The 66,317-nt window shown below is 60.4% G+C and overlaps 5 protein-coding genes across 14 annotated transcripts in view; 4 read left to right on the top strand and 1 right to left on the bottom strand.

The window, feature by feature from the left end:
* Positions 1–2,363, top strand: part of TRIM47 (tripartite motif containing 47) — a 4,270-nt gene extending 1,907 nt beyond the window's left edge. The window contains exons 3-6 of the mRNA XM_036412523.2: positions 236–466; positions 622–820; positions 1,215–1,289; positions 1,506–2,363. Of these exons, the coding sequence (XP_036268416.1) occupies positions 236–466; positions 622–820; positions 1,215–1,289; positions 1,506–2,134 (1,134 nt within the window). The 3' untranslated portion in view covers positions 2,135–2,363. The remainder of the gene's footprint in view (positions 1–235; positions 467–621; positions 821–1,214; positions 1,290–1,505) is intronic.
* Positions 2,364–11,255: 8,892 nt separating this feature from the next.
* Positions 11,256–17,894, top strand: WBP2 (WW domain binding protein 2). Of its 2 annotated transcripts, XM_036412535.2 has the most exons (8): positions 11,256–11,479; positions 13,883–13,991; positions 14,832–14,967; positions 15,526–15,618; positions 16,318–16,452; positions 16,554–16,676; positions 17,074–17,150; positions 17,428–17,890. In XM_036412535.2, the coding sequence occupies exons 1-8, from the start codon at positions 11,421–11,423 to the stop codon at positions 17,479–17,481; spliced, it is 786 nt and encodes a 261-aa protein (XP_036268428.1). In that variant the 5' UTR covers positions 11,256–11,420; the 3' UTR covers positions 17,482–17,890. The 2 variants fall into 2 exon arrangements, with proteins under 2 accessions (XP_036268428.1, XP_036268429.1); XM_036412536.2 differs by lacking the exon at positions 16,318–16,452 and having other exon boundaries at positions 11,324–11,479; positions 17,428–17,894.
* A 1,723-nt stretch (positions 17,895–19,617) lies between these two features.
* Positions 19,618–33,133, top strand: UNC13D (unc-13 homolog D). Its single transcript, XM_036412493.2, is given in 33 exon segments — positions 19,618–19,809; positions 20,288–20,323; positions 20,484–20,513; positions 20,515–20,592; positions 21,196–21,255; positions 21,337–21,403; positions 21,583–21,766; positions 23,130–23,174; positions 23,277–23,345; positions 23,426–23,495; positions 23,626–23,730; positions 23,827–23,919; positions 23,994–24,097; positions 25,263–25,380; positions 25,500–25,624; positions 25,720–25,810; positions 25,889–25,945; positions 26,016–26,113; positions 26,203–26,254; positions 26,332–26,465; positions 26,581–26,701; positions 27,299–27,442; positions 27,601–27,699; positions 27,778–27,984; positions 28,119–28,187; positions 28,377–28,456; positions 29,761–29,866; positions 29,940–30,011; positions 30,600–30,683; positions 30,773–30,893; positions 31,103–31,226; positions 31,777–31,973; positions 32,421–33,133. Coding segments are annotated over 33 exon segments (3,276 nt in total). The 5' UTR covers positions 19,618–19,695; the 3' UTR covers positions 32,543–33,133.
* Positions 33,134–34,015: 882 nt separating this feature from the next.
* Positions 34,016–58,856, bottom strand: UNK (unk zinc finger). 8 transcript variants are annotated; one of them, XM_045572334.1, is made up of 17 exons: positions 57,978–58,316; positions 54,557–54,808; positions 45,920–46,129; positions 45,471–45,647; positions 45,216–45,346; positions 44,638–44,773; positions 44,170–44,287; positions 43,291–43,375; positions 42,693–42,835; positions 41,955–42,155; positions 41,539–41,604; positions 40,972–41,146; positions 40,201–40,302; positions 39,921–40,109; positions 36,645–36,826; positions 36,002–36,259; positions 34,016–35,411 (listed from the first exon to the last, which is right to left on the bottom strand). In XM_045572334.1, exons 2-17 carry the CDS (start codon positions 54,619–54,621, stop codon positions 35,256–35,258), a joined length of 2,394 nt encoding a protein of 797 aa, XP_045428290.1. In that variant the 5' UTR covers positions 54,622–54,808; positions 57,978–58,316; the 3' UTR covers positions 34,016–35,255. The 8 variants fall into 8 exon arrangements, with proteins under 8 accessions (XP_045428290.1, XP_036268411.1, XP_036268415.1 ...); XM_036412518.2 differs by lacking the exon at positions 57,978–58,316 and adding an exon at positions 55,826–55,847; XM_036412522.2 differs by lacking the exons at positions 54,557–54,808; positions 57,978–58,316 and adding an exon at positions 58,383–58,856.
* Positions 58,857–63,099: 4,243 nt separating this feature from the next.
* Positions 63,100–65,449, top strand: LOC118704648 (histone H3.3A). Of its 2 annotated transcripts, none has more exons than XM_036412537.1 (4): positions 63,100–63,253; positions 63,713–63,850; positions 63,967–64,120; positions 64,205–65,449. In XM_036412537.1, the coding sequence occupies exons 2-4, from the start codon at positions 63,723–63,725 to the stop codon at positions 64,331–64,333; spliced, it is 411 nt and encodes a 136-aa protein (XP_036268430.1). In that variant the 5' UTR covers positions 63,100–63,253; positions 63,713–63,722; the 3' UTR covers positions 64,334–65,449. The 2 variants fall into 2 exon arrangements, with proteins under 2 accessions (XP_036268430.1, XP_036268431.1); XM_036412538.2 differs by having other exon boundaries at positions 63,123–63,274; positions 63,712–63,850.
* The last annotated feature ends 868 nt before the right edge of the window (positions 65,450–66,317 follow it).

The raw sequence follows: 66,317 nt of genomic DNA, 5'->3' as shown, positions 1-66,317 counted from the left end.
CCCGACCCCGCCTGCAGGAGGCCCCGGCACTGTGAGCTCGCAGCGTGGTCCGGTCTCCTCCCGGGCGGCCTGTGCCCAGGGCACTGCCCAGTCCCACTGAGTGCCTCCCGGACCTGGCATAGGCCTGGGCGGGGCCCCCGTGCCTGCCAGAGGCTGGGCGGGAGAGGGGGGTCTGGAAGGACGGGGCCCACGCAGTGACGTTCTGGCCCCCCGGCCGCTCCCGCTGGCCCTGCAGAGCGCAGCCGCGGCCCAGCGGGAGAGGGTGAGCCAGCTGTTCGCCGAGGCGGCGGCCACCCTGCAGGAGTTCCAGAAGGAGGTGCTGGGCTTCATCGAGGAGGGGGAGGCCGCCATGCTGAGCCGCTGCCAGGGCGACCTCCGGCGGCAGGAGGAGCAGCGCCGCAGGCTGAGCCAGGCCCGCCAGAGCCTGGGCCAGGTGCCCGAGGCCGACGCCGTGAGCTTCCTGCAGGTGGCGCCCCGGGACCAGGGGGCGGGCGGGGGCAGAGGAGGAGGGGCGGGGGCCCGAGCCTGCGGGGCTGTGCCAGCTCCCAGGGCTGTCTCACCCCGGCTGGGAGGCACTGCGGCGCGCAGGGCAGGGCCCTCATGGGCATGTGTGTGGCACAGGAGCTGCTGGCACTGCGGCTGGCGCTGGAGGAGGGGAGCGGCCCCGCGCCCGGCCCCCCCGGGGAGCTCGGCTTCACCAAGTCCTCGCAGGCGGTGCAGGCGGTGCGCGAGGCGCTGGCCGCGGCCTGTGCCAGCCAGCGGGGGCAGCTGTGGGGGCTGAGCGGTGACGAGGACGCGCCGCACAAGCCGCGCCCAGAAGGTGGGTGCCCCTCCGAGTGACTCACCTTCCCCGGGCCTCCTCCCAGCCCCCGGCCCGGCGCCCACCGGGGGCAGAGGATGGAAACTGCCTGTGCTGGGCGGGACCCACGCCCTGCCGCCGCCCGAATGGCCAGCCAGCCGCTTCGGCCGTGGCCCACAGGATGGGCCCAGAGGGGCGGGGACCCGGGAGCAAGGGGGGCAGCGGTGTGAACACGGGGCACCCTGCTTGGGCGGTGTGCCCGTCCCAGGAGGCTCGGCTTGCTGGGAGGAATGAGGGGAAGAGGGAATTGGGGTCACGGCTCTGGAAGGGGCAAATTGGGGAGCAGCCCGGTCCCAGGTTGCTGGCAAGACATCCCCCTTCATCCCCTTAAAAATCCCCCCCCCAATCTCTGCAGCCAATGATGAGTCCCAGGACCCAAACAGCAGCAGCCACCCGGACAGCGAGGCGCCCCGGGACTACTTTCTCAAGTGTGAGTTCACCGGGCTCGGCCGGCCCTGGACCCTGCCCCCGTCCGGGGGTGCACTGGGCCAGCTCACGGGGGGCTCTCCGGCAGGGCTGAGTAGCGCTGGCTGCAAAGGGGGGAGGGGGCGAGGCCGTGTGCGGGGAGGTGGGCGCCTGGGGGAGGGGGTCCTCTCTGGCCTTGCCCCTGAGCCCCCCGCCTCCCTCTCTCCCGCCCGGGGAGCAGTCGCCTACATCGTGGACCTGGACAGCGACACGGCGGACAAGTTCCTGCAGCTGTTCGGCACGAAAGGCGTGAAGCGGGTGCTGTGCCCCATCAGCTACCCCGAGTCGCCCGCCCGCTTCACGCACTGCGAGCAGGTGCTGGGCGAGGGCGCCCTGGACCGGGGCACCTACTACTGGGAGGTGGAGATCATCGAGGGCTGGGTCAGCGTGGGGGTCATGGCCGAGGGCTTCTCCCCGCAAGAGCCCTACGACCGGGGCCGGCTGGGCCGCAACGCCCACTCCTGCTGCCTGCAGTGGAACGGGCGCGGCTTCTCCATCTGGTTCTGCGGGCGGGAGGCGCCCCTGCCCCACGCCTTCTCGCCCACCGTCGGGGTCTGCCTGGAGTATGCCGACCGGGCCCTGGCCTTCTACGCCGTGCGGGACGGCAAGGTGAGCCTTCTGGGGAGGCTGAAGGCCTCCGGGGGCTGCAGTGGCCCCCTGAGCGACCACTTCCAGGACATCGTGAACAGATACTTCCGCGGGCTCTTCGGGAGGCCGCTGAAGCCCGCCTTCTTCCTGGAGAGCGTGGACGCCCACCTGCAGATCGGGCCCCTCAAGAAGTCCTGCATCTCGGTGCTGAAGAGGAGGTGATGGCGGGCTCGCCGCCGCCGGCTCCCGGCGTGCGCGCCTCCCGCCGCCCTCCGCAGCCTCGTTTCCCAAAGGACACCGGCCTCCCGCCTCCCAGACCCCCGCCGCCCGGCAGGCCTTGTTTCCGGGAGAGAGAGCTGCAGCAGGGCAGAGCCGGGCTACCCCAGCCTCCTGTTTCCGATGCCCAGGACGGTGCCTGGCACATAGTAGGTGCTCAATAAACATCTGTTGAACGAGTGACTCCTCTGTGCTCTCCACCCGCCAAGAATTTCTCATCTTCCAAGAGCCGGTCTTGAAAGGCAGGAGAGGGGAACAGAGTCCCTGGTCCCCGGATTCCTGTTGGAGGGAGGGAAGGGGGCGGGGGGAGCCCAAAGAGGGGGCTGCAGTGGGGTGCCCCCTGGGTCCGGACAGGGGCAGCTAGAGCTGGCCTTTCCCCGGGGGGCCAGCCCACAGTCGTCCTGGCTGCCCGTGTGTTTGCTGTGCCGGCCTGGCTCCCACCGGCTCTTCTCATCCTGAGTGCCACGGCCTTGCTCTGGACCTGCCGGTGGCATTGTGGCCAGGAATAAAGGCAGACAGCACCCCCCGCCCCCCGGCCCCCCACCCCGCCCCCGAGAACAGGGCACGGCTCCTGGGCGCGGGCAGGAAGGCCGGAGACCCGGGCTGCTTTCACTCACACACCTTCTCAGCCCAGGAGAGGGGGGGCTGGAGCCCAGGACATGTCCAGTGAGGGGACCTGTGTCCCCTGGACTCTGCCTCGCCTCCAGGCTGGGGAGACCCGTGCCCCCGACCCCAGCAGAGCCTCCGCTGCTCTGCCTGGAAGGCCCCGTGCCCCCTGCTGCCCCCAAGTCCCCATCGTGGCCTGGGCGCCCCAATCCTGCTCCCTGAGGCTGCCGGGGAGCGTTTCCAGGCCAGCTGCCCTCCCTCGTTTTTTGCGGCCCAGGGCGCCCCAGCAGGAAGGGCCAGGGCACATGGAGGCCGCCCGCACCCGGCCCTGGTCAGAGGGGACAATGGGAGAGTTATGCAGCCAGACAGCAAGGCCATACAAGTCCTGCCCTGGCTGCCTTGGCGGCTAAAAATAGGCCCTCCTGCCTCAGCCCGCAGCCAGGATGTTGTTTTTCTGGGCGGGCCCTTCGTGCTCCTGTGTTTTGGGTTCAAAACACGGTTCCCTAGGCAGCCAGGCCCCAGCTCACCAGGCGCTGGGGCCCAGGAGGGAGGCGGCTCCGAGGCCCCACGAGGTGGACCCGTGGGGCTTCCTAGTGTCCGCTCACCTGCGGGCCTCCCACCTTTCACCCCCCGCCACCCCCGCCACCCCCGCCACCCCCGCCACCCCTGCTCTGTGCCATCGCCCCCCACCCGGGCGCCCGGCTTCCTGGTGGAATTCCAGTTGGACTTGTCAGGGCTGCAGCCGGATCCCTGCCATTCCCAGTGATTCCAGCTCCCAACACCCATGTGGGGCACGGCCCAGCGCCAGGCGGGCACCCAGGCCGCACAGCGGGCGGGTGGGCGTGGCCCAGGTTTTAGGGTGGCCCCCCCTCTGGGGTGTCCACACGCCTGCCCTTCCTCTAACTCTGGGATCATGCTAGAGCTAGCGGGATGGTGTGTGGGAGTCTCTGTGTTTCTCTGTGTATCCGTGTGTCTGTCTGCGTATCTAGGCATGCGTGTGCCATGTATGAGTGTGTATGTCTGCCTGTCCGCCTGGGTGTATGTCTGTATCTGTGTGTCTGAACCCAGTTGAACTTTTCAAACTGTTCTGAGAAGACCAGGAGTCAAGAGGTGCCCGAGGTGGGGCAAGTGGCAGCTGGGAAGGGGCAGTGGGGGAGGGCTAGACCCCCACCACCCGCCAACACTTGAATTAGATAGATTTTACTGAAGATTGCTTGGAGAGAAGAGGAGCTGGAAGAAGGAAAGTCAGACACCCCATGTAGTCCAAACCTTCTCTCTCCACCATTCCCGTGGCTCCCCGGTCCCACAGGCGTGCTCCATGCTCCACGTGTAGGTGTATCCTTGCTTAGAAATGTCTGAGCACACGTGCACAAGCATGACTCTTTCCCAGCGTTGCGGTAGCCTGTATGAGAGCTGCCCTGGGCTGGGCCCGGTTGCCATGGCCGCAGGGCCCCTGGCGGAGCTGCCCAGGGTGTGTGGTCTCCGGGCTGCCCAGCACAGACCATGGAGAGTGTGAGGCCCTGAGCTGTCGCTGTGGCTGAGGCCAGGCGGGGAGCCAGCCTCCACTTGCACTTTGTTTCTGTGGGAAAACGACTCCAGAATCTCCAACAACAGACCAAGCAACAGACTGGAGCGTCGCTGCGGACTGCTGCGTCCCGCACCCCTGGGTCCCGCACCCCTCCCCGCTCCCAGCCCCTCCGCACGCCCCCGGAGGGTGAGGCAGACCCCATCTCCACCCTTGTCCTCCCCTCTCGGTCCCCTCCCGCCCCTCCTCCCAGGCCCAGCCTATGGCCCAGCAGCAGGCTGTCCGGGAAGGCGGGCGGAGCTGGGAGGGGCTGAGGTCCAGAGGCCCTGCTGGGCTGGCCTGGGCTGGTTTCCCCGGGAGGAAAAGAGCTCTTAGCTGCAGGGTCTGCGTCAAACCCAGCCCCACGCCCAACGCACACGCACACGCATACACGCACACACATACACACGCACGCACATACACGTACACACGCACGCACACACACATGCCCTTCGATGCCAGCATTCACGCCCTTTCGAAGTCTCCTCTGGCAGATGCATGAGAAGGGCTGGAGCTGAAACCGGTTTGGCTCAGTGGATAGAGCGTCGGCCTCGGGACTGAAGGGTCCCGGGTTCGATTCCGGTCAGGGGCATGCACCTTGGTTGCGGGCACATCCCCAGAGGGGGGCGTGCAGGAGGCAGCTGGTCCATGTTTCTCGCTGTCTCTCTCCCTTCCTCTCTGTGAAAAAAAATCGATAAAATATATTTTTTAAGAGGAAGAAGGAGGGCTGGAGGCCGGGTGTCCCCGGAAGCCCAGCCTGTGTCACACAGGGCAGATCTCCGTCCCGGCGCCGGGCCATCCCCGATGACCGCTCTGCGGGGACGGAGGGCACAGCACCCCCTCCCGAGGTGCCTGCGGTCGAAGGCCTTACCCCCGGGCAGAGGGCAGCTCTAGTACGTTCTTATTTAGAAGCAAAGCCCTGCACGGCACTTCTTAGGCCTGGGGGCTCCGGACCACGTTCGTGCTGGACACGCCGGGTGTCACGCAGCCGGGAGAGAGCTCGGTGACCCTCACGGTCGCGGCTGAGCTGTGGGCAGAGTGGCCGCTGCCAGCAGAGGCCCCAGGAGGCGGAGGGGAGCTATTTGGGGCGGGTCCTGCTGGCCCGGGCATTCCGGGAACACACGTCCCTGCTCCTCCATCGGGAGGCAGAGCCAGGCCGCCCTGGGGCTGTTTCTGGTTGCTATGGAGATGAGCCCCACCCGAGGCTCCCGGTCCAGACCTCCCCGCTCCGTCAAGTTCCATTTCCCCAGACGTAGCCGCAGGCCTGTTCTGAGCGGCCAGCTGCCGAGTGTTTACTCAGACCTGCTGTCCGGCTCACGGCTGCCTCCACAGCCCAGAGAGCCGGGGGCACGGGAGCCAGCCCTGCGGGCCCCTCCCTGCTAGTCCTGGGTCCCCCTTCCCAGAGTTGGGGCGCTCCTCTCCATCTACCCAGAAAGACGCAGATGGCGTACCTCAGCCCCTCTCACCCTGTTTTCTTTCCTTAAACCCATTTCTCAGCTAAAATCGCAGAGTGACCTCCAACTTCCAGACTGGATGGCACTGCTCCCCCAGGTGAAGGCCAGCCATGGCTTCCCAGGGCTCCTAGGAAAAATCCAGAATCCTGGCTGGGCTCCAGAACCGGCCTGCCTCCCTCGCACCTCTCCCTCTCCTTCCTCCAGGCTGGCCCCGGGCTGCACTGGCCCCAGTCCACGCCCTGGCCCCCAGTCCACGCCCTGGCCCACCCTGCTCGCCTTGCCAGCGCCTCCTCGCCCTGCAGACCTCAGCTGCCCCTTCAGCTGGTCCTCTCTGAAAGGCCCCAGGGGTAGCTGCTGAGGTGCCCCTCGTCCCAGCAGCTTCCTTCACCCCGGGGCCAAGCAGGGCTCGGGGACTGCACCGGACGCACATGCCTGGGTTGTGGGCTCAATCTCCAGGAGGGGGCGCGCAGGAGGCCACCCATCAATGATCTTCTCTCATCATTGATGTTTTTCTATCTCCCTCTCCCTTCCTCTCTGAAATCAATACAAATATGTTTTAAAATATAAATGATCCTGCCACCCCCAGAGGTTGAGAACTATGTAAGCCACACTGGCCCACCCGACAGCACGCTGGATGGGGAGCCATACATATGGGGCAGCTTCCGCTCCAGGAACGCAGGTCCTACCCCTGGCCTTCCTTCTGGAATGAGAAGGGGCTTTCCAGACGAGGATTGCAAAACCTACTTAGCGCTCAACAATTAGAGGGTTTTTGTTGTTTTTTTTAAATATATTTTATTGATATTTTACAGAGAGGAAGAGAGAGGGATAGAGAGTTAGAAACATCAATGAGAGAGAATCATCGATCAGCTGCCTCTTGCACACCCCCTACTAGGGATGTGCCCGCAACCAAGGTACATGCCCTTGACCGGAATTGAACCCTGGACCTTTCAGTCTGCCCACCGACTCTCTATCCACTGAGACAAACCGGTTTTGGCAGCAAGTTTTTTAAAAAAAAACAAAGTAGAACAGAGAATGTTGGAGAACAATATGAAATAAAACTTGTCCCGAACGCACCTCTTTTTTTAGCTGATGTAATCCAGTCTCCTTTTGGGGGGAAATAGTGTAAACACTTAAACCTTAAGCCATTTTTCAATAAACCTTCACGGCATGAAGTGTTTCTGGGAATGAGCTCCCGCCACCAGCTGTCTCTGCTCAGGCGCCCTGTCTCCTCTGGCCAAACAGTGGCTCCCGGACAGTTCACCCCAGGACGGCCCTTGGCCCACCAGAGGGAGCGGGAAGTAGTCTCAGTCGGGTGTGGGTTCTGGAAGGTTCTGAGCAGAGTCCACAGGAAGGCAGGGTCAGCCTGATCCTGGGGGGATGGGGGGAGGCTGCTGGCCCTGAGCAGGGATTAGAAGCAGCGGAATTCACGAGCGTTGGGTGCTGCCCTTTGCAGTTAGCAGGGGGCACCCCCTAATGGTGAGGAATTGCCAAGTCTGCCTGGGGTGTTTCTGGTAAGAAAACGGCAGTCGCTGAGGGAGGGGGTCCTCACGACCTCTGACCCCTGCTGTGTGACCTCGGGAGAGTGGGCCCCTGCAGCGTGGCTGGGGCTTTGCCTGCGTCTCCCCGCCCCGCCGTGGCGATGCAGGCTGTTTGCATGTCCAGCTGATTTCCACTGTCTTTGCATTTATAAATAAATACGCACCGGGCGTATGGGTCTGGCTATGAAAGGCATGGCTCGCTGTGGGTCAGAGTTTAAACACAAGGAAGTGTTGGCGGCAGTAGGAAGGGCACCGGGTGTGAGACGGGCGCGGCCAGACCCACCTGGGGACCTGGGCTCTGGCTGGGGAAGAACTCAGAGCCCAGACTCACGCAGTCAGAGAACATTGGCTGGCAAATCCCAGAGGGAGAGGAAGTCATTCGTAGAAGAAGTGGCCTTGGGAAGCAAATTACAGAGGCAAAGTGAGGAAGGGGATGGGGAGGGCTGGAGAAGGGTGAGGGCCTGCTCCGCAGGGAGAGCGCACTGGGTCCTCGTCCTAAGGGCTTAAGGGGGAGATTTTAGGGGAGCTCCCGGGCGGGTCCCAATGGGGTCGGCAGCAGCTTTCCAGGTGTGGCCCTGCAGGCTGCTGGTGTCCAGGCCAGGGGTCTGTGGTCGATGCGGTGAGTCCCGGGCCAGCCTTGGTGCGGCTGGTCCGGTTTTGCTGCTTTTCTGGGCCTGGAGCTGAAATGCTCCTGAGCCTAGAGGTCAGAGCCAGGGCGGAAAGGTCAGGAGGTCTAAGCCTATGGCCAGAGGAATGCCCTGGAGGAAAGGTCCCCGGGGGCGAGGTCCCCCCTGCCATTGTCCGTTGCTAGGCACCCAGGCTTTCCTCGATGGTGACCTTCTGAATCTGGCCCATCGTCCTCGCTCTGCTCAGGTCTAACTGCCCACCGCGGAGAGCCACCACCTGGCACACCAAGAAAGCGATTCTTTGTTCCGCACAAATGATACTGGTTCTGCTCACTGAGGCAAAGAGATGCAGCTGCTCGGGGGTCAGGAGGGTCCAGGGGCTCTCACCTTGGACCCCACCTGGCTGCCCTGGGGAGGGGGGGAGCAGTGTTTCTCAGGCGCACTCACACCCCTTCTTAGCACACCTCAAGATGCTTGGGTCTGGAGAAGAGGAGTACTTACAGCTTAACAAAAAGCAGCCATTTCTGGCCAAAACCGGTTTGGCTCAGTGGATAGAGCGTCAGTCTGCGGACTGAAAGGTCCCAGGTTCGATTCCGGTCAAGGGCATGTACATTGGTAGGGGATGTGCAGGAGGCAGCTGGTCGATGTTTTCCTCATCATCGATGTTTCTACTGGTAGCTATCTATCCCTCTCCCTTCCTCTCTGTAAAAATATATTATTAAAAAAAAAAAAGCGGCCATTTCTGGAAACAGGCAGAGCCTGTGTGGCCTAGAAGGCAGGAGCGGACTGAGCGTGAGGCCTGGGCTCAGACGGGGGCTTTTGCCGCAGACTTGGATCAGCATGGAACTGCCCCTGAACCGACGGACCGACGGTGTCAGGGCTGGGAACCGCCCGGCCCTCTACGGCCTGGGAGCAGCCCTCAGGACGTGTTTTTATAAAACTTGCAAAAGTTGGCCATTTAAGTTGAAACCGGTTTGGCTCAGTGGATAGAGCGTCCGTCTGCAGACTGAAAGGTCCCAGGTTTGATTCCGGTCAAGGGCATGTACATTGGTTGTGGGCACATCCCCGGTAGGGGGTGTACAAGAGACAGCTGGTCAATGTTTCTCTCTCATCGACGTTTCTAGCTCTCTATCTCTCTCCCTTCCTCTCTGTAAAAAATCAATAAAATATATTAAAAAAAAAAAAAAAAGTTGGCCATTTAAGCCGGAATCCGCTAAGCCTGCTATCTCTCTCCATCCGGCTTCCTCCTTATCACATTTCCCCTCCTGTCCGGAGACTCAGTGTGGCCACAGCACTGTGTATGCAGGATTGTGTCTGTTAGTTTAGACCCCGAGGAATAAGATCGCTACTAAAAAGGGCTCCTGGCGGGTAACTGGGCTAAAATAAAATATAATAAAATAACATAAATAATAAAACAACAAAATAAAATAAAATAGCCTAGCAACCATTTCTCTTCATGCAAACTCTCTCTATATATATACCCTCTGGTGAGGATTTTTTATTTTTATTTTTAAAAATATATTTTATTGATTTTTTTTTTTACAGAGAGGATTTTTAAAAAAGTTAAATTAAGTAGGTGGGCCCCGAGACTGGCCACCACGTGTCAGGAAATTAGCTGTTTGTCTGGAATGAAACTCTTGAGCCCTTAAGATGAATGATGCACCAGCACCTCTACGCTAGCGAGAGATGCTCACATCCCCCCTTAAAAATCCCCCTGGACGTGGGGGAGTTCACTAACTACAGATGCCCATTAGGGCCACCCAATGCCAAGTCACAAGCTGAAACTAATCAGCCTTATTTTGTAAGCTGCCAGCCTCACATTATGCCTAATTTCATTCAGTCTGCTTAAAATCTTCCAGCCAGAATGCTGCGGGGACAGGCTGGACCACAAAGCCAGAACATTCTAGAGGGAGCAGTGCCACCTGGAGGCCAGTTGTGGTGGAGGCGGCAATGAGGTGGGAGCCCAGCCCCTAGGACAGTGAATTTGGTGCGGAGAACACCGAGATTCTCACCATCCACCTATCAGGGTCTGGGGTTTTTTTGTTTTGTTTTCTTTCTTTAATTTGTTTTGTTTGTCTTTTGCTTTTTAAAATTGATTTCAGAGAGGAAGGGAGAGAGAAAAACATCAATGATGAGAGAGTATCATTGATGGGCTCTGGCACGTCACCTACTGGGGACCCAGCCCACAACTCGGGCACGTGCCGTGAACAGGAATTCAGCTATGACCTCCTGGTTCTCAGGTCAAGGCTCAACCACTGAGGCACACTGGCCGGGCTAGGGTCCGGGTTTGATGTCATGAAGGGAAAGTTTTTCTTTTTCTTTTTTTCTTTTTTTAAATATATATTTTATTGAATGTTTACAGAGAGGAAGGGAGAGAGATAGAGAGCTAGAAATGTCGATGAGAGAGAAACATCGACCAGCTGCCTCTTGCACACCCCCTACCGGGGATGTGCGCGCAACCAATGTACATGCCCCTGACTGGAATTGAACCTGGAACCTTTCAGTCCGCAGACCGATGCTCTACCACTGAGCCAAACCGGTTTCGGCGGGAAAGTTTTTCTTGACTCTTCTCTGCCAGCTACCCAGCCCACCACGTCCTGCCACAGAGACTAGGTCTTACACTCGTCTATGCATACGGCTCAGTGACTCTCCAAGTCGGATGTAAAGTCATCTAGTAAGCGCTCCGTAATGTTGAGGGAGTGAAGATGCCCTGGTAAGGTGACTGTTCGGCGCTCCACACACCAGATTACATCCACAGTCTGTGTCCAGTATTTTTTTTGTTTGTTTGTTTTGTTTTTAATATACTTTCATTTATTTCAGAAAGGAAGGGAGAGGGGGAAGAGAGAGAGAAAAACAATTATGAGAATCACTGATCAGCTACCTCCCGCATGCCTCTGGGCCTGCCACCCGGGCATGTGCCCCCAACAAGAATCGAATCCGGACTCTTAAGTCCACAGGCCAAGGCTCTATCCACTGAGCAAAACCAGCTAGGGATGCCCAGTGTTGTCTTTTTTTTTTTTTTTTTAATTAATTTCCTTTGTGATGCGCCCAACTATTCATTCCACAAGGTGGGGAGTCCACAGGAGGATTAGTTAGGCAAGGTAGTGAAACATCCAGGCCTACGGTCTGGGAGACTACAAGTTCCAGAATGCATCCTTCATTAGTACACGGAGAGGCTGAGGGGGCATTGCCTTCTGGGAATTGTAGTCTTCCAGTTGTTTGTGATGCAGGCGAAACTAGGCGGAAGCGGGGGGAGGGGGGAGGGGTGCGGAGGACGACAGTGTAAACTCTTGACCACGTGACACCCGGGATCAGGTGGTTGGGCCAGCCTCCGTCTAAGAGCTGTGATTGGCTGGCTCTATTACTAACGACGCCACGAGGGGCGGGCCCAGAGGAGCGCAGGCGCACTGCGTTGCTAGTCTTGGGGCCTCTCTCCGGGACACTATGGCGCTCAACAAGAACCACTCGGAGGGCGGCGGAGTGATCGTCAACAACACCGAGAGGTGAAAGCGCCGCACAAGATCCGGGAGGCCCGAAGGGAGGGCCGCAGGAGTGTGGGCGCTGGGCGCTGGGCAAAAGAATGGGCGAAGAGGGGAGATTGATGGGCTGCGGTGAAGGGGGGGTAACGGCTGGGGGCGGGGCTGGAGGACGGTGGGTGGGCCGCGGGGCGGGGCCGGGCTCCGCGATCAGCTGGGGGTGGGGGTGGGGGTGGGGGTGAGGGTGGGGGTGGGGGTGGGGTGGGGGGTGGGGGTGGGGTGGGGGTGGGGCGGCTGACGGGGACGGAGTTTGAGGAGGCCAGTGGGGCCGCGGGGGTAGCCCTGGAGTCCCTTTCCCAGAAAAGGCGACTTTTAAGTGATGGGAAGAGCCTTCGACAAAAATAATTGCCGTTTATGGGGCTTTGACTATGTTTGTTACTATGCATCGGGCCCTGCCCTTCTCCTACCTTATTTAACACGTAAGGCCTGTTACTATACACGTTTTACAAGCAGGGAATCTGGGGGGGAGGGGGAGCACAGAGAGGTCAAGTAACTTGCCCGAGATCACAGAGCTGTGACAGAGATGGAATTCCAGGAAAGGAACCTTGACTCCAAAGTCAATAGGTGAGGCTTCCAGTATGTTTCAGAACTGCTCAGACCAGACACCACCGGAGCTGAGATTAGATAGAGATCGTTTGCCCAGCGCCTGACACATTTCCTGCCGTTTTCTGCCTCTTCCTCTTGCATCGCTGTTGGCTTGGGAATTCCCCAAAGCAGAGGTCTCCCAACTTGGAGATTCTTTCTACCAACCCCCTCCCCAGTTACTGCTGGCCCCACCCCCCTCCCTGCCAGTGTCTGGGCTGCTGGGATGGCTCCTCTCTCCTTGCGCCTTGGGCCTTGAGCATCAGACCAGCCTGCCCTGAGCCCCAAGCTCTTGGTCCAGGTGGAAGGAGCTTAGGAGGAGCCCGAGTCCCCAGAGCAGATTTGGTGGATCGGAGCCCGGAGCCGGCTCCGGGCAGCACCCAGCCCAGGAGCCGCCCCCCGGGGACGCTGGGTGAGTCAGAGTCTGGAGAACGCCTAGCGCCCTCACCTGAGTGCTGACTCTCGTCTTACCTGCTCGGACTCCGCCAGGCATCCTGTTCCTGGTAACAACCTCTTTTCTCTGAGCTGAACTTCCCTTTTCGGTGCCCGGCCCTCCCGCGGACCCTCCCCAGCGAAGGAAGTTGTGATATTGGGAGGAGGAGGAAGGCCAGTGGAACCACGTGAACTTAGACCAACCTTGTTATCTTACAATCAGAGAAACCTCACGTGGCTCCCAGTTGGTTGTCTCTGTGCCCGTGCCAGTCCCTGGCCTGACAAACACTTCGGTGCCCTGTGGTGACGCCGCCCGGGGCTGTTCTTACCTCTCAGTGCGCTTTCACTGGGACGGGAGCCTGCCTGGCGCAGGGCTCAGTGCTGCTCAGTAATGTGGTGCCTTGTTCCCAAAAACACCGTGTACACGGTCTTGGAGGTTTAAATTCCCGCTCAGAGATTCCTGTGTGAACCAGTCCTCCTCACTCTGCAGGTCTGAACCCCCTGCGAGTGAGGAGAGCTACAGGTTTTCCCGGGGAAAACGCAGGTACAGGGTCCCTCCGGCTTCAGCGCCCGGCATCCCTGCAGGCCCAGCTACGGCCCCGGGTTTCAGGGAACCCCCATCAGCTGTTTAACAGCGTGTGATCCTGCGTTAGGATTAAAAAACAAACCAAGAACACCCTAACCCCGTGGTCGGCAAACTGTGGCTCGAGAGCCATAGGCGGCTCTTTGGCCCCTTGAGTGTGGCTCCTCCACAAAATACCACGGCCTGGGCGAGTCTTTTGAAGAAGTGGCGTTAGAAGAAGTTTAAGTTTAAAAACTGTGGCTCTCCAAAGAAATGTCCATCGTTGTGCTGTGGATATTTGGCTCTGTGGACTGATGAGTTTGCTGACCACGGCCCTAACCAGTGTGGCTCAGTGGATAGAGTGTCAGCCTGTGATTTGTTTCCGGTCGGCACACGCGGGGTGGCAGGCTCAGTGCCCAGTTGGCATGCAGGAGGCAGCTGATGAATGATTCTCTCTCATCCTTGGCGTTTCTGACACTCTCTCTTCCTCTCTGAAATCAATAAACACATGAAAAATAAAAATAAAAAACAAGGAAAACGGAAGGAACACCTATCATAGGACTCGGAAGGAGCTGGGCGTGACCTCAGATAACCTCACCTGCTCGCCCAGCGGCGGCCGCTCTGCCGCACGGGCCCTCCGGGGGCAGTGGGCTGGGCCTCTCCCAGGGCCACGGGAGCGGTTTCCTTGCAGCCACGCTGCGCTGTGACGAGGCCACCGCGGGCCCCTGCTCTCGGAGGGTCCGTCCCGGTGAGGGACCGCGGCTGCAGACTCACCAGACCCTCTCCCACCGCAGCATCCTCATGTCCTACGAGCATGTGGAGCTCACGTTCAGCGACATGAAGAACGTGCCGGAGGCCTTCAAAGGGACCAAGAAAGGCACCGTCTACCTGACCCCGTACCGGGTGAGTCACCCGGCCGTGGCGCCTGCTCACTGGGTCCCGGGCAGCCTCAGTCCGCGAGCCCAGTGGCCCCTGGACCACGCGAAGTTAGCTCCTCGCTCGGAGCTGCTCTGCCACCGCCGCTGGGTCCCAGAACCGCCCGCTGTAGCAGCCGGTGGCCCCGGGGAGCGGAGTGCCGGCCCAGCGCCGTGCCGAGAGGCCGTGTCCCGGGCCTGCCGGGGGCGCTGCCGTCTGGATTTCCGTCGGCGTAGCCGCCCGGCCTCTGCACATCGGAGCGGGCACCTGGTGGCCAGGCTGCGGCAGCGGGAGCTGCGGAGCGGGAGGGCCGGCTGCAGGGCCCTCGCCTGAGGGCCACCAGAGGAACACCGCGGGCGCTGCTGGGAAGGCCGGCTCCCACGCTCAGGCTCGCCTCACCCGGGTTTGGCGGCCAAAGGGGAGGCTCCACGCCCATGGGGGGGTCAGGCACCTCCGGTCCCTGGGCTGTGGGTGCAAACAGGTGGTTCTGCCGCGCGGAGGGGGGACGTGCTGTCTGGGGAGGGGTCCCTCCGCCCCCCTCCCTCCGACTCCTCCCGGCCTCCCCCGCCTCTGCCCAGCTGTGCGGCCTGCCGCCCCGCACCGTCCGCCTGAGTGGCGGCAGTCTGCCCCCCGCCCCCCCCGCGAGGCCCGTCCTCGGGGGCGCAGCCTGGCCCCGGGGGGCTCGGGGGGCCCGGAGGGCCGGTGCGGCGGAGCCGGCCGCTGGCCCCGCTCGGGCTGCCCGCCGCCCTGGCTGGACCGCCCTGCACAGGAAGCGAGGGCGCGGTGGCGGCGGTTTGGCTGGAGTTGTCTCGTCTTCTCGCGCTGCAGGTCATCTTTCTGTCCAAGGGGAAGGATGCCATGCGGTCCTTCATGATGCCCTTCTACCTGACGAAGGACTGCGAGATCAAGCAGCCCGTGTTCGGGGCGAACTACATCAAGGGGACGGTGCAGGCTGAGGCAGGAGGTGGGTGCGGGGGGGGGAGGGGTTTGAGGACATCCGGGGCTCCCAGGGGCGCTCGCTGCCTTGGAGATGGCCTCTCCGGTCCCTTCCCGCCCAGCTGGCCGCCTCCGGCCCCGTTAGCTCCCAGCACCCACCCCTGGCCCGGCTGCTCCGCGGAGGGCGGTTAGGTTGGCGAGGGTGGGAAGTGCACCACCTTGGCAGAGGGGAGGGCAGGGACTGAGCCGAGTGGGAGCTGGTGCCGGGCGGCCACCCTGGAGCCTGAGGAGCTGCTCCTGATGCCGGAGGCCCTGCCTGGCAGCTCTTCCACGGGCGCCTGGACCTCTGCCAGCCCCCGCCCTCCCCTGGCCCGAGGCTGGCACTGTCCCTGAGGGGCCCGCGGGTGCAGAGTCCACCTTAGGCCCCTCGGGAGGTCAGCTCTGAACTTGAACGTCAGTGGCTGTGACGGTGCCTGCTCCTGGGAGGGGCCCCGGGCAGGTGCTGTCGGTGCCGAGCGGGCGCTGGGGGCGAGGGACCGGCGGGCTCAGTGGGAAGGTGACCTGCTGGCCTGGCTATCGTCCTCAGGCGGCTGGGAAGGCTCTGCCTCGTACAAGCTGACCTTCATGGCAGGGGGCGCCATCGAGTTCGGACAGCGCATGCTGCAGGTGGCCTCGCAAGGTATCGGGCTCCGCAGACGGGGAGGGCGGTGACATGCGCCGTGTTTGCTCCTGGGTTTGGTCACGTTGGTTTTAAACACTCAGGGGAGAAGCCTCGGCCGGGCTGACAGGCTGGGCGTGGGGAGGGAGCCTGTGCCTGGCACCGCCCTGTCCTCCCTGCAGGCTCCCGCCTGGCGCCGTCTGGACACTCGGCCGAAGCTGTTTGGCCTCATGAAACCCAAACGCCCTATTAAGCTGCTTGGGGGGGGGTGTGTGTGACAGGAACCCTCAGACAGACAGAAAGACACCTGAAGTGCCTGGAGCTGTGTGCACAGGCAGCCTCACCAGCCCCAGTCCCAAGCCTACCTCCTTCCCTCCCCTCTCCCTCTTTCCCCTCCCCATCCCTCCCCTCTCCTTTCCCCTCTCCTTCCCTCCCCTCTCCCTCTTTCCCCTCTCCATCCCTCCCCTCCCCCTCCCTCCCTCTCTCCCCTCTCCTTTCTCCCTCCCCTCTCCCTCCCTCCCTCTCTCCCCTGTTCTTGTCCTCCCCACTCTGACCTCTGTCCCCATCCTGACCCCTCGCCCTGTTCTGACCAAGGTCAGCCCAAGTGCGGGGGAGCAGGTGGCGGGAGAAGGCCCAGCTGCTGTGCTCATCCCGGACCCTGAGCTCCCCTCCCAGGGTGGCCCTCCCAGCCCGAGGCCGAGCTCCCTCCTGTGCTTACAGCCTCCCGAGGCGAAGCCCCGCCCGGAGCCTATGGCTACTCCTACCTGCCCAGCGGGCCCTACGTCTTCCCCCCGCCCGTCGCCAACGGAATGTACCCCTGCCCTCCCGGCTACCCCTACCCGGCGCCCCCGCCCGGTGAGTGTGTCCGCGCCCCCCCCCCCCCCCCGGCCGGGGCGGAGCGGGGAGACCAGCCTGACGGGCTGGCCGCTCACCGGCCTGTCCCTCTTGCCGAGCAGAGTTCTATCCAGGACCTCCCATGATGGACGGGGCCATGGGGTACGTGCAGCCCCCGCCGCCGCCCTACCCGGGGCCCATGGAGCCGCCGGTCAGCGGCCCTGCAGTCCCCTCCACTCCCGCAGGTGAGCCGGCCGCCCCGGGCCGCACGGAGGGGCTGGGACGCGGATGCTGCTGGGAGCCCGGTGGGCCTGCCCTGCCCAGGGGCGCCCAGGCACAGTGGGGCTCAGGGTGCAGAGCTGGGCACGGCCCGGGTCCAGGCCGGTCTCCCTCTGCCTGGGCCTCAGCTGCTCAGCTCCGAGCAGATGGCTCCGGGCCACCTCGCGGGAGGAGGCGGGAAGGGAGGACCGGGAGGGGCGGGGGGGGGAGGACGGGGGAGGGGGGGGGGGGACAGTGGCAGGTGGGGGGCTAAGGAAAAGCCAGGGCTGAGCTGTGGACAGCGGGGTCCAGGCGCCCTGCCCTGAGCAGTGCGGCCGCTGGGCTGAGAGAAGCGGGAGGCTCAGCTGGCGTTTGCCTTCACAGCCGAAGCCAAGGCTGCAGAGGCAGCCGCCAGCGCCTACTACAACCCGGACAACCCGCACACCGTCTACATGCCCACGGTGCGTGCGGGGCGGGCGGGGGCCACAGGACGGTGTGTGCGGGGCCTGGGGGGGGGCCGCCTATAGGACGGGGCGGGGGGGGCCATAGGACGGGGCGGGGGGGGGCCATAGGACGGGGCGGGGGGGGCCATAGGACGGGGCCGAGGGGGCCGCCTAGGACGGGGCAGGTGGGGGGCAGTGGGGCGGAGCGGGGCGGCCATGGGTGGCTGGGGCCGGGGGTGGGGAGACCCTGGCTGGGTTCGAACCTTCTGATTGACCTTCCCTTCCTCCCTCACAGAACCAGCCTCCGCCCCCTCCCTACTACCCCCCGGAGGATAAGAAGACCCAGTAGACCCCGCCTCCCGCCTCTGGTCACCCATCCTCGTCCCCCCGGGGCCGGAGGGTGACGGGGGCCTGTTCCTCTCCAGCTCTGACTATAAACACTTGCCAGGAACCGGCGTCCAGGGAAGGAGGGCCCCTTGGCTGGGAGCTGCCCCCCAGCTCCCCCGACCGGAGCCCCCCTGCCGGGCGCACCCCTCGCACAGCGGGCTCTCCTGGGCGCGGGCCCCCAGCTCCTGTCCTGCTCTAGTAGCTTCTCCCCTCGAGGGCTCTCCCCTCCTCTGCGCTGTCCGGCTCCCTCTGGCGGCCACGTTGGCCCAGCCTCCCGTCCGCCCAGGGCCCAGCCTCCCACATTCCCGGCCCCCGGCCTGGTGTCCGCTCACATTCCGACCCCAGCGCCTCCGCCTCCGTCACCCCATCTCCCCTCCCCCCCCCCCCCCCCCCCTGCCTCCCCCTCTCCCACTGTCACTCCCCTCACCCCCCCCCCGTCACCCTGCCTCTGTCACCCCATCTCCCCTCCCCCCCGCCTCCCCCCCGCCTCCCCCTCTCCCACTGTCACTCCCCTTGCCCCCCCCCGTCACCCTGCCTCCGTCACCCCATCTCCCCTTCCCCCCACCTCCCCCCCCCGCCTCCCCCTCTCCCACTGTCACTCCCCTCGCCCCCCCCCGTCACCCTGCCTCCGTCACCCCATCTCCCCTCCCTCCCGCCTCGCTCCCCCCCCCCCCCGCTTCTGGGGCGGGTGGCATTCCGCCAGGCTGGTGGCATTCCCCCGGGCACCCACTGAGGCTCAGCAGCGAACCCCTGCTTTCTGCTCGTGTTTCTGGGGTTGGCTCCCCTCGGCCCCTCCCGCCCAGAAGGGGCTCCTGGGCCTGGAGAAGGTGTGCGCCCGATGCCCCCGCTGGGCGGGCTGGGCACAGGCCGCTGCCGGCCCTGCCTGGCCCCTCGCGGCCCTGCCGCCCCCCTTAGCTCCCCGAGGGCACGCGCCCCGAGTCACTCCGACGTGCCCCCGCCCCTGGACTGGCCGGCAGTGGAGATGGCTATGTAAAGAGAACGCCCTATTTATTTGACACACAATTCCAGTTAATATATGAATGTGAAATAAACCTGTTTGCACCTTGATCTGTTCGCTGGAATGTGAAGAAGTAAAAGTGAAGAACCTGGACCGCGTCTGGCTCTGTGACCGAGGGGCCCGGGGAGGAGAGCGGCAGGCGGCTCCGAGGCCCGGGGTGTGTGTGTGCGTGTCCTGTGGGAGGCCCTTGTTCTCGCGGCCCATTGGGGCCCAGGAAGCCAAGGCCTCTGGTCTCCATTTCCCAGCGGTTACTCAGCAACTGCGCCCCCCCATCCCCCGGGGCCGGCTGGTGCCGCCGGCAGTGCCCGGAGGAGCTGGAGGCCGGCCAGCTCCCTGGGAGGCCCTGTCCCCGCTCCCCGGGGCGCCTGGAGCCGGCCGGACTGGCCCACGGGACATGCTCACGCCCCCCTCGTGACCCTTAGTGCCAGGCAGGGGGCAGGAAGGAGCCCAGGTCCATGCCCAGGCCTGTCCCCCCTCCCCGCCTCCCCCCGCCGCAGCCTGCGCTTGGCCCGGGCTTGGCCTGGGCAGGTCCTGAGCTCTGAGAAAGCCGAGCCCCGAGTGTCCACTTTCCTGCCTCTTCGGACCAGGGTGTCCTGTGGAGAGAGGCCAGGCCCTGCCCGGCCTCCCCCTCTGCCCCAGCCTCGGCAGCACTGAGGGGCGCCCTCCTGGCTGTCCTGGGGGCAGGGCCCTCGGGCGTCCCTGCCTGGCGCAGCCTGGCCCGCAGCAGCCTGGCCCGTCACCTCGCCGGAATGTCGCCTTTGGGTGGAGCAGGCTGGCCACCTGCCGGGGAGGCACCTCCCTGGAGCCCCCACTCCGTCCTGCCCACCCACACCCACACCCACACCCAGGTTGGGGGCCCATCCAGGACATGTGGGTGGGAAGCCCCCCCCAGGGAGGCCGCCCCCTGCTGGGGAGCACGGACCTCCGCTTCCGCGGGCGGCGGGGTGGGTGGGGCCGGGCCCGCCCATGAGGCCACCTTCAGCCCGCAGTTCCTCCCGGGTCCCCGCCGAGGGAGGGAGGGAGGGAGGGAGGAAGGCCAGGGCCCGCGGCCTCCGAGGTGGTGAAACCCCAGCCTGCCCGCTCCCCACCTGCCCCCGCCCTCCCGGCTCAGGGGCCGCCCGCCTTGCCCAATCGTGCGGCTCCGCTATCTGCCCTGCCATGGCGACGCTCCTCTCCCACCCGCAGCGGCGCCCCCCCCTCCTGCGACAGGCCATCAAGATAAGGCGCCGCAGGGTCCCCGGCGAGGATCCCCCGCCCCGGCCGGCCCGCGAGGTAGGCGTGCCTCCGGGCGCAGCGCTGGCGGGCGGGGCCCCCTCCTGTGCTCGCCTCCTGCCCACCCCCTGGCAGAGCCTCCGTCAGCGGAGCAGGCCGTGCCCTCTGGGCCGTCCCTGGGCCTCAGGTCGGGGTCTGAGCCCCCCTCTCTGGTGGGAACCCCCCCAGCTCCTCAGGCTCCAAAGGCCCGGCCCCACGGGGCAGGCGGCTCGCCATGACCCCGCTCCCACCTCCGCGGCCTCACTTCCGCCGCTGGGCCGGCGCCCGCCGATAAGGCTGTGCTTCCTCTGGGGGAGGAAGGGGCCAGCCTCCCGCTGGGGCAGCTGCGCGCCGATGGACCTCGGCCACCGCGGGCCCGGGGCCCCCGGAGGCCTGCCGGGGGACCAGGTGGGCTGGAGGCCGGGCCTGCTCTGCGCGGAGCCGCCTGCCGTCCAGGCCCTGACCCGGCCCCCACTTTGTCTCTCCCCCTCGTCCCCAGATCGAGCCTCCATCCCACCACTTCTCCCCGGAGCAGGTGAGGACCCGAAGGGGTGTGGGCGCAGAGCGGCCGAGGCAGCCTGCACCCTCCCAGGCGGCCACGGCCCCTCCCTCCCCTCGGGCGGGCGCCCGGGCCTGGTGCGGCTCAGCCTGGGGGGGGGGGGCTGAGGTGACCCCGTGACCCCGCTGTGCCCCAGCGGGCCCTGCTGTACGAGGAGGCGCTCTACAACCGTCCTGCACCGCGTGGGCAAGCCCGAGCCCAGCCACGTGACCGAGGCCTCCGAGCTGCTGCGCTACCTGCGGGAGGTGAGCTGGCACCCCCTGTCCCCCTTCTACTACCCCCCTCCCCACCCTCCCCCTTCTTCCCCCTCCCCCCGCCCCCCTCTCCCCCTCCCCCTCTCCCCCCTCTCCCCCTCTCCCCCCCTTTCCCCCCTCTCCCCCCTCCCCCTCCCCCCCCTCTCCCCCCCTTCCCCCCTCTCCTCCCCCCTCTCTCTCCCTCCCCCCTCTCCCCTCCCTCCCCCCTCCCCCCCTCCCCCTCTCCTCCCTCCCCCTCTCCCCCCTCCCCCCTCTCCCCCCCCCTCTCCCTCCTCCCCCCTCCCCCCTCTCCCCCTCTCCCTCCCTCTCCCCCTCTCCCCCCTCCCCCTCTCCCCTCTCCCCCCTCTCCCCCCTCCCCCCTCTCCCCCTCTCCCTCCCCTCTCCTCCCCCCCCCTCTCCCTCCCTCTCCCCCTCCCCCCTCTCCCCCTCTCCTCCCCTCCCCCTCTCCCCTCTCCCCCCCTCCCCCCTCTCCCCTCTCCCTCCCCCCTCCCCCCTCTCCCCTCCTCTCCCCCCATCCCCTCCATCCCCCCCATCCCGGACTCGGGCACCCTCCTCCCGCCTGCCGCTCCCACCCTCGCCCCCTCGCCTCCTCAGGCCTTCCACATGGAGCCCGAGGAGCACCAGCGGATGCTGCAGCAGGTCCAGGAGCTCGAGGTAACCGGCCCGGGCCCCGGGCCCCCGGGCAAGGCCGGGGCTGGGAGACCCCTCGCCGCTCAGGCGCCCCTCTCTCTGCAGAAGCCGGTGTTCTGCCTGAAGGCCACGGTGAAGCAGGCCAAGGGCATCCTGGGCAAGGACGTCAGCGGTGAGCGGTGCCCCAGGGCCTCTCCGGCCCTCCCCGCCGGCACCAGTCTGTCCGGACTCTGGGCGGCTCGGTCCCCTTTTGCCCCGAGGCTGCCCTGGCGCTGGCGGCCCCTGCCCTCGGGGTCTGGGGGGGTGAAGGACCCGCCCATGGAGCCGCCAACACCCTCCCCCTCTCCGCAGGGTTCAGTGACCCCTACTGCCTGCTGGGCATCGAGCAGGGGGTGGGCGTGCCGGGGGGCAGCCCGGGGGCGCGGCGGCGGCAGCCGAAGGCCGTGGTGAGGCACACCATCCCCGAGGAGCAGACACACCGCACGCAGGTCATCAGCCAGACGCTCAACCCCGTCTGGGAGGAGACCTTCATCCTGTACGTCCCGGGGAGGGCCTGGCGGCCCCCAGGAGAGGCCTGCTCCTGAGGCAGAAGGACACACAGGGCGGACAGACAGGCGGACACACAGGGCGGACAGACAGGCGGACACACAGGGCGGACAGACAGGCGGGCACACAGGGCGGACAGACAGGCGGGCACGCAGGGCGGACAGACAGGCGGACACACAGGGCGGACAGACAGGGCGGACACACAGGGCGGACAGACAGGCGGACACACAGGGCGGACAGACAGGCGGACACACAGGGCGGACACACAGGGCGGGCGGACAGGCGGGCACACAGGGCGGACAGACAGGCGGACACACAGGGCGGACACACAGGGCGGGCAGACAGGCGGGCACACAGGGCGGACAGACAGGCGGGCACACAGGGCGGACAGACAGGCGGGCACACAGGGCGGACAGACAGGCGAACACACAGGGCGGACAGACAGGCGGGCACACAGGGCGGACACACAGGGCGGACAGACAGGCGGGCACACAGGGCGGACAGACAGGCGGACACACAGGGCGGACACACAGGGCGGACAGACAGGCGGGCACACAGGGCGGACAGACAGGCGGGCACACAGGGCGGACAGACAGGCGGACACACAGGGCGGACAGACAGGCGGGCACACAGGGCGGACAGACAGGTGGACACACAGGGCGGACAGACAGGCGGGCACACAGGGCGGACAGACAGGTGGACACACAGGGCGGACACGCAGGGCAGACGGACAGATGGACACACAGGCCGGACAGACAGATGGACACACAGGCCGGACACACAGGACAGACATGCAGGGCAGACAGACAGGGTAGACAGACAGATGGATACACAGGGCAGACAGACAGACACACAGGGCAGACACGCAGGGCGGACAGACAGATGGACTCGCAGGGCAGACACACAGGCGGACACACAGGGCGGACAGACAGGCGGACACACATGGCAGACACGCAGGACGGACAGACAGATGGACACACAGGGCAGACAAGGGCGGACACACAGGCGGACACACAGGGTGGACAGACAGGTGGACTCACAGGGCGGACAGACAGGTGGACACACAGGGCAGACAAGGGCGGACACACAGGCGGACACACAGGGTGGACAGACAGGTGGACTCACAGGGCGGACACACAGGCGGACACACAGGGCAGACACGCAGGACTGGCGTGTGCTGGCGGGTGGGGTGAGGGGTCACTGATCTGGGGCAGCTGAGCCCTGACTGACTGAAAGGAGGGGGTGCGGTGGGGGAGGTGGAGTGCTCGGCGGGGGCACTCCTGGGGGGGCGCCTCCCAGAAGCCTGGACGCGGGGTTTGCCCGCCGAGGCCTCACCCGTCCTCTCCCCACAGGGAGTTTGAGGACATCAGCAGCTCCAGCTTCCACCTGGACATGTGGTGAGGCGCGGGCCGGCGGGGGAGGCGGGGGAGGCGGGGGGGGGGGGTCAGCCTCGGGGCCGGGGCCCCCGGAGGCCCCGCTGAGCTCGCCCTGCGCCCCAGGGACCTGGACGCCGTGGAGTCCGTCAGGCACAAGCTCGGGGAGCTCACCGACCTGCACGGGCTGCGCAGGTGGGTGCGCGGGCCCGGGAGGAGGGGCCCTGCGGCCCTCGGGCTCCGGGCGCCTCCCTCACGCCCCCTGCCCGGCGCAGGATCTTCAAGGACGCCCGCAAGGACAAGGGCCAGGACGACTTCCTGGGCAACGTGGTCCTGAGGCTGCAGGTGAGGGCGGGGGAGGCGGGAGGGGTCCGCGAGGGCGGCAGGGGGGGCTCCAGCTCTGCCTCCTGGTGCCTCCCGGTGCCCGCTCCCGGGCGTGGGCATCTCCTGACCCCACCCCCACCCCCGCCGCCAGGACCTGCGCTGCCGGGAGGACCAGTGGTACCGGCTGGAGCCCTGCACCGAGACCTACCCAGACCGCGGCCGGTGCCACCTCCAGTTCCAGCTCATTCACAAGCGGGTAGGTCAGGGCCAAGGGCCAGGGGCCTCCCCGAGGGCTGGGCGGGCCACCCGGGCGTGCGGGGGGCTTGGCTCACCCCGCACCGGCCTCCTGCAGAGAGCCACAGCCGCCAGCCGCTCCCAGCCCAGCTGCACGGTGCACCTCCACCTGCTGCAGCAGCTCGTGGCCCACGAGGTCACCCAGCACCAGGTACCACCCTCCCCAAGGGGCGGGGCGGGCCCGGGGCTGCCTGCCCGGCCCTGACCCCCCCCCCCGCCCCTCAGGCAGGCAGCACCTCCTGGGACGGGTCGCTGAGTCCCCAGGCTGCCACCATCCTGTTTCTCCATGCCACCCAGAAGGACCTGTCCGACTTCCACCAGGCCATGGCGTGAGCACACCCCCCTCCCGCCCCCGCGGGCTGGCAGCCGGAGTCTAACCCCCAGAAATGTCTGTTTGCCTGAACTGCGTGTCTCCGGTTTTGAGTTCGTCACCAGCTTGTACAGTGGGGAGGCTCCCGTGCAGATTCCTATCGCCAGCCCTCGCGAAGCCTCCGCGCCGCCACCCGCTGCCTCCTGCTGGCCCCGTGGCTCAGAGCCGTCACGCTGCCCTCAGGCCCAGGCATGCCCTGCCATCATCTTAATCCTGGGCATCTGGGTTTGCCAGCCCTGCCCCAGGCCCAGCCCACTTCCCAATGCCACCGCCGTCCTGCGGCAAATATGGGCGCCGAGGGACAGCTCGGCACCGGGCAGGTCCCATCCCCGGGGTCACAGCAGATGGGGGAAGGGAGCCAGGCAGGCGCACATGTGAGCTCACAGACATTGCAGGGCCCACGGGGTCGGAAGAGGGCACAGCGGGCGCTGCCCTGAGCAGGGGCTGGCCCTTGGCATTGGAGTCAGGGGCAGCTGGGGACTCCTGGACAGGTGGGGGGCCAGGTGCGGCTGAACCTGGAGCAGCACCGGTGAGGAGGGCCTGGTTTGCCCACCGGGCCTAAGCCTGTCATGCAGGTGGCCACCACCTTCCGGCAGGGCCAGGACCAGGACTGTGTCCTCCCCCACCCTCCCATCTGTACCTGTCCCATCGCCATCGCCACCTCAGGAAGTCTCCCCTGAGTTATCTAACAGGAGGTTCCAGCCAGCGTTTGCTCAAGTCTCCACATCGGATTTTTCAAAAGCAGCAAGAAAGCCAAATTTTTAAAAAATATATATTTTATTGATTTTTTTACAGAGAGGAAGAGAGAGGGATAGAGAGTTGAAACATCGATGAGAGAGAAACATCAATCAGCTGCCTCCTGCACACGCCCTACCGGGGATGTGCCCGCAACCAGGGTACATGCCCTTGACCGGAATCAAACCTGGGACCTTTCCGTCCGCAAGCTGACGCTCTATCCACTGAGCCACACCAGTTTCGGCGAAAGCCAAATTTTAAAATCACAGTGTCCTATTCTAAGAGATGGGTGGTTAACTTGGGCGCCGTCCCTCCCGAGGCTGGGCTGGGCGCGCAGCGGGCGGGGTGGTGCCCAGCCTGGCCAGGCTGAGGGCTCCCGTGTGCCACAGGCAGTGGCTGGCCTACAGCCGAGTCTACCAGAACCTGGAGTTCCCCAGCAGCTGCCTCCTGCACCCCATCACCAGCATCGAGTACCAGTGGATCCAGGGCCGGCTCCAGGCGGAACAGGTGGGCGGGGGCGGGGTGAAGGGGGGGGGCAGGCAGGGCCCAGGGATGGGAGCGGCTGTGGGGGCCCATCCTGCAGCTCGGGCCTCACAGCATCTCCTGGGCACCTTCCTGGGCTGCAGCGGGAGGAGCTGGCCGCCTCGTTCAAGTCCCTGCTGGCCTACGGCCTGTCCCTCATCCGGAGGTTCCGCACCGTCTTTCCCCTCTCGGTCGCCGACTCCCCAGCCCGGCTGCAGTCTCTGCTCAGGTCCGTGTGGTCGGGGACTGGGGCACGGCGGGGGCACCTGCAGGGGTGGGACGCTGTGGAGGGCGGGGTGTGGGCAGCAGGCTCTGTCCTCACAGGGTGCTGGTCCAGATGTGCAAGACGAAGGCCTTCGGAGAGCTGTGCCCGGACAGTGCCCCGCTGCCCCAGCTGGTGACCGAGACGCTGCGGGTAAGGTGCCCCCGGGGGGTGGGGAGGGCGTGCGCCTGGGCTGAGCAACCCCCCTGCTCACTGCCCCTTTGCCCGCAGGCTGGCACCGTCGAATGGTTCCACCTGAAGCAGCAGCACCATCAGCCCATGGTGCAGGTGAGGGGCGGGGCGGGCGGTGGCTGGGTACCTGCTCGCCCAGCCCGCTCAGCTGGCCTCTGTCCCCCAGGGCCTGCTGGAGGCGGGCAAGGCCCTGCTGGGCCTGGTCCAGGACATCACCGGCGACCTGCACCAGTGCCAGCGCACGTGGAACAAGATCTTCCACAAGTGAGCGCGGGGAGGGAGAGGGGGGCGGGCCCAGCGCGGGCCGGAGGGCCCGGCGTGTGGCACCAGCTCACCCGCTGGCCCTCCCGCAGCTCCCTGAAGATCGAGCTCTTCTCCATGGCCTTCCTGGAGCTGCAGTGGCTGGTGAGTCCGGGGCCCAGGCCTCTCCCGCGCCCTCCGCCCCGGGCCCAGGCCCCGCCCACCTCTCCGTCCCCTCGCAGGTGGCCAAGCGGGTGCAGGACCACACGGCGGCGGCGGTGAGCGGCCCGGTGTCCCCGGAGGTGGGCGAGAGCCTGTTCCAGCTCTACACCAGCCTCAAGGAGCTCTGCCGGCTGGGCCCGGCGCCCTCGGAGAGGTGGGCCGCCCGCAGCGGGTGCACAAGGCACGGGGGGGGGGGGGGGGGGGGGGGGGGGGGGGGGCGCTGGCCCGGCCCGCCTGCCCCAGGCTGAGCCCGTCCCCACTGCCCCCAGGGATGGAGTGCTGGCCCTGGACGGCTTCCACCGCTGGTTCCAGCCCGCCATCCCCTCCTGGCTGCAGAAGACCTACAGCGTGGCCCTGGCCCGGGTGCAGCGCGCGGTGCAGATGGACCAGGTGGGGGCGGGGCCTGGATGGGGCGGGGTCTCGGCTTTGGGGCGGGGCTTGGGGCTCTGCGGGAACTTCAGGACGTCCAGAAGCAGGTCACTGGTGATAAAGGATGCTTTTGTTTTTCATTTTTATTATTTTAAAAAAATGCATTTGTATTGATTTCAGAGAGGAAGGGGGAGGGAGAGAAACATAGAAACATCAGCGATGAATTATGGATCAGCTGCCTCCTGCACGCCCCCTACTGGGGACCAAGCCCAGAACCTGGGCACGTGCCCTGTCCTGGAATCCAACTGGGACCTCCTGGTTCCTAGGTCTGCACTCAGCCCCTGCGCCCGGCCAAAGGGTGCTCTTAGGCCAGCTGTATGCGAACGCTGCCTCTTGTTATCCTTGGCGCTGTGGCTTCCCCTTACAGATGGATTCTTGCAGGGGGTGGTGAGGGCGGTGGGGTTTGGGGGGGGGGGCTGTGGGGAGGGGAACCTGGGCGGAGCCCTGCCCGGCTCGGTTTGCAGATGGCAGGAGCAGAGTGCTGTGGGAGGGAGGAGGGAGCAGGTATGGGCTTAGCAAGCTCCCAGCTCTCCTCTCTGACTGCTCTCCGTCCCCCAGCTGGTGCCCCTGGGTGAGCTGACCAAGCACAGCACCTCGGCTGTGGACCTGTCCACCTGCTTTGCCCAGATCGGCCACACGGCCCAGCAGCTGGACTGGCCCGACCCCGAGGAGGCCTTTATGATCACCGTCAAGTTCGTGGAGGTGCAGCGTCTCCCCGCGTCCTTCCCGCCTCCCGGGACAGCTTCACCCGCCCGACCACCCCGGCTCTCCAAGGCCTGCTCCCGAGTCCTTCAGATTCCTGTGCCTTCGCCCTCTGCCCCTCCTGGGTGCCCCCCACTGACCACCCCCTCCTCACCCAGGACACCTGTCGGCTGGCCCTGGTGTACTGCAGCCTGATAAAGGCCCGGGCCCGGGAGCTGGCCGCAGGCCAGAAGGACCAGGCCCTGGCGGCCAACATGGTAAGGGCCCGCGCTGGGGGCGGGGCGGGGCGGGGCGCCCACCTGCCCTTGCTCAGGGAGCTCTGCCCCCCCCCCCAGCTTTGCGTGGTGGTGAACGACATGGAGCAGCTGCGGCTGGTGATCGGCAGGCTCCCCGCCCAGCTGGCGTGGGAAGCGCTGGAGCAGCGGGTCGGGGCTGTGCTGGAGCAGGGGCAGCTGCAGCACACGCTGCACGCCCAGCTGCAGAGCGCGCTGGCCGGGCTCAACCACGAGATCCGCACGGGCGTCCGCACCCTGGCCGAGCAGGTACCTTATCGGACCCCAGTGACCCAGGCCCACCCATCCTCAGCCTAAAGCCTCCCCCTGCTCCCCCAGCAGCTGATGTCCAGCCCCCAGTCCTTCCTGAAACCCCCCCCCCACCCCCGCTGTTGTGTCTGCAGCTGGAGGTGGGCATTGCCAAGCACATCCACAGCCTGGTGGGAGTCCGGGAGTCGGTGCTGCCGGAGGACGTGAGTGCCGCCCTCTCGCCGACCTTGGCCGGCTCTGTGGGGCTAGACTTGCCGAGGAGAACGGGTTGGGCAGAGGCTGGATGTCATGGGAGTCCCGACGCCGGGCACAGGGGCCCGTTCCCTCCCCCGATCGGGCAGGGCCGGGTGGGCCGGGCCGGGCCGCGCTGGACATGTGCCCCCTCTCCACAGGCCATCCTGCCCCTGATGAAGTTCCTGGAGGTGGAGCTGTGCTACATGAACACCAACCTGGTGCAGGAGAACTTCAGCAGGTGCGCGGCTGCCTGCGCCGCCCTCCCCGCTCCCGCCCCCGCCCGGCCTCCTGGGAGGAGGCCCGGCCTCTGCCGAGTGCTCGCTCCAGGGACGGGAGCTCACTATCCGACGTCCTTTGCCCCCTGCCCCGGGCCATCGGCCTCTGCCCCTCACGTCGCGGGCAGCTGGTTTCCTCTCCCCTGACGCGGGGCAGTGGGGGATGAGGTCTGGGCGTGGGGTCTGGACAAGCTTCGCTGCCGCCGGGGCGGTCTTGAGCGGTGACTCAGCTTTCTGTGGAGACGGCCGTAGTCCTGGCCTCTGTTAGGGCTCAGGGAGTCGCCGACGGGCTGGGAGCGGAGCTGCACAGAGGAGGAGGCCGTGAGCGGCCGGCACCGCGGCGATGGGGTGGCGCTAGATGCCCAGGGGGCCGTGGACCCTCCCCCTGCTCCACTGCTTTTAAAAAATATGTTATTGATTTCAGAGAGCAAGGGAGAGAGAGAAAAAACATCAATGATGAGAATCATTGATCGGCTGCCCCCTGCAGACCCCTACTGAGGATCAAGCCTGCAAACCGGGCCTGTGCCCGGGACTGGAATCGAACCCGGGACCCTTCAGTCCGCAGGCTGATGCTCTATCCGCTGAGCCAATCCGGCGAGGCCGGCAGCCCACCTTCTTTATGTCCTAAGCCCTAGAATGCCAGTTGTTGAGCTTCGATTTTCACCTAAAACGGAATTGAATCTCCACCCAGAGAGGAACTTTACTCTCCGCCGCCCCGGAAGCCCTAGGACAGTGATGGGTGCAGGTGCAAGTGACTAAGTCAGCTACGCCTAGTGTGGGCTCCACGCTCTGCACCACACAGTTTTGTACTTAACTGCCTGGCTCCACGTCGTCACGTGACATGCCAGCTGTTCAGGTGGTTGTTAGGCCTGGGGCTTGGCCGCCCCCCCGGGCAGCCGGCAGGGGCTTGTCCGGACGGTGTGCTGAGAGCCTGTTTGTTTGGCCACTGCCGTCCTGGCCCAGGATCAGTCACTGGGGCCCGTGGTCAGGCACCGGGAGCAGCCTCCCATCCCTTGTTTGTCGGGGTTTGATGATCCTGAGGCTTCTGCCCGAGGCTGGGAGACACGCTGGGGACGACTGGCCCAACTCCCCGCCCCTCGCCCTCACTCCCTGCCTGGGCCCCGGCAGTCCCACCTGTGAAGCAGGTGGGGGTGAGGTGAGGAGGAGCTGGGATGGGCCTGGGTCCCTGAGGTTCCTTCTCAAAAGCATCTCTGCCTCCTCCTCTTCCGTCTCTGTCCCGTGTCCGGCCTCCCGGCGCCTCGCCCAGCCTTCTGACCCTGCTCTGGACCCACACGCTCACGGTGCTGGCCGAGGTGGCCGCCGCCCAGCGGAGCTGCGCCCGGGCCTCCAGGAGGCTGGAGGTGGCGCTGCAGGTAAGAGCCCGGTGGGGCAGGAGAGCCCGTGGGCGCGTGCGAGTCACCTCTGACGTGTCTGCTCGTCCTCTAGAGCCTGGAGATCTGCTTCTATGCCGAGGGCTGTGGCCTGCCGCCCGAGGCCCTGCACACGGCCACCTTCAAGGTACGGGCCTTTGGTGGGCCTGGGTGGGGGGCCGGCCGCCCTGTGCTCCCCCGTGCCCACAGCGCCTCGCACCCAATGAAAACGCGGGCCCCGTTAGCCCTGGCTGGTTTGGCTCAGTGGACAGAGCTTCAGACCGAAGGGTCCCAGGTTCAATCCCGGTCAAGGGCATGCACCTCGGTTGCAATCCCCAGCCCAATCGATGTCTCTCTCTCACATGGAAGTTTCCCTCTCTGTTCTCTCCCTTTCTTCCTCACTCTCTAAAAACCAACGGAAAAATATCCTCGGATGAGGATAGCAAAACAACAACAAAACACGTGGGCTTCTTTTTCAAAAAAAAAAAAAAAAAAAAAGGCGGCGGCAGCAGCAGCACGTGAAGGCGGCGTGCGGGTCTGAGCATGGAGGGTGCGAGGGGAGGCACGCCCGTCCGCCAGGGCAGTCCTGAGGGTGTGTCCCGGGCCGGGGTCCCGGGCGCCCAGAGCTCTCCGGGTCGGATTAACGCCTCCCTCCTGGCCCGGAGCTCCGGAGGGCAGCGCCGGCCGAGCGGAGTGTGACCGTCCCGGTGACCCTGGGCGGCCCGTTCGTCCGCAGGACCTGCAGAGGGACCTGGAGCTGCAGGCGGCCTCCAGCCGGGAGCTCATCCGGAAGTACTTCAGCCGCCGCCTGCAGAGGCAGGTGAGGGCCCGGCCACGCCCGCCCCTGCCTAAGCCCCGCCCCGCCCCACATAGCCCCGCCCCTGACACCGCCCATTGCCCCGCCCCCAGGCCGAAACTACCACCGAGGAGCTCGGGGCCGTGACCCTCAAGGCTTCCTACCGCGCCTCGGAGCAGAAGCTGCGCGTGGAGCTGCTCAGCGCCTCCAACCTGCTGCCCCTGGACGCCAACGGTGAGTGGGGCTGCCCGCTGGTCACTCCGGGCCCCCGGGGGCTCTGCTCGCCCAGCGGGAGCTCGGGATGCACCTCCCCCGGATGGCCAGGAGGGGGCAGTGCTGCTGAGCAGGCACAGCTGCAGGGCGTGGAGGCTGGGAGGGGGGCGAGAGGAAGGGCTGGGATATCCTTGGCCATTGTACCCCCACCCCACCCTGCCACTTGCCAGGTTCCAGCGACCCCTTTGTCCAGCTGACCTTGGAGCCCAGGCACGAATTCCCTGAGCTGGCTCCCCGGGAGACCCAAAAGCACAAGAAGGACCTGCACCCGCTGTTTGATGAGACCTTTGAGTTGTGAGTGGGTCCCACGTTTGCAGCGCTTCCCCGGCCCTGGACCAGCTCCTGCTGACTGGGCCCAAGGGGCTCCCCTGAGGTGACCTCCTTTGGGCCGGTGGGAGGGGCCCCTGGGACAAGAGTTTGCTGGCGTCGGTCCCAAACCTGCTCCCTGGGAGGGGCCAGGCTGTGGGGGAGACTCCCCATGTCACTTCCAGGGAAGGGTCCTGACCGGAAGTCCTCTCACACCAGCGGCCCAACCCCGGGACATAGGGCCCCTGGCTTATTTTTTATTTTATTTTATTTTTGAGGGACTACAAGTTTATTCGATCATCCCCACACCAGGTGGCTGAGCCTGGATGGCTCCAGCCCATAGGACCCCCGTTTAAAGCACCGGCCCAGTCAGAGCATCAGGCCGTGTGGCCCATACTCTGCAGCCCCTCCCTCCCCCCAACCTGGCATCTTTCCCCCAGTCCTGGCCTGTCCTCGGGAACAGGAGGTGAGCCCAGTGGGGGGATGGCAGCGGCAGTGTGTGGGGTGGGCAGCCAAGCCCAACTCTGCCCTCCCCCAGCCTGGTGCCCGCTGAGCCGTGCCAGAAGGACGGGGCCTGCCTGCTGCTCACGGTGCTGGACCACGACAGGCTGGGAGCCGATGACCTGGAGGGCGAGGCCTTCCTGCCTCTGTGCTCAGTGCACGGCCTGGATGGCACTGTGGAGCCAGGGGAGGTGCCCCAGACGCGCCTGCCCCTCACCTACCCCATGCCCAACGGTAGGCCTGAGCCCAGCGCTGGGGGGGGGGGCAGGGCGGGGCAGCCTGAGGCCCCGGAGGTGACGCGGTTGGAGCCAGTGTGGAGGCTGATGCTGCTGAGACCTCCGGCCATGCGTAGGGACGGTCTCTGCGGGAGGAGGTCACCATTGGCCTGGGGAGGCCCATCTTGCTGATAGGACCAGGTCACGTTTGTGCACTACGGGCCAGCTCCACTTACCTGACATATATTATTAACTTTTCAATCCGTACAGCCACCCAATGAAGCAGGTTGCTATTATTATTGCTATTATTGCTATTTTATAGACTGAGTAAACTGAGGCACAGAGGTTAGCTAACCTGAGGTCCTCATATTAGAAGGTGACAGGTCACCTGCTGTCCCCTGCACCCCCCAGGCACTGCCTCCCCCCCCCACTCCGAACCTAATCCCCCCAACGCCTCTCTCCACAGGGGACCCTGTCCTGCGGCTGCTGGAGAGCAGGAAGGGGGACCGTGAGGCCCAGGCGTTTGTGAAGCTGCGGCGGCAGCGAGCCAGGCAGGCCTCCCAGCATGCCCCACAGCCAGGGAGATAGCCTGGAGGGCGGGCTCCGGGCAGGAGGGCTGGTGTCCCCCCGCAGTGCAGCCCTCCGGCCCGGCCTCTCAGAGGGCTCTGCCAGGCTGGAAGGCCCGGAGTGCAGACCCTTCGGTCTCCTGCCAGAGCAGGCCCTGGAGCTGGGGACAGTATTTATACCCCCTCCACCCCCACCCCCGCCTTCAGCCTCGGCCTCAGCGTTCTCTGCCAGATCCCAGCACCGGGCGGGGCAGCTGTCTCATCCTGCCCTGTCCCTCTGGAAGGAGCGCTGGCCAAGCAGGCGCTCAGCCATCTGTCCCCCCGGAAACCGATTCCAGCCACTGGGCCTCCTCTTCAGCACCCCCACTCAGACTCACTGGGGCCAGGGCTGTGGAAGGAGCCCAGGCTAAGGGGCCTGGAGCCGGGGACCGGTGCTGCCGGGAGAGAGCTGGCAGGCAGGGGAGTGGGCTGGCACAGAGGGCAGGAGCAGGAAGGACAGCCTGGCTAACGTATCTACTGAGGACACCCCCTCTCCCCCCAGCCAGTGCCGGCCACCTAAACGTGTTCTGCGCAAAAATAAAAACATCGCAATCCACCACCCTCTCAGAAAACATGCTGTTTGCCTAAGTGGGCCCAGGTGTCAGGTCATGCAAACCTGCCCAGCCTGCAAGACACCTTGGGCTGCCCCCACCCTGCTGCCCCATCTTACAGGCAGGGAGTAAGGTGGGGGTTACTGATGCAGGAGCAGATGCGGGGCAACTGGCACTACTGGTATTTGGGCCAAGAGCTTTGAACAGAACTTGTCTGTGGCCGCTGCCAGCACCGGGGCTGGGACTCCAGGGGCACCGAGAGCGGGCAGCCTCCAGGGCACAGTGGCCTCCGTGCTGGCAGTCACGTGTGCTGGGAGTCAGGCCTGAGGCCGGTTGTCCTAGCTGCGTGGCCTTAGTCAGGTCACCCTCTGAGCTGGTCCGAGATGGCTCCATCGCCCTCTTCAGCTTGGAACTTCTGAGGCCACAGAGTAGCCCCTTAGCTGTTTGCTCACACCATCCAACAGGCCAGCTGAGAGCAGGGGAGGGAGGATGTGGCTCGAAGGCTGGGACCCTCAGCCCTTGGACAGGACATCTCTGGGCCCGCCTTTCTCCTGTTTCTATGAGAAGCCCCTAGGGCCCTGCCGTCCTTCGGAAGCAAACAAGCCGGTGGCAGCTGTCCATCGAGCTGGAGGAGCATCGCAGGGCCAGGCGGTCTGTCTGGGCTCAGGGTCCCCACAGCCGCCAGAGGCCGGGCTCAGAGACTACGGGCCTGGGAGCCCTTGGGCCTCGGCAGGCGTCCAGCCTCAGCTCCGGTGGGGCACAAGCTGCTTCCCCAGCCGGGCAGAGCTCCCGCCCAGGAGGGGCCGGGCCGGGCAGGCACAGCTGAGCTGAACTGGCCCAACCCTGGTCCAGAGGCCCTCACCTGGGACCCCACTGCCCTCGCGCATGCAAACAAGCTACCATTTCAAGTTCATATTTTATTTCCAAAGGTTTGGAGCTTTGTTGATTTTTGCATTTTTTGTAAAAAAGAAAGTTTTCACTTAATTCATTGAAAGCCCTTTGGTGCTGAGCACAGGGGGGTGGGGCCAGGGCCTCGCGGCGCCCTCGCTCCCACCCGGCACCCAGCGCAGGCAGCGGGCGGCTGCCGTCCGCCCCCGCCCCGCCCCGCCCCGCCGCGTCTGTCTGTACAGAGCAATTTAAAATGGAGCTAAGACACACTATACACGGACAGGCACGCACACACATGCACACGGGCGTCCTGCCGAGTGGCAGGACGTCAGCTGCACTCGGAGAGCACCAAGGAATGCATCGGAGCCCCTCCTGGCGGAGGGAGGGCGGGGCCTGGGCCCCTGGTCCAGTCCGCAGCTCCTCCCAATGGCCCTGCTAGCTGTCGGAGGGAGAGGGCGGAGGGTGTGGGCCAGGCAGTGCCAGGAAGGGGGACAGCTGAAGGCAGCAGGGGGTGACGGGGGGGGGGGGGGCAGTGCCAGCCTGGTAGGTGGCCATGGGGCCAGGTAGGCTGCTCTGGGAACCGGAGAGGGCTGAGGCAGACCTGCCTCAGGAACCTGAGGGGTCCAACTCCCGGGCCTTGACCCTCGTGGGCTTCAAGGGCCTGGGGTTGGGCGCAGGGCTACTTGGCCCTGCCAGCCCCGAACTATTTGCATCTGGTAAACCAGCAGCCAGGCTGCCTGGACCCCAGCACTCCCTCAGGCCCGCAGCCGGAAGCAGGTCTGCCCGGGCCTCCGAGCCCCTGGCCCTGGCCTAGAAGGGGGAACAGGGCCTGCCCTGAGGCCTCCCTCTCCCCTGCGCCCCTTCCAGCTTCCACCTCCCTGCTCAGGCCCCAGAAGTTAAAAATAGTTAGTCCTACATATAAAAGAGACAGGAAGGGGCTCTGACTCCCTGCCGCAGGCGGTGGGAGCAGAGGGAGGGGAAGGGGGGAGCGGGCAGGGGAGGACTGCAAAATAGTTTCTTCTTTAAAAAGTGCTTGGTAAGTCTGTTTAAAGTGTGTGTCTATATCTACACACAGATATACACACAGACACTGTCACACTGGTCGCCCACGCATACCTGCACACGCACGGAGATGTATACATATACATAATCATATACATATACATACATACATACATACATACATATATATATATATATACTTTAAAAAGTCCTAGGTGGGAAGATGTGAGCCAGGCCGGGGCCGGGCCTGCAGCGTCACGACTGGAGGGCATGGGCCCGGCCTGGCTGGCAGACGGGGCACTCGCTGCCCTCGGCACACAGCTCGCACAGCACGGCGTGTTGGCACGGCAGCACTGCTCGGTTCTGCTCCTGACACTTAAGGCATTTCACCGACTGCATGTGGAACACGGCCTGCGGGGACAGCGGCATCCGGTCACCCGCCTGGCCTCGGGTCTGACAGGTTCCCTAGCCCTCACTGCGGCCCCTCTGGAGGAGGAAACTGAGGCATGTGTGCACGGTCAGGCATTCGCATCACCTCCTCTGTGATGTGAATGCCTGATGGGGGGGAGGCAGAGCCTGGGGGAGGCGGCCCTGGGTCCCCAAACGAGAGCAGTGGGGCCCGGAAAGGGCGGACAGCCCGCAGGTGCGTGGCCACCTGAGTTTGTGCTGTTCTCCAGGACAACCCCCGCCCCCCACTCTGTCCTCTGTGCGCCTGCGGGATGCAGCCAGGGCAGCCCTGGGACCTCCCCATTCTGGAACATCATCTGGTTCGTGCAGAGCTCAGAGAAGCCATCAGGAAGTGACTCAGGCCAGCGCCTGCCCCCAAAAGTGCTGGCATGGGCATGGACCCAACTCCTGCTTGCTCCCTCCGCAGTGAGACGTTCCCTCCCTGGCTCCCCTCCAGCAGGATGGCACCCCTGGCGCAGTGAGGACCCCCCAGCGCCCAAACACTGGCTGTGGCCTCTTCTACCCCCACCCAGTGTTCCCTGACCTGGGCTGACCTTGTCCACTTGCTCTAGGCGGGCCCGCAGCTGCTTCTGGAGGGAGTAGAGGGTGGAGAGCGAGAGGGCCTCCAGGTCGGAGAAGGCGGGCAGGGCCTGCGGGTCGGGCCCCGAGTGCAGCCGCTCTAGCTCCTCCCGCAGCTTCTGCACCTGCACCTCCAACGCGTCCCGCTGCTCCCGGGCCAACTCACACTCGGCGCCTGCCGCGCTGGCCCGCTCACCGGCCTCCTCCGCCTCCTTCTTCCAGGCATCGCAAGCCTGTGGGCCAAACACGCGCACCCGGTCACGGCGGCCCTGCCCTCTGGCCCCTGGGAGCCTGTATGAGCCTCTGTGGCTGCGGGGCCAGCTGTCTGGGGAGGGGACAGGGAGGAAGCTGACGCTGCCCGCAGAGAAGGGAGGGTCAGGCCGGCAGGAGGGCCCCCGTGGGCAGGGAAGAGGGCTGGGCCCAGAACTGCTGCCTCGGACAGAGGCCCCTCTCAGAACCTAGAACCTGGGCGTGAGCCCGGGAGTCGGGGCTGCTTAGGAGGCAAGTGGTGCTGGGCCCGAGCACGTGAACAGCCCGGAGCTCTGGTCTGGGCCCGGCCGCCAGGCTCCTGTCCTCCAGGCTCCGGCCCCTCAGCCCCGGCCCTGTGAGGGGCCGTACCTGCTTGGCCTGCTTCCAGGACTCCTCCCACTGCTTGATGGTGCCGTTCGCTTCCTCCAGCTCCTGCCGAAGCCGGGCCAGCTCAGCGGCCCCCGGTCCTGACAGGAAGGCAGGGGATGTGCCTGGGGAGAAGCTTCCAGAGGCAAAGTGCTCCCAGATGTTGCTGTTCATGCCATTCAGACCTGTCCCAGGCGGGGAGAAGTTGAGCGCTCCAGAGGCCCCCGGCCTGCCAGGGCTCCTCAATGCCAGGCTGGAGTCTGGCGGGCACCAGTAGGTGCTGCAGTTGAGTCAGACCTCCTGTGATGCCAATGCTACTTATCAGCTGCCACTTCAATTGTGAGCCTCAGCACTCTCACCTGTAGGATGGGTGCCTCGGCCTGGGGAGCGCAGTAGGGGGAGCAACCTGTGAAGGTGCCCATTTGTGGCTGTCACTTCAGGCTACAGGGGGTGGGCCTCACGCACCCAGGGTGAGGGCGGGAGGGCGTCAGGGGAGAGGACAGACCAGGCCTCCGGTGACGCAGAGCTGTGAGCAGGAAGAGCCGGGCCAGGCCAACCCGCTTTACGGCAGTAAGTGGAGGCCAGGACACGGGCTGCTTAACTCCCACGGCCTCCTGTCCAGTCTGCCAGGGGCACACTCACGCTCCCCGCCCACTTTGTGACACTGTGCCTGCTCTGGGGCCCTCGGGGCAGCCCCCGCTTCCAGAGCAGGGCCCGGCGCTCCCTGGGGCCTCACCCTGCCCATTATTCTAGGACTCCTTTCTTGCCTCCTTTCCCACTAACCCGGCCGGGGTTTCTGGAACCAAATGGACTAAGACAGAGTTCTCCCAGCAACACCAGCGCTCCCGCCACATGAGGCCGAGCTGTCCGAGGCGGGGACCGGCCCCACCGCCTGACACATCCCAGCGGCAGCGCGCCCGCCTCTCCACATGGCGCACGGCTCTCGGAGGGCAGCCACTCCGCGGAGAGGGCCGGCCCTCTTTTACAAATATTTTATGTATTTAATTCTTTCCCATCGCCACTCATCTCCCCTCCCCTTCCCCTCGCCCCGCTTCCTCCCCGCAGAGCGCCACCTGACCTCTGGGTGAGGTTCCTCTCTTATCCTGAATCCCAGCCCAGCCTGACTCCACACAACCGCTCCGAGTGTGACCTCATGCCGTCCCCGCCTCCCCCAGGGCCACGGCGCCAGGCCAGCCGGGGCTGTCAGCTCACACTGCCTATAACCGCTCAGGGACCGCCCGGGGAAGGAAGGAAGGGATGAGGCCAGTGAGCGAGCTGCTGGCCTTCAGACAGGGGACAAGCCGGACACAGGAGGCTGAGCATCGAGGCTGATGGTGTCAGCACGGAACAGACACCTAACGGCAGGTGCTCGGGGAGGCAGCACAGCGCGGCATGCGGTCAGCGGACAGGAATGACTCCGGGCGCCGGCGGACATGGGCGCCTTGTGAAGTGGGACTGTCAGCCACGAGGCTCACACCGACACCAGCACCAAGTAACAGACAGTCAACCGACTGAAAAATAAACAAACTAGCAGACTGAAAAGGTGCCGCCCTGACCTCTCAGTGAGGGCAGGTCAGAGTTCGGGCCCAGCACCCTCCGGGAGCGGTTCTCACCCTGAAGAGCTGGGGCGGGGGGAGACCAGGGAGAGGCAGCAGGTTGGTCTCTGCTCGTCACTGTCTGGCTGTTACCGCGGTGAATATTCGTGTTCCTACACGTGGCTGGTAGCGGAGCCACAGGTCTGCACTATGCCTGGCCCTGCAGCCAGAAGCCCCGGTCCGGCCAATGCCTTCGGGCCTGGAGCAGGGTCTCCCTGGTGCCCACCAGGAAAGCCACGCTGAGCCAGGGCTGAGCTGGCCAGACTCTCCCTTGGCCTCCGGGGTCAGGCAGCTGTGACGGGCTGCTGGGAGCCTCCGGGGTCAGGCAGCTGTGACGGGCTGCTGGGAGCCTCCTGGGGCAGGTGGCTGTGACGGGCTGCTGGGAGCCTCCGGGGTCAGGCAGCTGTGACGGGCTGCTGGGAGCCTCCTGGGGCAGGTGGCTGTGACGGGCTGCTGGGAGCCTCTGGGGTCAGGCAGCTGTGACGGGCTGCTGGGAGCCTCCTGGGGCAGGTGGCTGTGACGGGCTGCTGGGAGCCTCCGGGGTCAGGCGGCTGTGACGGGCTGCTGGGAGCCTCCTGGGGCAGGTGGCTGTGAGCTGCCCCCGGAGGCCCGGCTGCCTGGGCAGAACTGCCACCCTGACATGAGGAGAGCAGGCCCTGGCGGCTGAGCTGCCGCTCACTGCGCCCTGGCCCGTGCCTCACACTTCCTCAGGCCTCACCACCTCCGTGAGCTGGGTGCTGCCACTATGTCCATTTTACAGCGCAAGAAACAAGGCAGAGACTAAGTCACCTGTCCAGGCCGCACAGCTAAGGGAGGCGTGGGGCGGGCCTGAGGCCCCTCCCAGCCCGGAGCCCTGCTCTAACCTCCCCTCCACACCGTCTCCGGCCTGGACAGAGGCGAGGGCGCTTCCCCGAGCGCAGTGCTGCCCCCGGCCCCCTTACCCAGAGGCCCCCTCTTACCCAGAGGCCCCCTTACCCAGGGGCCCCCCTTACCCAGAGGCCCCCCTTACCCAGAGGCCCCTCTTACCCAGAGGCCCCCCCTTACCCAGAGGCCCCCCCTTACCCAGAGGCCCCCCTTACCCAGAGGCCCCCCTTACCCAGAGGCCCCTCTTACCCAGAGGCCCCTCTTACCCAGAGGCCCCCTCTTACCCATAGGCCCCCTCTTACCCAGAGGCCCCCCTTACCCAGAGGCCCCCCCTTACCCAGAGGCCCCCCCTTACCCAGAGGCCCCCCTTACCCAGAGGCCCCTCTTACCCAGAGGCCCCCTCTTACCCAGAGGCCCCCCTTACCCATAGGCCCCCTCTTACCCAGAGGCCCCCTCTTACCCATAGGCCCCCTCTTACCCAGAGGCCCCCCTTACCCAGAGGCCCCCCCTTCCCCAGAGGCCCCCCTTACCCAGAGGCCCCCCTTACCCAGAGGCCCCTCTTACCCAGAGGCCCCTCTTACCCAGAAGCCCCTCTTACCCAGAGGCCCCCTCTTACCCAGAGGCCCCCTCTTACCCAGAAGCCCCTCTTACCCAGAGGCCCCTCTTACCCAGAGGCCCCCTTACCCAGAGGCCCCTCTTACCCAGAGGCCCCCTTACCCAGAGGCCCCTCTTACCCAGGGGCCCCCTTACCCAGAGGCCCCCCTTACCCAGAGGCCCCCTCTTACCCAGAGGCCCCCTCTTACCCAGAAGCCCCTCTTACCCAGAGAGCCGTGTGGAGCTGAGGTCCCCAGAAACGTGTTTTCTGACTGGCTCAGGTGGCCCTGGGGCTGCGGCAGGAAATGCGAGGAGAGGCTCACGGGAGGCGACGGGGAAGCTGAGTGGAAGGAGGCGGAGCTGCCCAGGGAGCCGGGGATGTTCACGGGCGCAGAGCTCTGCAGCAAGCTGCCGCCTGCGAGAGGCCGGAGGGCGGTGAGGGAGGGAAGCCAGGGGCCACGCCAAGCAGGGCTCTGCTCCCTCCCCCCGCCCCCGCAGCCCAGTACCGATGGTGACGCTGCCCGGGTGGGGCACGGCGCCGCTATCGAAAGTCTTCTCCAGGGCGGCCACCCCGAACTCGTTGAGGTCCAGGTCGTCCAGAGCAGACTCTAGGGGCAGCACGACCGGGGTCTGAGACTCCCAGCCTCCCGGGCACACGACCCCCGGTCCAGGCCTCGCCGCTGGAACCCACCTGCCCTTCACCACCTCCTCCCGCCCCCGCCTGGGGCTGGGCTGCTCCTGTCACTCGAGCCCTGACGCTGCCTGCCTGGCAAGCCCAGCTCCCCCGGCTCCTTTCTGAGCCTTCCTGGGCGCCCAGGGGGCTCCTGCTTCCGAGGTTGGGGTTCACACGTCTCCTCTCTGAGCTGCTGAGGGCAGCCTCGTCTCTGGGCCTCCCGACAAGTGCGCTCTGCCCTCTGCTGACCGGCAGGGGTGGGACAGCGGCCCTATGACATCTTTAGGTCTGGAACCCCCGCCTCTACACTAGGCCCGGCACCAAGGGCGCCCCTCAGTGACTGCTGAAGGGGAAGGGCACAAGGAAGCCACAGCGAGGGAGGGGCCTGCGGGACACGAGGAGACCACCTTGCCCGGGGAAGAGGCGGCGGGGCCCCAGGGCGGGCCCTGGCCGCCACCTTGGCTCGGCCTCCGCTTTGGCTCAAAGGCCGGGAGTGCTGCCCTCCGACCCCAGGCCGGGGTCTAAAGCCGATCTCACTCCAGAGACCGAGTGCCTCCGAGTCCAGACCCAGGCCTGGACTTGGCAACAGAAATGGCCTAATTACCTATGACCGACTCTACCGTGTCACTGGTGGGGTAGAAGGGCAGAGCGTTTGCATTCATGCCAGGGATGCTGCTGGCGCCCGCGGGGCTGGGGGGAGTAGCTGCCAGGCTGGAGGTGATGCTAGAAGAGATGCTTGAGGTCAGGGGGCTGCCCACGGGGAGGATGCCCAGCATGTCCTGCAACGAGAGAGGGAGGAGGCGATGAGATGCCCGCCAGGAGGCCCTGGCGGGTGCTGGGGGGGGGGCAGAAGGAAATGGGTATCAGCCCCCATGCCCGGATGGGGCCCCACCCACAAAACACACAGTTGGAAGGTTGGAGGTTCCAGGGCCACTCACCCCTGAAGGGGGAGGGAGTGAGCCCAGTGCTGGCAGTGCTGTTTGCACTGACTGATGAGTGACTAGGAGTGAGAGGCTCGGGGGCCTGACCACCCTGTCTGCATTGGAGCTGGTGCCCCACCTCAGTCCTGCCCTCATTTGGGGGGAAAGCATGCCTCCCGCTCTCCGTAGCCTCCTGGGCTGTGGGCCTGGCCTGGCCACAGCGGCTGCCGGAAGGGGCTGAGCGTTGGTACCTGTTTGGGCTGAAGCAGAGGCTGCTCTTGACTCCTGGGCTCTAGGGAGTGGGCTTTTAACTTGGCCTGAGGAGGGTCAGAGAGCAGGCGGTGAGGTGGTGCCGTGGCTCACTGCGGCTGCGGACACACTGCCGCCTCCCCCTCCCCCCTCCCCGCTCTCCGCCACGCCTGCTCCCTCCCGGCCAGTGAGGGCAGCCACATCAGGGCAGCACAGGGCAGGGCCAGGCGGTTGTGGGTTCTGTGACCGGGTGGGTGCTCAGCTTCTCTAGCCTGCCCGTCTTCACTGTCAAACGGCCGGCCCTCCTCACAGCGCTCAGTCTGGGAGGCGGAGGAGGGGGCTTCCTAGCGGCGGGCCAGGCTGCCCCTCGGAGCGGAAGGCTTACCCCCCCACCCCCCCGCTGCCCCTCACCCCTTACCTGGCATTTAAAATTTTTCAGGAACTCGGCTCCCACCTGGTCTTCCCTCTCAAAGCCAGGAGCCTTCTTGTAGCTGCCGGGCGCCAGGCCAGGCTCCCCGGGGAAGACGATGCCCTCCAGGTTCGGGGGCTTCCTCACGGCGCCCGGTGGGGAGCCGCAGAGGTTGGACGGGCTGCCCAGGCTGCTGTTTCTACAGAGGAGCTGTGGGAGGAAGGGAGCGGCTGGTGGGCACAATGCAGGCCAGGACCCGGCCTGCCCTCCCCCTGCCAACGGGCACACCTCACCCAGCAGACCCAGAACCTCATGCAGGAACTGTGTGTGTGTGTGGGGGGGGCATGCGCTCTGGTGACAGGCTTTGTCCCTCTACCAGCACTACCCAGACTGACTAAGGCAGGTTCTGGGGACACAGCCCCACCCACCATCCACTTTTGACAGAAAATAACCCTGGCCAGTGTGGCTCAGTGGTTGAGCACTGACTTATGAACCAGGAGGTCCTGGTTAGATTCCCAGTCAGGACACAGGCCGAGGTTGAGGGCTGGATTCCCAGTGGGAGGCGTGCAGGAGGCAGCCGACCAATGATTCTCTCTCATCACTGATGTTTCTATTTCTCCTTTTCCCTTCCCCTCTGAAATCAATAAAAAAAATACATTACAAAAAGGGGGATGGGGGAAGTCCAAGGCCTCCTCCCCAAGCCCAGGCTGAGAGGCAGGTGCCCACCCACCCTGGACAGGCACGTACGGAGCTGAGGTCAGGGGCGTGTGGGCTGGAGGGGCTCACGGGCACCGAGTCTCCGGCAGCAGACGGCATGTACAGGACGGGACCCGGCTGCGCGGGGCTGGACACGGCGGAGGAAGTCTGCAGCTCGTCGCTGAGGGGCGGCTCTGCAAGACACGGGCAGGTGTCGGAGGCTGAGCCAGACACGCGCTGGGTCTCTCCCAGGACCCTGCGTCCCCGCCCGCAAAGGGAGGCTTCCTTCTCTCTGCCAACGGCGTGCACAGCGGCACTGGCAGCAAGTCTTCACAGCGAGGACGCGGTGAGAGCAGTCTCCATTGTGTGGATAAGGACACTGGGGCTCAGGGAGGCAGGGAAGGCCGGGGAACCGCGCGCCCCAACTGTAGGACCCTAGAGCCCAAGCCACGAATCAGACGCAAGGGAGCAGCGCTCTCCGAGGGGCAGCCCTGCTCTCGGCGGGAGGGCTGGGCGGGTCCCGCTCAGCTGGTGACGTAGTGCTGTCTGCCGCGCGGGCGGCTGCTGGCACCTGCCTGAGGGCCGGAGCCTGCGCAGGGTGCAGGAGGGGAGCGGGAGAGGACTCTGCCTCAGGGCGGGGGCAGCTTACGTTCTACGTGGGCGAAGGCGCAGAAGGGTCCTCGAGGACAGCTGCCCGCCTGCTGCATGTCGTTGCACTTGGTGGACTTGTAGATCTGCGGGGACAGCGCAGACAGGGGCGGTCAGGCGTGGCACACGCAGGCGCGGTGCAGTGGCATGGCGCGGCAGACTGCCATCCCCCCTCCCTCCCGCTCCACTCCCAGGTGTCTCCCTACCAACGTCCTGCTCACCCCGGAAGCAGACACTGCCACCGGCGCCCAGCCCCGCCCGCCCTCACAGGGTCTCCATGCTGCTCTCACTCAGGTCTTGGCGGGGCTGTGACCCCCGAACGTGCCCCTGGGCGCTAAGAGGGCCAAGCCTGCAGGCAGCGCCTGCTCGCCCGGGGCATCCTGTGGGGGGACCGCTGCTGGGCCTAACCTCCCCCGCTGCTGTCCGTAGCCACTTAGGTGGTCTGTCCAGGCATCTACCTCAGGTGCTGGGCTCCACGGAACCAGGGGAAGGGACAGCCTGTGCCTCTGTGTGCCTACCAGGACCGCGCACACTGATATGGCTCCGGCGGGCCATGGGGCCAGGGGCTGGGGAACATGCCTGGGAGGCTGCCGGCACGCAGGCTCACAGGCTCTGGTTTGGAACACAACTGTCCAGCGCTATCACACCCAGCACGGCCAGGGCGCAGGGCTCCGTGGGGGTGGGGGGCCTGGCGGGGGAACAGCCTGGGAGCGGAGGTGGTGGAGAGCGGCTGGAACAAGGGAAGATGCCCCTTCAGGCACTGCTGGTTGGAAGCCTGAGCTCTGATCCCTCTTCCTCCTCCGGACGGAGTCAGGTAGCCTCTGCCTGGCTTCCCGAGAGGCTGCGTGAGGCCGCCCGCCCGCCCAGGCACCCGGCCCACCTCGGGGTGGAACTGCTGCTCCGTGCGGGTGTGGCAGTACTGGCAGGCGTCTCCGTTCTCGCACTTGCCCGGGTCTCCCCACTCATCCCCATGCTTCACGTTTGGACATGGAGACGACCTGGTCCAGTGAGAGGGTGGGCACAGGGATGCCAGAGGGAGAGATCAGGATGTGAGGGATGCCAACTAGATCCCGCCCCAGCGACCAGAGGCAGGCTCTGCTCTGCCCAGCGCTGCCCGTCAGCCAGCTCCTCCCACCGAGCACTACGGGCCCAGGACAGCCAGCGCAGCCACCGCTCCCTCCATGGCTCAGCCCTACCCCCTGGATTAGAGCTGAAGGGCCTCGAGGGCCGGCCGCCAGATCCTCCTTTCATACTGGGAGGACCCAGGCGGGCTCCTGTCCTGCTATCCTGACCAGCCTTGTCCCTGGGCCCTGACCCCGGAGAGTGGAAGCCGCCTGCGGGGACGGACCTGTACTTGTGCTTGCGGGGGCCCCGCCGCCGGTCCTTGCTGTTGTGGTAGTAGGGGCAGGCGTAGCCCTGGCGGCACAGCCGCGGGGGCTTCTTGCACGGCTCCGTCTTGTAGTTCCCCAGCACGTACGCGGTCTCTGCACGGCCAGAGGCAGGGGTCAGGCGGGGGGGGGAAGCCACTGGAAGGTCCAGGAGCCACAGCTCCCGGGAGAGGTCTGAGCAGGGCCGCCTTTTCACAGGCCTCAGTGACACCGAGGTCAGCCAGGCCAGAGCCAGGAGGACGCTGCCCCTCTCCGGACAGGACGCGCACAGGGTGATAAGGGCGCCCGTGGTAGGTTGGAGGACACACGTACTTACATGCATGCACAAGAACGTGTGTGTGAAAGCCCCTGAGAAACCCGGGGTGCTCCTGGGATGATGGGAGCAGGGCAGGGCATGGCTGGGGAAGCTCCCAGCAGTGGCCCGGGCTGCTTGGCTGGCTGTAAGGGGGTGAGGGGCAGCCCTCGCTGCAGAGGCGGCGGGGAGCTGATCCTTTGGGCAGGAGCGGGGTGCGGACGCCTGTGTCGGGGCCACCTTTACCTTGCCACCGCGGCTCCTCGCCGAGGATCTTCTCTATCATGGTGTGGCTTGCAGCCCCAGCGGACTGACCCTCCAGGCTGCCCTCCACAGGGGCCTGGCCGTTCTGCAAGGCCTCCATGGCCTGGAGCTCCCTGGCAGGAGAGGAGACGGAAGGGCATGAGGGGCGGCCGCAGAGTGCCAGTCCTGCAACCCACGTGTGGTGCTCGCCGCGCCAGCAGCCAGGCCCCGCCCCGCCCACAGGCGGCGCCCAGCCACCTGATGTCATAGACCGGGGAGCGGAGGTCATGGGGCCCATGGGCGAACGCGCAGTGCAGGCCGTTCTTGGTGCAGTTGCCTTTTGAGTCCGTCTCGTGGATGCAGATTCCAGTCTTGTAGTAGCGCAGGTGGTACCTGCGCTCGGTGTCCCCGGTGGTCCTGTGCAGGAATGGACATCTGGAACACGGAAAGGAGGCCACTCAGCTGAGGCCCCTGAGCTGAGCTACGGTGTCCGCCCGCCCATGTAGCATCTCAGGAGGCGCCGGGCTCTGAGCGGACGAGACTGGTTTGTTCTGATGCGGCCTGGGGCGTGGCAGGAGAGAGGCCGGGCGGGGTTTCCTGCCAGTGGGAAAGGAGAGGGGCCTCCCCCAGGCCAGGCTGCAGCCCCGAGCCGGCGCTCAGACCGCCTGGCCAGGAGGGCACCTCTGAGGGCGGCCCCAGACACTCACTCGTCGCCCTCCGGGCAGAGGCCCGTGGCCTCGTCGTACTTGGTGCAGTAGACGTCGGGGCTGTAGTTGAACGTGCCGTCCCGGCGGCGGATGGAGCGGCGCCGGCGCTGGTTCACGAAGTGCCAGTGGAAGCAGGTGTAGGGCCGGTGCTGCGTGCATTTGTGCTGCACGAAGAGCGGGCACTGCTCTGTGCGGAACTCCTTCAGGTACCTGCGGGAGCCGTGGGCCGGGAGGAGCGTGAGGCCCTGGCCGCCAGCGAGAAGGCGCCATGTCCCCGGGGCCCAGCTCTGGCTGGCTTCACGGGGACGCCGGAAGAGGCCCACAGCGAAGGCTGGACCGGCCTGTGGACTCTCCCGGTGCCCAGGTCCTCAGCCGCCCGAGGGGTGGGAACAGGGACCTCAGGGCCCTCGGCAGTCAGCTGTCCGCCATGGCGACCAGGAAGGCTCCCCGTTCCCCACCCAAGGCTGCGAATGAGAGCATGAGCCTCCCCCGGACTCCCTGCAGCGCTGTCTGCGGCCAGGTCTGCCTGCCAATGCTGGAGGCCCCCCGGCCAGGAGCAGCCTGGCCAGGGCGCAGGCTGAGGGCCAGGGCTGAGGGCCAGGGAGGCTGCTGTTTGGAGCTGAGCGCCCAGGTCACAAGGCATCCCTCTCCGTTACTACTGCCCTGTCTACCCACCTCGTCCCAGAGACATTCCCAGCTCCGGCCAGGGGAGCGAGTGGGCAGCTCACGTCAGCAGCATCTGCAGAAAACCTCCCTCAGCCCTGCCTGTGGCTGACGATCATCTCACAAGTGTACCTGCTGCAGTGGGATTCACATTGGCTTCACCTCTCTCCTCTGCACGGAATAGCCAAGCCATGCCCGAAGCCCCTCCCCCACGCGCCACCCGGTGGAGGGCCCAGGCCCCCTCCCCTTACCCAGCACCCAGCCCGCCATCTGCTCACGCTGCGTGTCCAGGCGGAGCTCTCCTGGACTCCCCCGCCCCAAGGCAGGCGGGGCAGCCTGTGCTCGTCCCCTCAGGCCCTAACAAGCAGCTACCATTACTCCATAGAGCACTGCATGAGAGAGGAGGAGGATGCTTCTAGAAGGTGCAGAAGGGAGTGTGGAAGCTACAGCCAGGCTTAGAGCAGCACCTGGAGCTGCAGGACGCGGGGCACTTGCTGAAAGACGACAGACAACAGAAATAACTGTCTCAGAGAGGCCACAGAACACGCTGCAGTCCCCTGCGCTGCCACAGGGCGGAGCACTGGCCGGAGAGCCTTCCTCCTCCGCGTGGGAAGCATCGCGGCGCAGGGAACCTGGGACTCAGCATGGGGCAGGCGGTCCTGCTACAAGCCCCTCAGGAGGGCAGGGGCCCAAGGGCCTAGTCTAGGCAGCAGAGAGCCCCCTTCCCATCAGCTCTGATGAGATGAAGGAAGCGTCTAATCTGCTTAAGTCACTAAGGGAACTTACCACCCTCCCCCCACCCTCGCCACCTTGGGCTGATGGGCAACGCATCACAAGGCGAGGAGAACACCTGGAGAAATCACTGCATTTTCACGGACTGAAGTGAAATAGAAACGATCAGTGGAAATGCACGACTGTCTGTTAAGCTCCGACCCCTCTTTCCGTTTTAGAGGTTTGAAAGCACAGGACTGAAGAAACTGAACAGGCTGAGCCTCACAGATCAGTTCAGCCGGCTCCCAGGAAACCTGCCAGTGCTGGGGTCTCACCTTCCCCCCATCTTCCGAGGTCTGGGGCGGGCACCGGGCACCGGACTAAATTCTCCATCTCCCGGAACACAGCCGTGCTCAAGGGAAAAGCCAGTGCACCTACAGCTTCGCACTGAGAGGCGGCCGTGGCCAGCAGAGGAAGAACCCACTCAGGCCCGAACGGTACGATCCGCCAGGGAGAGCCATGACGCGGCCGGCGGAGCGGCTCCAGAGCGTGGAGGACACGCGACTGGTCAGAGCAGCGCCTTCATGCTTGCCCCACTGGAGGCTGGCTCTACACCAAAACCATCTCTCACTCCTTCCCAAACATCACGTTAATTATCCCAACAGAGGCTCCCTCATACATATAAAACATTGTATGGAAGCAACATGCCCACTGAAAGGGCAAATCACCCTTCACCCCACCACTAATAATGTTAGCCTTTTGGCAAATGTTCTCCAGCATTTTTATAGAGATAGCATTATTATGTATCATCATGCTAAACTGCTTTACAAACTATTGATACTTTCCTCTCAAAACTTTTCAAATAAAAAAAACAATACTTCCAATATTATAAACTGTCACTTAACCGAGTGCTCACCTACCCTCTGCATTTCCGGGTGAACTTCAAACCCCACTCCGCCTCACTGAACGGTCATCAGTGCGCCCTCCGGGAGGGGCAGGGAGACCATGAACACTGAACACGCGAAAGGCATGGGAGAGGCCCCACCATGTGAGTGGAGAGGCAACAGGGACCGAGCAATGGATGCCTGCACCTGCACCCAGCGCCGCTGCTTCCGGAACGTGCTGAGGCCTCACTGCTGCCAGCATCCGCTCCCCTCCCCACTAAATCCGCTCTAGGGCAGGGTCAGCACACTTCTTCTGTAAAGGACCAGATAGGTAATTTCAGACTCAGAGGGTCAAGACATCAAACTGAGGATAGTAAGTGGGTACTCATACAACAAGAGAGAAAACGAATTTCCACAAACTTTTTATTGATGATATTCAAAATATAATAATTGGCTACAATTTTTTTGTAATACAGTCTACTACTAAGAATGGACTTAGCAGGGGTATTTGCCAGGTTGAGGCTCCTTTCATTAAAATTACAAATGTTCATCCGGTAAGGGTAATTCTGTAATAACATCTTACATACTCCATCTTTGAAGGCGTGGTGTAAACTGCTCAGATGCACAGGTAAATGGATTCTGAATGTGTTCATACCAAGACGCAAGCTTGCTACTGGGACCGAGCTTGTGTTTGGAAATCACCTCCGTGTAAATCTGTGTTCCAGCGGGGATCTCACCTTTGGGGTGACCTCTGACAACAGTGTATGAGGCAGCTTGACAACTTCTGTGTCAAACAAACATGGGCTGTCGAAGTGACTTAACTGCAATACCAAGTTTGTGTATAAGTGATGATTTATTTCCTTGTGATTTTCGAGTGAATTCACTAAAAACATTATGAAGTCTGCAGCAAAAGCTAATTTCCAAAACCTTTCATTGTTCAATAGTAGTAGTTGAAAATGATTCTTCTCATTCAGAAAAATTTCAGTTATCAGCCCTGAACTCACAAAATTACAAGAAAACTTGACCACTGCTAAGCCATCAAGCTGTTGTGTAGTAGGGCGGGGCAGAGTATTCCACCTCTACTGCTGACAAAAATTAGAGGAACTGATGGATGGCAGTTAAGTCCACAAGCAGGAGTGAAGCTCAGCACTGATCTAATGGCTTGTTGACACCACAGCCAAAATGTTTCCGCTGGTGACCACCACAGTAACTGTCCGCTTCACACCGCACACCCTAAGCTTTGTAAACTTACGTGTGGAATCCTTATAGCAACCTCGAGCGACACTCGTCTATAATCGACTATTTTCCATATTCATATTAACCCCTACTGGCTACTTTCTCCCCCATACACACATATTCCTAGGGAAATTCAATCATATGAGTTCATCCTTAATGGCTTATCAAAGATTCTTCTTTTTTTTTTAATATATTTTATTATTTTGTACAGAGAGGAAGGGAGAGAGATAGAGAGCTAGAAACATCGATGAGAGAGAATCATCGACCAGCTGCCTCCTGCACACCCCCCACTGGGGATATGCCCGCAACGAAGGCACATGCCCCTGACCGGAATCGAACCTGGGACCCTTCAGTCCCCAAGCTGACGCTCCATCCATTGAGCCAAACCGGTCTCGGCAAATTCTTCATTTTTAAGTTTGAGAATACTTTTAACTTCAAGGGGAATGTTAGAGCAGATCAGTAAAATAAGAATACTATGCTCACAGCTTTTAATTTTTTTTTAAATATATATTTTATTGAATTTTTACAGAGAGGGAGAGGGATAGAGAGCTAGAAATGTCGATGAGAGAGAATCATCAACTAGCTGCATCCTGTACACCCACTACCGGGGATGTGTCCGCAACCAATGTACATGCCCTTGACCGGAATCGAACCCGGGACCTTTCAGTCCACAGGCCAACGCTCTATCTACTGAGCCAAACCGGTTTCGGCACAGCTTTTCTTGATAGGCCTAATAACAACCTTGGAACAGGCTGCTATATGCTGAATGTCCAGCAGTAGCTCTTAGCATTGCCCATCTTAAGTAGTTATGCTATGCTTCATTTTTTATTGGCGTACCATGTTTGATTTGTTCCTGATACCTTTGGAGTTTTTTTCTGAAAATGAAGCAGTAATGCAACATCAACTTATTAAAATACATTTTAATCCTTAAAAAAAAATAATACTAAATTATACAAGTGTGTGTTTGGTATATATAAACAAATATACATGCATCTTAAATATCTTAAAATCTGTTGAAAATCTTTTTGGTTTTGAAGAGCTTTAGGTAAATTACTACTAGTTGTAAATCCATTTTTGTAAGGACATACACAATGTTTTGACATCAAACATAATCCAGAAATGATATAATTTTGTAACAATAACCATACCAGTGGAAGTTGCCAAAAAATTACTTTTAAAAATCGAGGCCAAATAAAGCTGAAATTGGTGCCTGGCAAATATTTGGGCAGTTCAGACAAAGCGCTATAGAGCTTTGGCTTGCAAATCTTCTGAAGAGATCCTGGTTTAACATTCTCTCTGGCAGAAAAAGAAAGCAAATAAATTAAGTGTCTAGTGAATTCCTGAGCGTGTCTGAGCCTTTAAGGCAGGCTTTGATCCTGTAACTGGCTTTTGGCCAAAGAGCAGCTGTGGGTAAGGCCAGAATGAACCTCCTAAGTAACACACCACCCTAACACAGAATCAGGAACCGGCACAAGTGCGATGGGCACTCGGGTAAGCAAATGCTTCGGGCTGGGGAGCCCATGGAAATGACTTCACCCCCTCTTCACGGAGGAAGGTCCCGCACCTGGGAACCGTCCTGCCGAGCACTCAGGGGTCATGCTGCTGCAATGTTGACAGAATAGCCCTGTGTACCCCTGCTTCCTTCTCTCCATCACTGTCCCCTTGCCCTGAGGGTCCCAGAACTGGCCATCACTGCCCTGGAGAGTGAGGAGTATGAAGACCCTGGCCCCTTGTCCTGAGTCAGGGAGCACCTGCCCTGGGTTCCCAGTGTCCCATCACAGAAGGCCTGAGAACACCTTCAAGGTGATGAGCATTTTAGCACCACATTTAAATTAAATCCGTGTGATATCTTGCCCAGTGTTTTCTGTACAATGTAAGTCTTTGGCCCTGGGAGAGGGGTCCGTTCACAGCACAGGTCCGTGTGTGAGACAGGCAGTCTGATGGAGGCGGTGAAAGTGGGGACTGAGGTGACGATGGTTGCGGAGAGAGGTGTGTGCTCTGACCAGCCCGTGCCCCGTGCCCCGAAAGATCTCCTCGTGTGCATGTGGCCAAAGCAGGCATTCGATTATGGCCACGAAGGAGCCAGCATGCAAGTGAAAGCATGACCGTGGGCCTCGCTCCATTACTGGCAAGTACAGTCCTTACACGGCGCCAAGTGCCAAGCACCGTGTTAAGCACTTTCCATACAGTAACTCACCTAATCCTTAAGCACCAGGGACAGGCACTACGATGCCCTCCGGAACCTGACACACAGAGGAAGTCACGTGTCCAGTGTCCCACAGCCAAATGCAGAGCTGGGCTTCAAACCCAGGCAGTCTGGCCTTGGAGTCAGTATTTATTTATTTTTAATGTTTTCATTGGTTTTAGAGAGAGAGGGAGGGAGAGAAAAACGCCGATGAGAGAAAATGCTGATGAGATTGGCTACCTCTTACACCCCCTACTGGGGACTAAGCCCACAACCCAGGTATGTGCCCTGACCTGGAATCCAACTGTCGACCTCTCGGTGCATGGAACAAAACTCAACCAAATGAGCCACACCAGCCAGGGCTTAACTACGTTTTTCTTTTCTTTTTAAAAAAAATATATTTTATTGATTTTTTTACAGAGAGGAAGAGAGAGGGATAGAGAGCCAGAAACATCGATGAGAGAGAAGCATCGATCAGCTGCCTCCTGCACATCCCCCCACTGGGGATGCGATGCGCCCTCGACCTGAATCAAACCCAGGACCCTTCAGTCCGCAGGCCGACGCTCTATCCACTGAGCCAAACTGGTTTCGGCTTAAGTTCATTTTTCTTAACTGAGCTACAGGGAAAACAAGAGTAGCAGCAAATAAGCATAACTGACTCTGGAAACTGTTCAGAATATGTCAGGGAGGTTTGACAGGCCTTAATTACAATACCATGAAATAAGTCACTAAAAATAACAGAAATGTTAACATTAACATCTCTACTGATTATTTAATACTCACTTTATATACTCATTATAAAGGACTCTCAGTTCAATAGTAAAACTTAAGAGTGTTTTTTAAATACGAAAATACAAATACAGGTTTCTAATTTATATTATGTTTGGATAGATTCGACTTAGACAAATCTTAAAATGCCTAGCACCTCTTAGCAATAAAAGTGACATCAAAAAGATAGAGCAACGCTCTTACCAAAATCAGTAAAAGCTTACATAGGCTCTGAAACTATGGGGCAGTTTTGCCAATAGGCCAACATTTCATAGGAAGGTGGGAACATGGCCTTCCCCTCCTGTTAGCAGCCATTCTGTTAGGCCTTATGGTGGCCATATGGTGTTTTAAGTACTAATAGGAAACAAATGCGTCGACTTAAGAATACAAAAAGCAAACTGTGATATAAAGAGTAAGGAAAGGGAGGAAACATTTCAATAAGCTCAGGCATGACATGATGATGCTATCACAGGCCTCAGTATCTTCTTTAAATCTCAGATAAATTGAGCCACCAACAGCAAAGTCACTCCCAGAGAACGCTATGAGATTCTAAGTCGCTAGACTCCTTTCCATCTTCTCCTCCTCCTCAGCTCTTGATACTGCTGTCAAAGTCTACACACTGGCAAAGAAAAAAGGGGTGAAAGTTCAGGGATTTTATAGAGAAATAATTCAAAATCTGTTGTGATTATTTGAACTAAAATATTATAGCCCCACTATCACTTTTTTTTTTTACTGACATCATTTTAAATGCCTAAAACACATGGCCTGTCCTTAAATGCCCAGTAAACCAATCATCACAATTCCTGAAGAACAGACTCCATTACATTTTAGCAGAACAGCCACCTTCTCTTCTGCCTCCCACCCACTCTAGGAGATAAACACAATTCATTTTAAAGACACGGGGGAAATGCGCTTCCTTCTTAGAATGGCTGTCGGTTCAGAGGCAATTAAAAAACACTTTTTTTACAGTGAGGAAATTAATTTTACTTTCCAAGGGAGGAAAGGGCCGGTGTATTGCTAGTCGATCCAGGGCCAATTCAGAGACAATTTACAGCACAGCTGCCAACAAGGAGTCTCACACTTGCCAACTACTCACTTTTCATCTCCGAAGCATCTCCAAAGACTTACAACGTGTCACTCCCTAGCAGGGATGCGCCAGGACGAAGACAGTGAGGGGCAGGGCACCAAGGGGCTTCCACCACTGATGGCGCGGCCAGGCCGCGGGGCCATGTGCTCTGAGCCTCCTCACTAGTGGGGACTCACTCGCACTGATTTTTACAAACTCCTTTCTTAAAAACATTGAGATGGGATTCACACAACATAAAAATCACGTGAGTGTGCTTTTTAGTATATTTACCATGTTGTGTAAGCATCACAATTCCAGGACATTCCCGTCACCCCATAAATATCCCCTTTATCTATATAATCTATATAATAAAGGGCTGATATGCTAATTAGACTGAACAGCAGAACAACCATCTGGATGAAGCTGGGCCACAGACTGTGAGGGCCGGCTGAGTGGCTGAGGTGGCTGGGGCTGCGAGGGCCAAGCCCTCTTGCCTGAATTCTGTGCACTGAGCCTCTAGTCCATTTTAACATGCACTGACTTTCTCCACAGATATCTGTTGCCCAAGCAGGTATTTAAGATGCTTGGTTGGATGACTCTATGGAGTATCTAGACAGTAAGAAAACCATAAAGCTACACTGTCCACGATACTGAACCCGAACTCTTGGCAATCTGAACTTTTACCAATTGATTTAAGAACAGCAGAGAAAATGACATTCAACATTCATCCTTACGTAGCACATTAGTGTTCCCTAAATTCATCCAAGATGTTAGAAGGAGGGAAGATACTCTACAAGGATTAACATAGCTGTCCATAGTTGCAATTTCAAGATATAGAAGATGCATATGTGGGAAAATCTCTTTTAATAGCTAAATTAAAACAACAACAAACAAACATGATAATTAAGCAACTATTGCCCCACTTGGGAAAATAATCCCCAAACCAGGCCCCAGTGAAAGTAATAAAACCAGAGGGAGCCTCCCTTCCATCACCCTGGCCGTCGCTCCCAGTGAGAAAGCAGCCTCGGCAGCGGGCAGGAGCGCAGGTGGGCGCTCTGGCTGCCCCGGGGCTCTCGGCACCTCAGCGAGCCTGGCTCCTCAGACACGCAGGAAGGAGGCCTCACCTGCAGGCAGCGGGTGTTGAAAGCGGGAGGAAGGAGGTCCACGAGGGTGTCTTGCTTTTGTGCATTATCTGGGGTGCTATTTCCAGAGAGGAGCTCCTTTACAGAGTATGCCCAAGATGGATTTCTCTAAGTTGCTCTCAGAGGTGTCCAGCTGCCCTCACCAATAAGTCAGTCTTTGTAGGTTGACAGAAACCACCAGTCAAAGCAGATGCATATGGATTGTGGGGAAGCCTTCTTTAGTATCTAACATAGCTGGATTAAAACAAAAAAACTTAACCATTAAGCAAATCTTCACTTTAATCATTAGTTTAGATTATAGCAAATATCAACTAGGTACTAAGCTTGGGTCTACCACTAGCATGGATATTTAACACTTATTAATGGGGATTTTGTGGGTTTGAAGGCTGCAATGAGCTCTTAATTTTAGTTCTGTTAAGAAATTAGTTCTACGTGGGGGGGCATACGTGGGGAGGGGTTTGAGGTGGGAATGGGGGGATGAAGACAATTATGTGATATCATAATCAATAAAGAAATTTTTTAAAAAATTAGTTCTACTTGATAAGTAAACAAGATCCAGAAATATATGCCGGTAATTTCATTCATTCTTGCTGAAGTTGCTAAGCAACACTCGCAGTGACTCCTGCTGTGCAACAAGCTGTACCCTAGCCATGTATTTACCGCCTTATTGTTATTTGCGATAATGACTTAATATTATACATGTTCATTTCCCGGATTTTCTAAACCACAATCCCATGCAATCAAGTGAAGTTCACGACATTTATGTAATGTACAAACTAACAAATTTGCCTCAAAATAGTGATCTCCGGAAGCGCTGCTACATTGTCCTTGTTTACAGATGCCCGGGATAGTCCCAAGTTAAAAGGACACTTGGCTGAGCGCAGCTACAAAGTATTCACCCTCTGTACACCCACAGGAACTCCCCGGCGGCCGGAAAACTCCAAGGAGCTTCCCGGAGCCAGAGTTCCATTCCCTTAAACACGGGTTGTTAAGTTTGAGAATCAACTGCAGGTGAAAGAATCTCAAAATGACTTAATGTATTTGAGATTCTTATAGAGTCAAAACAACGATATAATTGTTATACAGTAAAAAGCCCAAGGTTAGCTACATTTGCAGATATATTTTGGAATGTAATTGCTCCAATAGTTCCCATTCTTAAATTGGTTTCATGAAACTTTTCTAATATAAATACTGATCTTGTTCTGAGTAAGCCTGGATGAAATTTAACCTTTGTGAAATAAGACACATTACCTAGGAAGAGGCCCCATGGCTCTTGCATTGGGAGAGTACTAACACGTGCACGTTATCACTGTAGGGTGCTAATCAGACCCTTGGAGCTGTTCAACAGAGGAAACCCTGATAGAACCATTTTCTAAAAGGGTCAGGTTCCTCATGTCTCACACAAGTGCGTGCTGAAAGGATTGTTTCAAAATTTCCCTTAAATCACGATTATTGAAGAGATTAAAAATATACCAACACAATAATTATCCTTCAATTATGAATAATTCCCTTGGTTTAAAAAGAGGAGGGCTCAAACTCTAGGACTTTGTGGATGGGCCAAGAATCAAGGGAAGAAGGCATACAGGAACGGAAACACACAGAAAGGCAGTAGGAGGCGTGGTGCTCAGTTTTAATGCAAATTTCTTCCAGGTTACTGCAAAGAGCATTGCATGTCACATAACCTCAAAGAATGCAGCTATAAAAAATACACATAATTAATGTACAGTAAAATTTTGACAGGTAAAAAACGTTAAAAAAAAAAAAAAGTCTATAGCTATCTGTTGACAGGATCCATACATGAACTAAGGCCCTATTCAGATTGAAACAAATTCTGGAAATTCATGCTGCAAGGGAGAATGAAAGATTGCTGGGCAGCTCAAAATCTTACAGCAAACACGGAAATCAAAATAAAATGTTCCTGTATCCTAACCCTAACCCCCCAAAACAACAAATGGGTTCATCTTAAAAAATAAAAATAATCATCAGAGCCAACAAGCGTATTGGTGTCATCACCTGTGCCCTCATGCTCCCTGCTCCTCAACCTGGGAAGACAAGAGAAGGAAGTTTTCCCAATCATCACAGCGCCTGAATGCCCAGAGATCTATAAAGGAAGACAGCGGACTTCTACCCCTGATTTTTGGGGATATAAACATAAACACACACACACACACACACACACACACACACACACATACACACACACGAACAGGTTACAGGAAATAAGAGAGATGGAAACAGCTACCTTCTCCAACCACCCAAACTTCCGTTTCCCCTACGACTGTCGATCTACACACCACGAGCCTAATCCTCTGCCCTCATCCCACACCAAGGGATGGAAAGGCAGATTTTCAACAAGCGAGGACCCGACCTGGACGTGAACACTGACCTCCACAGCCACTGACTGCTCCACCTGTCATCCCCGCAGCGATGGCCCAGCCCGTCTAACCTCCACTCCTCAGTCCCCTCAACGGCAACACAACCCGGGAGGAGGCCGCTGAACCCAGCCTCACGTGTCCCAACAGGTTCCGGGCATTTTACTGGAAAACGGGATCTGAGCAACCAGAGAGCATAAGGTTCCCATTTTGGGCGAAGTTTGCCGATGTCCACATCCAGCCCCCGGGGCTGGCTGACCGCAGCTTTCACCTGGCCAGTGTTCTCTGAGGGAGGGCTGACACTGGGAGGGCTGCAGAACAGCAGTGGGAAAGGACCAGAGCGCCACACCACTCAGGGCAGGGGCGGTTACCGTGAGTCCGCCTCGAGTCAAGACAGTGTCACATCATCGCCTCCGACAGCAGAGACCCTCACCCAAAGCCCGAAGGAGGCCCCCCGGGCCCAGGACCGCTTCCCAATGGGCCCGACTGGGGCCCCAGCTCCTCCTCGGAGTTCTCTCTCCTCCCACAGGTGCTTCCTGCTCTGCGTTCCGCAGCGGCTCCTAAGGGCCGAGCCGTTCGAGCCCCGCGTCCCACACCTGCACCGGCCCGGGGTCCCCTTGGGGTCCCCCCGAACGCGCACAGCGCGCAGGCGCCCGCGGGGACCCGGCGCTCCCAGGCCATTGGGGGGTGGGGGGACCGGAAACCAGCATTTTGCTTCACAGGAGGGGCCGCCTCTCTTCACCTTCCTCCCACAGCACCTAGCACTGAGGAGCCGCTCCTGTGCCTTCCACAGCCACAGGAGGAGGAAAGACAGGGACCGCCGCTCAGACACAAGCAGGAGCCCGTCTTTCTGGGCTCAGGCCGGGTCGGCGTGTGGGGCTTTCCCTCGGATGCGCCACATTTCGGTGGGGCCTGAGGACACACACACTCGAGACCCCATCACGCTCAGGGTCCCTGCCCTGTGAGGTCACCGGTGCAAGTGGAAGACATACGGGCCGTAGGGACACGAGGCGCCTGGGCTTCGTGCTAACCGTCACGCGCAGGCGGCGGCCGGGCCGGGCCGGCCCCTAAGGACGGCCTCCTGGTCGTGTCCCGCGCTGCTTATCGCCCCGCCAGCGCCGGGCGCTGTGGTTTACGGGCTGAGGAGCAGCGAGGCCTCGAAGGCCGGGCCTGCGGTGTGCGCGCTCCGCACCGCGAGCTCCCGCCTGCCCCACTCGGCGGCGGGGACCAGTTTCCCGCCCGCGGCCCGGCCGGAGCTCGGCGGCAGTTGGAGGCAGTTGGGACCGGCCCAAGCAGGTTGGAACCGGTCTGAGCCGGGCCGGAGGAGGAGGAAGGGGGGAGGGAGAGGCCGCCTCGCGCTCTCCCTGCGCGCGTGACTCACGCTGGCCGCTGACGTCAGGCGTGCGCGCGCGGCGGGGGGGGGGCGCTCTACGTACGTGTAGTGCTGCGGTTTCTCGGGCTGTGCCTGCAGCACCTGGGCGGTAGCGGCCGGGGGCGCCGAGGAAGCTGCGGAGCCGCCGGGCCCGGGGCCCTTCGACATGGTCCTGTCTTCCTGCCTCTTCGCCGCTCCCCTTTTATTATTCAGTCTGCGCGGTCCGCGCCGAGGACTCAGTGCGCCTGCGCCGCGCCACGAGAACGTGAAGACCCCCCGCGCGGCAGCAAGGGCTGCTGGGAGTTGTGGTCCTCGGTTCGGCTGGAATTTTACCGTCGGCCGAGGGTGGCTGCCAAAGGAACGGACCACAATACCCAGGGATCCTTGCAGGCGGTGTCCCGGATGCCGAGGGCCCGCGACTGCTTTTGGGAATTGCAGTCCGGCCGTGTTCCTCCTGAGCGCGGTTCCAGTTTCGTTGGGGTACTTTTCCTTGAAACTGGAGCCCCTGCGGTAGATGGGGCCCGGAGCTGGGGAGGCCCTGATGACTTCTGTGAAACAGTTTCGAGTGTAATTTTACTGCCAACAGTGTGACGATTACCTCGCCTCCAGACTTGGTGTACCGTGCGCTCCGTGCAGAGGCCGGCCCCTAGCAGAGCTTAAGAGTCTTGTGTTTGTGCTGCGGGAGCCTGGGCTGCACCGAAATCCTCGTTCCTGCAGCAGAACTGGGGGCGAGGCACGCAGGGAAGTCGCCTGCTGGAAGTCAGCTTGAGAAGCTTTGCTAAAGAGGAGCTCCCCGGCGCAATACTCCCTTCCCATGTCTTTGCTGGGGCGCTCCATAAACCGTTAGCAACCCTGAAACGCCACGATTTGGTTCTCTTCTCCACTCGACACCTGGCCTGACCAACTTGTTTCCAGTGCATTAGGGGCCAAGGACGAATTTAATCTCCGTCTAGAATAGTCTCGGGTACACCGGCAAGTTGCAGGAGCGTTGAGAAGCATTAGTGTCCACAGGAAGGGCCTGGGTTCCAGTAGTAGGAGGTGCGATGCATCTAATCCACTCCAGTTCGCTGCTCTGAAGTCAGCTGTTAGACTTGGGAAAATGTGTCTCCCCTCCCTGCTTCCCGCCAGCGGGGCTAAGATTTTCATTTTGTAAAAGAAGCCAGTTCCCCCAGATCTAGGCATTCGACTTTGTGGGCTTTACCAAGTTCCTCACAGATATTTTAACTCTCGTTAACTAATGATCATCTCATTAAAGACCACATTAGGCATAACCTTAGGAGTGAGGGAGTGAGGGGTGAATGGAATATTGTTTTAAAAATGACACATACTTGCCCATTGTTGCTCCGGGTTGAAGTCGGGGTTTGATTCCGGGTCACATGCCTGGGTTGCTAGCTCCATCTCCGGTTGGGGTGGGAGGGGGTGGGGGGGGCAAGCAGTGATTCTCATCACTGATGCTTCTATCTCTCCTTCTCTCTGAAATCAATAAAAATATATATTTTAAAAAGAATGACACATTCATTTTTTTACCTAGTTCCCTGTAACCTCATATCAGAAGCCAAATTGTCAGCCTACAATGTTAAGAAACTGACATTTCTTTTTTTAAATGGACTGTTAGAGAGGAAGGGAGGAAGAGAGAGAAACACCAATTTGTTTTTGCACTTATTTATGTTAAACTACGTGCCCCGACCAGGGAACAAAGCTACAGCCTTTGCATATGGGGAGGACGTTCTAACCAAGTGCGCTAACCTACCAGGGCCAAACTGGCATTTCTGACATAGGCCACATGGTGAACCACTAGGGGCGAGGGAAGATGAAAAATTACGAAGAGACAAAAGTTGTAGTGTATTGCTTTAATCCTATTATTAAATCCCAATAATTGGTCTACGTTATCCCCCAAACACCCCGGTGTGATTTGAATGAAGAAATGTAGTTCAACCCTGGCCGAGTTGCTCACTTGGTTAAAGCATCGTCCTGATGGGCCAACGTTAAACACATACAAAAAAATCAACCAATTCATAAATAAGTGGCACATCAAATTGATGTTTCTCTCCCTTCCTCTCTAAAATCAAGCAGTAAAAAATATTAAAAGTGTATACTTCATAGTGCTAGATTTTTAATATATTTTTATTGATTTCGGAGAGGAAGAGAGAGACAAACATCAATGATGAGAGAACCACTGGGGACCCAGCCCACATCCGGGCACGTGCCCTTGACTGGAATAGAACCCAGGAAGGACCTTTCAGTCCACATCTCGACGCTCTATCCACTGAGCCAAACCAGCGAGGGCCACAGAGCTAGGCTTTAAATAAGTGTACATCAGGAGCTTCAGGATAAGTGTGTAGTAGTAAAATTGGGAGATATCCAAACTGCTTAATTTACAAAACAGGAACCCAAAACTCAGAGAGGTTAAGTAACTTGCTCAGAGTTACTCAGCAAATCTATGCTAGAACAGGAACGAGAACAGTTGCCTACATAACATCCTGCATTGTTTTGATTGTATAAACAGTTCTTCATTTTTCTTTTTTTTTTTATAAAAATATATTTTATTGATTTTGTACAGAGAGGAAGGGAGAGATAGAGAGTTAGAAACATCGATGAGAGAGAGTCATCGATCAGCTGCCTCTTGCACACCCCCCACTGGGGATATGCCCGCAACCAAGGTACATGCCCTTGACCGGAATCGAACCCGGGACCCTTCAGTCCCCAAGCCGACGCTCTATCCATTGAGCCAAACCAGTCTCGGCAGTTCTTCATTTTTCTCTCCTGCACCAATTTAGGAAAAAGACAATCTAATTTGTGTGACTGCCAAATAAGAAGAGCAATCTATTTCCACTAGTGGTCCTTAAATAGATTAATGTAAATCCATTCCTACTTTCTCCTGGAGCAGTGTTAGTTCCTCTCTAATAATTAGCAACATTGAAGAAAAATTACTGTGTCTCCTTTAGGAGTCATGGGGCAGACAGCGTTCTGGGTCTCCTATGAAAACATTGGAACACATGCCCTGACCGGTTTGGCTCAGTGGGTGGAGCGTTGGCCTACGGACTGAAGGGTCGCAGGTTCGATTCCGGTGAAGTGCATGTACCTTGGTTGCAGGCACATTCCAGTAGGAGGTGTATAGGAGGCAGCTGGTTGATGAAAAAGGTTTAAAAAAACACCACATTGGGACACAAAGGGGTGTTTCAAGAGAGCCAATTCCCTGTTCCTTCACCTCCCAGTTCTGAGAAAGGGCAAGGGCCTCTGGGTCTCTCTCCTCAGCACGGCAGGAATGAAACAGAAAATTTAACCTCCCCCTTTCCTCAACGGAGCAGAAGCCAAAAATTCAAGTTACTTTATCACATAAAAGCTTAACTACACGATAATTAAATACATGTTTTGAATATTACAATGTAAAGGGCGGAAATACTGAGGGGCTCGGTACCTGAGAGTGGGCCGGAGATGTTTTGCCAAAGCTGCTTTTTCAGTGTGCCTTTCCCCCTCACTGTGATACTTAGAGGGGACTTCTGGTGTCACAGAACATTTTTGAGGCATTTGTATTTATTTGTAATAATTCTCTGAGTTGAATTCTATATGTAACTGGTTTTGCTAAAATAAAAATATTTTAATAATTCGAAATATTCTGTGAATCCAGAGTAAGGACTATGGAGTATCATACCTACGGCTCTATTTTTCAATTTCTGAGCTTTGTTTGGCTGCTCTGAACCTTAAGCCTGCTTTGGTATTTTATATATCTGAATCATTGGAGTACTGCAACCATTTATCTACACAAAGATAGGAATTAACATTTTTATACACTTGTCATGTTTCTTCAGAAGTAATTCCAGGATATACCATTAAACACAGAGGCATATATTAAATGTAGTTGTCTGTTCTTTCCTCTTTATAGACATGCAAATGCTATCAAAGGATTATTCCCATTTTGGCTATATGTAGTCACGTCACTTAGTTGAATTATATAACCCCAAACTATGTTGCTTAGAGGCTACATAATGAAATCACAAAGCATTTTGTGACAGACTTAAGAACATACAAAGTGATACTCATGACGCCATTTATTGGCATTTGTTTCTTTCTGGCTATTATTCCTCCCCACCCTACCAAACAAAAGAACTGCTTTTTGGTTAAAATGTATATGAAAGATAAATAAAATACCTGGTAATATGACATGATTTACTGAATTCTAGTTCTTATTTACACTACTACTTAACTATCAAAATGTTAAAATGAGTTAAAACATCTACCTAGAATATTTTGTTTGAGTTCTCGAATAAACTTGGGGGCGAAAAAAACCAAAACTACCAAAATGTTAATGAAAAGTAATTTAACCGCAGGGAAGATGTTTTATTTCACATTGGGAAATATTTACAAAAATTGTATTAACGTAACCTCTTCCTGCATTGATGGCATTATTTGAGGCAAAGTTAAGCTTCTGCCCATCCAGACTCTTTCGTCCTGATGGGGACCAATACAATTTATTTGCATTGACTTTCTATTGTAGAGCTTTGGAACCAAGGGAAGGATCCAAACATAGCTCCATTTTATCCAATCAGAAGAGCCGCTTAGTACTAAACTATGATTCGTCCATTTCGCTTTGCTTTCATCCAATCGTTAGGCCACTTTAACAGCCAATCAGCGGCCTAGATATCCGCCAATCAGAGTGCAGGGCCCTAGCACGGCCTTTGTGTCGAGGGATGTCAACGCGTCGGCGAAAGCTTCGGCCAATAGGAAAAGTCGTTGGTGTATGCAAATGAAGGTCCTATGACGCAGAGACGCAGCGTGAAGCGTGGGTATAAAAGCGGAAACATCGGGGGGGTTTGGGGCAAAGCGGTTTGGTTGTTCGTTGGCGCGGTCTGTGCACTTAGCTCCCGGGCTGCGGCTCTCCCTCGGGCGGCCGGAGCGGCGTCACGGACTCAGAAGCGGCCTAACCTTCGGTGTCGAGTAAGTGTTCGCGGGTTTTCCCGGGGCTTGGGGCCGCGGCGGCCGTTGGGGCCGCGAGTCGCGGCCGTTGGGGGCCGAGTGCGGGCCGCCCGGGCGGCTGGCGTCGGGTGCGGGGTGAGAGGCTTTCCCCTGGGACTTGGGTCCGGGAATCGCGCCGTTTCCCGTCTCCGGCGCTGGCTGCTCAGGTCTCGGCGTCGGCTTCCGGGCAGCGCCGCCTCCGCCCGTCGAGGAGGGAAATGACTCCTCCCCGCGCCCCCCTCCCGGGGGAGGCCGCCGCTCGGGCCTGAGTCATTAGGGTGAGGAGGCGGCGGCCCCGGCCGTCTGCCGCCGCGAGGAGCGGTGCGAAGAGGCGGGAGGGCAGGGGCGCCGCGCACAGCCTGTCCCGCCCCCGCCCCGGACCCCCCCCCCCTCCCCGGCGAGCGCCCGGCGCGGGAGTCACGGACGGGATGCCTCCCTTAGGTGAACGAAAATGGCCCGAACCAAGCAGACTGCTCGCAAATCCACGGGTGGGAAGGCGCCCCGCAAACAGCTGGCCACTAAGGCCGCCAGGAAAAGCGCCCCCTCTACCGGCGGGGTGAAGAAGCCCCATCGCTACAGGTAGGCAAGGCGGAGGGAACACGGGCTCCGCGGCGCCCGGCGGTGCGGGAAGGGCGAGGGGGGGGGGTGCCGGCGCTGTCAGTTCACCGGCTTCCGTTTCCGTCCTCCGCGCCCAGGCCCGGGACCGTTGCGCTTCGAGAAATCCGTCGTTACCAGAAATCGACGGAGCTTCTGATCCGGAAGCTGCCCTTCCAGAGGCTGGTGAGGGAGATCGCCCAGGACTTCAAGACGGACCTGCGGTTCCAGAGCGCGGCCATCGGGGCGCTGCAGGTGAGCGGGGGCCGCGGCGGGGTGCGGGCCGGAGGCGGTCGCCCGCGGGGCCGGAGTCTAACCGTGCGGCTCTGTCCTCTGCAGGAGGCCAGCGAAGCGTACCTGGTGGGCTTGTTTGAAGACACTAACCTGTGTGCCATCCACGCTAAGAGAGTCACCATCATGCCCAAAGACATCCAGTTGGCTCGCCGGATACGGGGAGAGAGAGCTTAAGGGAAGGCAGTTTTTACGGTGTTTTGTAGTAAATTCTGTACAATACTTTGGTTTAATTTGTGACTTTTTTTGTAAGAAATTGTTTATAATATGTTGCATTTGTACTTAAGTCATTCCATCTTTCACTCAGGATGAATGCGAAAAGTGACCGTTCACAGACCTCAGTGACGTGAGCACTGTTGCTCAGGAGTGACAAGTTGCTAATATGCAGAAGGGATGGGTGATATTTCTTGCTTCTCATGATGCATGTTTCTGTATGTTAATGACTTGTTGGGTAGTTATTAAGGTACTAGAATTGATAAATGTGTACAGGGTCCTTTTGCAATAAAACTGGTTATGACTTGATCCAAGCGTTTAACAATTGGGGCTGTTAAGTCTGACCATGCATCACTGTGATAGAATGTGGGCTTTTTCAAGGGAGAAGAGACAAGTCTTAACCACAGTGTAATAACTTACAGTTTCCTAAAAAGAAAAAAAAAAGTAAACCTGGCAGCTATAGAATACACTATGTGCATTTATAATAGCTATTTTATATATTGTAGTGTCAACATTTTTAAATTAAATGTTTTACATTCACATGTGGGGAGTCTTGTCATTAAGGTGTGTGTAATTTAGGGTCCAGTTGGCGTTCGAACTAGACTGCACTTGTTTTCATAGTAGTAAAATGCTTTGCAAATGACACCTTGCATTAAGTCCTCATTCTACCACATGTGAACTAACCCTCTAGCTGGTAATGCAAACACTACCGGGGGATTTTATTTATAAGGGCTCCAGAATACAAGATATCACACCAGCATCACCTGTTACTAATATCTGACTAGTCATGGTTAGTGCGGCTTTCCTTTGTGTTGTGGTTGGTTTCATAAGCAGGTTGAGTTCTTTCCTTGTGCAGTTTGTATATAACCCTTAGGGTAAGCTTGCTGTGGGGGGGGGGGGGGGGCACTGAGCTCCAGCTTGTTGAATCTCGGCCAGTTAGCTTACATCTGGTATATGGTCCTGGGGAAATCACTTTATAGAGCTGGTCTTCCAAGTGGTTTTTAAAATTTATCCTTCTATTGAAGTTTTTAGGTCAATTATGTATGTTGACTAAATTTACAAATAAACTTGTTTATCCAACTAAGTGTCAAAAACCTAAATTGAATGTACAAAAAAAACAAACCATCCACTTGTTTGTATCCAGGTTCTTTGTATTCTAAAGTTTGAGCTTAGTTTACTTAGGTTTTGCCTAGAGGAACCTTTTAGTTACAAAATACTTCCAGAAACGTGTAAAGACCCTTTACAAATGCCAGGGTTGCCGTATTTAGTGTCAATGCTTCCCTCCATATTGTCAAAGAATTTTAAAAACATGCATTGCAGGTGGGAGGTAGGCCAAGGGAAGTAAATTTCTTTAAAATGCTAGGGCTCAAATTTGGGATTGTCCCATGAATCTCTCGGTGGACTTCACTGGTCTCCAAGTTACTTGAACATTCCAGAGGCACAAAGCTTACTGTCCCAGCCAGCTTTTCAGTATGAAAGATCTGCTTAACAATGAAGGCCAGCAATAAAGTATAGCATGTCAATGTTGGCAAAACATGCCTCGATAGCTATTTTTAGTAAGAATTCCTTTCAAATTTAAGCATCTTGTCAGGAGAAACTAAAATAAGCTTGGGGGTCTAGTTAATGAGCCTTAGGTGTTGTCAAAGGTGTTCAATGTAGCAAACCGGTTTTCTGAAAGGCTCCTGAGTAGCCAGCTCTGAAACAGCTGCCAGGACTGCCAGCCCCTCACATGGAGCCGCTGAAAGATGTCCCAGCCCAGACGCTGGTGTATGCTGCGCTCTGCGGCGGAGCAGTGTCCAAACGAGCAGAAACGGGTCGGCTTAGTTACCTGGCAGCCCCAGTCCGCCCTGATGCGGGAGGCTCCCGGTTTCACCTGGTGGCCTGGAGTCTGTTCAGTGCTGCTTGCGCTCCATACTTCATTTGAGCACCCGTTACCAGAAGGCAGACA

The sequence above is a fragment of the Pipistrellus kuhlii genome, unplaced genomic scaffold (assembly GCF_014108245.1).
Source record: "Pipistrellus kuhlii isolate mPipKuh1 unplaced genomic scaffold, mPipKuh1.p scaffold_m20_p_44, whole genome shotgun sequence".
NCBI lineage: Eukaryota > Metazoa > Chordata > Mammalia > Chiroptera > Vespertilionidae > Pipistrellus > Pipistrellus kuhlii.
Note: the sequence above shows the minus strand (reverse complement) of the source record. Positions and strands in the feature narration are given on the sequence as shown.

Bases quoted from the DNA above. Each gene is read 5' to 3' on its own strand.
- UNK (XM_036412522.2), bottom strand. From the start codon at position 58,486: ATGTCGAAGGGCCCCGGGCCCGGCGGCTCCGCAGCTTCCTCGGCGCCC. The intron at 45,648-45,919 runs GTGAGTGTCTGG...TCCGTGTTCCAG, and splicing joins CTCTGCCCGGAGGGCGACGA to ATGTCCATTCCTGCACAGGA. The intron at 35,412-36,001 runs GTCAGCCCAGGT...CTGTCCCCGCAG, and splicing joins GCCTAGAGCAAGTGGACAAG to GCCGTGTTCCACATGCAGTC.
- WBP2 (XM_036412535.2), top strand. From the start codon at position 11,421: ATGGCGCTCAACAAGAACCACTCGGAGGGCGGCGGAGTGATCGTCAAC. The intron at 14,968-15,525 runs GTGGGTGCGGGG...TATCGTCCTCAG, and splicing joins GGTGCAGGCTGAGGCAGGAG to GCGGCTGGGAAGGCTCTGCC. The intron at 16,677-17,073 runs GTGAGCCGGCCG...TTGCCTTCACAG, and splicing joins AGTCCCCTCCACTCCCGCAG to CCGAAGCCAAGGCTGCAGAG.
- LOC118704648 (XM_036412537.1), top strand. From the start codon at position 63,723: ATGGCCCGAACCAAGCAGACTGCTCGCAAATCCACGGGTGGGAAGGCG. The intron at 63,851-63,966 runs GTAGGCAAGGCG...CTCCGCGCCCAG, and splicing joins AAGAAGCCCCATCGCTACAG to GCCCGGGACCGTTGCGCTTC. The intron at 64,121-64,204 runs GTGAGCGGGGGC...TGTCCTCTGCAG, and splicing joins CGGCCATCGGGGCGCTGCAG to GAGGCCAGCGAAGCGTACCT.